This window comes from Pteropus medius, unplaced genomic scaffold, assembly GCF_902729225.1.
Source record: "Pteropus medius unplaced genomic scaffold, Ma_sr-lr_union100, whole genome shotgun sequence".
In the NCBI taxonomy this organism is placed as follows: Eukaryota; Metazoa; Chordata; class Mammalia; order Chiroptera; family Pteropodidae; genus Pteropus; species Pteropus medius.
The window spans coordinates 17,641,251-17,713,339 of record NW_024340849.1 but is presented as its reverse complement, the minus strand read 5'-3'; the positions used below and the strand labels follow the sequence as shown (position 1 = coordinate 17,713,339).

Genomic DNA, 72,089 nt, shown 5'->3' with positions numbered 1-72,089 from the left:
CTATTTACCCTGCAAGCATCGCTACCCAGTCCAGGCAGCTGGGCAGGTGTCTGTTTCCATGCTGGTTCATCAGTTTGGGGACAGATGTGAATGGGTTTCTGCCCGCTGCTGGGGCATCCACCTGCTGTGCACTTGTTGTTTACTGTCACCTCTAAATAAAGTAGACTGATTTTTAGCAATATCAATCAGCCTTAGTTGTAACTCAAACCCAATTCCCTTCCCTTCCCTCCCCTCCCCTTCTGAGGCAGCCTGCCCTGTCCTGTCTGCTCATTTGGCTAGAAGAAACACCCCTTAGGTCTCCTGGAACAAGAAGGGGTTTCCAAGCCCTTTAGTGGGGTTGCTGAGAGGGCCCCTGGATCGGGGGACTGCCCTTTTCCAGTTGGGGTGCCGACCCCACCAGGCAGGCCTTATGTGGGACTGTGTTTCCGAAAGCTGGAGGTGTCTAGGTGTGGATGACCCCTCAGTTTTTGGGAGACGGGACTGGGCTCTGAGGCCCTGATGGTAGGATGCCATCAGGGACAGCGGATGTCTTGATAGCCGGGAAAGTAGCAGAAATGCCAAGCTGAATATTTCATCAGCGATGACTGCAGTCCTGGTGGTTTCCTGCCCCACGATGGCTTAATTTGTGTCTCCTTCCTGCTCCTAGCTGTAACCCTTGGGAAAAGCCGTCGGGAAGTTGACTGTATCAAAGTTTGCCTCCCAGAGTTACATTATCTGTCCAATAAACCCTGGTGACTTTGCCCTGGAATGTTAACGAGCTGGAGAGAAGCCCCAGACCTCAGGACACCCTGGGCCTGGGTCCTCACTCTGGAGCCAGCTCATTGTATTCATTCAGTGGATGGCGGGGTCCCAGCACCTTGGTTTCCTCATGGAAAATGGGTAAAATGGCCACCTTCCCTTTTGTCTTGGGGTGCAAGAGAAACAAATTAGACCAGATGGCAAATTCAAGAGCCCATGGTGCGTAGGGAGGTGAGGCAAATGGGTAGATAGAGCAGTTGAATAAAATAAAATACATTTTTTCCTTTGAAACATGAAGCCTTCTCAGCCTAGCTTTATTTCTTCTCCTTTTGATAGAGACAGAGGTGTAAAACCACTTCGCTTTCCTCTTACCTCTGGAGATCAAGTTGATTACAGCAGGCAGCTGTCCCCGGGCTTCTGTGAGGGAGCGGATGGGCAAGGGAGCAGAGGGGTCTGAGGCCACATCCAAAGGGGCGGTGGCCGTGGCATGCCAGCAGGCTGTGGCCAGGCAGGAAAACAAGCCCAGTGTGGCCACATCTAATTTTTCAGAAGTCGGGACCCGTATTTTTATTGATGTTTCCTAATGTTGAAACGTTGGCAAATGATTCAAAAAACTGTAAAACGTCGCAGGCCAATCATAACAGGTCTGAGGGCCAGATTTAGGCCTCAGGCTGCCAGTGCGTTGACCTGAGACCCAGACCTCTCCAAGGCCTTGTGCCGTCTGCTGGCGCACGCCCAGCCGTTTCCGCCAGCAGCAAGCGGGAAAAGGTCTGTGGACTTGCCCTCCTCACCTCCAGCTGCCGTTCAGTATGAGACACTGAAATACTTCATTCAGAGGCATAAATGTGTGAAGGGTTTTCTGGAAGTTTGGCACCCATCTTTTCCACTGGTTCCCAGGACCGTGCTCTGCAGTGACGCTCGGTGACCCGAAGCCAAGCCAGTCACGTCTCTCCGGGCCTCAGTTTCCTCATTTGTAAAGTGAAGGGGTCCAGCTACATACTCATCCAGGTCACAACTTCATGGGCTCTTGGACCAGATTTTTTGAGGGGAGGCAGGGGAGCAATATTTGTAACATGGTATTAAAATGCAGCAATTTCACTCGTGGTTTTAGCTGAGTCTCTAAGGCTGCCCTGACCAACAGAAACATGAAGCCTCAGATGTAATTAAAAATGTTCTAGGAGCCACATCAAAAAATTAAAAAGAAATAGGTGAAATTGATTTTAATAATACATTTGATTTAATGCAGTACATAAAAACATTATCGGTTCAACACGTAATCAATATTAAAAACTATTAATGAGATAAATTACTTTATTGGAAACCCAGTGTGTATTCGCAGCACAGCACATCTCGTGTGCTCAGTGCAATTCCAAGGCAAGAAGTGATGATTCTCACCTTCCCACGTGAGATGCTAAGTCACCCGAGCGAGAATGAGAGCCCTGCCTTTTACCTGGTTGGTAAAGACGTGTGTGTACGCCCCTCCTGGCCACCAAGATTTTCTTTCCAATAAAAAAAAATGTCTTCATAGTGAGGGCCGGCCACTCCATGTTCAGTTTACCCAGCATGCACTGCTCTCTGACCCAGACAATCAGACAGGTGTCAGTTCCCACCTTCTGTCCCTCAGCTCCGAGGACAGTTCTGAGTGGGCAAGGCCTGTAGAGGGGAAGTAAGGAGCCCGGTTTGGGACTTGGGGCTGACTACTGCCTATAGCCTGTGAGAGCCAGGGGAACACCTCCCCGGTCCTTTACTCCCCCACTGAAGGAGGCAGCTCTAAGTGGTAGAAGGAGAAACTCAGGTAGGGAACAGAGAAGACACCTGGCCGGGCCCCCTCTGGAAAGGCAGACTCCCAGGCTGCAGCAGTGCTGGGTGGAAGAGTGAGACTTAACTTGAAAAGAAGTTCAAAAGTCCTAGATTATTTCACCCGGCTGGACTTACTCAATACTGAACTAAGGCTATTTTTGTTTCTAAAAGTAACCAGAGGATTTGCTCTAAAATATTCCAGGAAAAAAACAAAGTGTGTGTGTTGGGGGGAGGTGAAAATTGAAGAAAGAAGCGCAACTGTTGATAACCATTGAAGCTGGGTGATTGGTTACACTGGGGTTCACTACATCATTTTCTTTATTTTGGGTCATGTGTGAAAATTTCCATAATACGAGTTTTTAAACAGTGACCAGGGGGCATTTAAAATTGTCAGTGAACGGGAGAGAAACAGAACCTGCTGGAGAATCACTTATGGGTAGGCCCAGAGCAGGTTTCAGTGGGTAAATCATGGGCAAAAATTATAAAATAATATAATTGTTTTCTGAGTACATCCCACGAAACCCACTTGTCCAACGCACCTGCTATTTTTTTCTGTGTGGTCGAGTTTACACGTTCCCGTCCACCAGCTCTCGCCTTCCCGGTTTCTGGAGACACACCTTCTCCCTGAGGCTCCCCTAGTGCTCACCCCAGCGGAGTCTGGGCTCTCTGACTTTTTTGAGTGATTTGATGACACAGAAGCTCCTTGCGACAGACATCCAGATGGATAGCCCGAAGGGCTGAGGCCCTCGGAGCACAGAATGACAACCTCTGTGAAGATACCGAGCACAGCAGGGGCCGTTAGTCACCAAGGATCATTTGACATTTTGAAATGAACTCATGGTCTCTCATAAATAAGCTGGAACACTGAATAATGCCTGGAACAGGGTGGAAGTGACTGGGGGTTAGAGGACCCCCTCATTTCTACATAAAGTGCTGTGGGACGCTTGATAAATGTCTACATGTGTGTAAGGAGAGCAGTGTGTATGTAAAGGGGACCTTGTGGCCCCCTTCAGGCCCCTCTGTTTGGAGCCACAGACCTCGGCAGCTCCAGCTGTGTGGGTAGGTGATTTCAGTTACTGTCCACGTTGGTGATAAGCCTTTCTTGGCTCCCCGAGGTGAACTTACCCTTCAAGCCTGAGGCCTGGGTCAATGGGCCTGCCTGACTGCCTTTCTCAGGCCTGGAAGGAGCTCAGGAGAATAAAACCATCATTTGTGTTGAGTCCATACCTGGCACTGAATGTCACAACGAGGGTCCATGGGTAGTTCCGATCCTCTGAGAAACATGCCTTTCACTTACGGTTTTGACTTTTTTTTTTTTTTTTTAATCCGAGAGAATTAACTAACACTTTTTGAAGACTACCTGAGCGGGAGGCATTGTTCAATGCTTTGAGTGAATTATTTAATCCTCACCACAACCCAGTGAGGAGGGGATTATCAGTTCCTGCTGGGTAGATGAACAGCGAGGTTTGCAGAATTTCCTGCTAAGTCACTTGCCTAAGGACAGCGAGCTGTGACCAGACTCAGCCCAGCAACCACTGTGTGATCCTGCCTGCCGGAGAACCAGGCTCATTACGGATACAAATCAAAAACTGCCTAATGCCTAGAAGGCTCTGGGGTGGAGTTTCTAGCTGAGGTCCTGGAAAAGTCCAGGAGTGTCACATTTCTAAAGCTGCACAGCTACGGGAAGTTCAGATAGTGAATGGCGAAGTGTGACCCTTGCCAGGAGGGGTTCTTGGGTGACCTGGGAGCATAATTGGTTAAGAATAATTTGTGATAAAGTGGAATGTTTCTTTTGAAGTGTGGGAGAGTAGTTTCCTGGGCTAAACCTTCCCTCTGCTCAGGTGGCCCAAAACCCATTATTTGTTTAGCAAATCCTTTCTTCAGTGGTCCTGAGGGGGGTGAGCTGAAGAAGTGGACTGGAAATGCCTAATGCTTTTGAGTTTAGAAAGTGCTTTCTTTACACGATTTTGCTTCTGTCTCTCCATAACAAAGTAGCAGGCGTTTTTAGACCCGTTTTAGAGATTAGGAATCAGTAGCTTAAGGCTCAGCTAGGATTGAAACCATAAATTTGAAATGAGATTTCCAATTTAAAAAAATGGAAAAACAAAAGAGGCCAAGCTGATGGAATTTTAGAACAACCACCCTTTGTGTCTTAAGGATTTCTCTCTAGCCTAGTTACTCTGCTCTTTCTTGTCATATACATACTCTTTCCCTTCCTCCTCCCAGGCCTTGCTGATGAGTAAACAAGACCCTTGACAGTCACTCACTTTGGAAAATGAGGGCCTCGTTATAGCCGGACTCCCCAGCCCGTGCAAGCAGAAGTCTGGTTGAGCAGGCTTCTGGTCCAGATTTAATATGGAGACCTTGCCAGGCTGAATGCTGATATAGGATTAAATTTGAATTGTCATTGGAGTCCTTAGATCCAGCACAAGGACATAGAATTCATTGCAGCCTCGTTACTAAAGGCTGAAGAAGACCTAACTAAGGAGGCAGTGGGGTGGGGTGGGGATGGGACTTGCTAGACACAGGATCATCTTGTCCCTATTTGTTCAGTAGGAGCTCAGGGCAGTTAGAAGCCCCTTCTGAGAGGCGGGAAGCCTGGCCTGCCCCTGTTCGATTTCTTAGAGCTCTTCTGTGAGTTCTTGGGCCCTTTTATCTCTCTTTTTACTATGTCTCCTTGACCTCTGTCCCCTTCCCTGCCCCCACCGGCCTGCGCAGAAACCTGAGCTGTCCCAATCAAGGGACCTTTAAAGCTTTCCTGTTGACAAAGGGCTTTGGTGCAAGCCTTTAAGGCTTTCTTTGCCGCAATGCCCATGATGATGCAGAAAGCTGGAATGGACTGCTCCAAGGCCACACAGAGCCAGGATGTAATCCCAAAGTCTTCTGCTCCATCTCTGAGAAAACCCCTCCCTCCTCAACGCCTACTGCCCGTGATGCCTTTAAGGGTCATCCGTCAGTGAATATGTGGAGCTGGGGTTGGGGTTTCTGTTTCCAAAATGATTCTCACCGGTGCCTAATATGGACTTGTGCATTGAGAGCTCCCCAAATCTGGGGTGTGCTCATTTGTTTGCTCATTTGGGGTTAAAAAAATAAAAAATAATAAATGGATGCATGTTAGTCATGTACAGAGACCAGAATCTGGTTGATATGTTTTATCCATTTCAGCAATTATCCTTGCTACTCAAATTGTCTCATATTTGGCCAGGTAGAATTCTACTTGTGCCTTCAATATCTTCTTTTCCATCTCCTATGACAAGTTACTCTAGGCTCATCCTGTACCACTCTTGTCCCAGACATTTCTCCTTAAAGCTCAGGTTTCTTTTAGTGGAAATGGTACACACACACACACACACACACACACACACACACACACACAAATCATTATTTTGGTTGTCTAAACTTTATTCTTTACTAGCTTCCTAAGCCATGTCCATTGAACCATTGAACCAATATTTCCTGAATTCTTGCATGTTGTTGTCTAATATTTACATTCATAATTCAGCTTGGCTAGAAAAAAAGTCCTTGGCTCTCATTTCCTTTCCTTGAATATCTTAAATATCTAACCCATTTACTTCTGGCATAAAATGTTACGCTCAAGGTGTTTTTCAGCAATAGAATTTTCTTTTCCTTATAAGTTACTTGGTCTTTTTGTCTGGATGTCCAAAGGATTTTTCTCCTTTTTATTTTCAGATTCAAATATTTTACTAGAATATGTCTTGGTATTAGTCGTTGTGGTTCAGTCTCTCCAGTTAAGTGGTGTGTCCTTTAAAGTCCTTTCAGACTTTTTGTTGGTTTTTCCCAAAGTTTCTCGGAGACATGTGTTACTATCTCTAACTACAGTTATGAATTTGACTATATTTTTCTTTAGTTGTCAACATTTTCCTTTTTACATTTTTGAGGCTATTTTATTACGTACCTACTAATTTACAATTGCTGGATCTTACTGGTTAATCAAACCTTTTATTACAAAATACTTCTTTACCTTCTAGTAATGCTTCTTGCTTTTAAATCTGTGATCTCACTTATATGTAGGATATAAAACTAAAATCAACAAACAAACAAGACAGAGACTCATGAACAGGGACAATAGTTTAGTGGTTCCCAGAGATAGATAAGGGTAAAGGGGCTCAAATATATGGTGACAGAAGGAAATTTAACTGGGTGATGAACAGATAATGCAATATACCTATGACGTATTATTAAATTGTACATTTGAAACCTATATAATTTTGTTAACCAATGTCACCCCAATAAATTTAATAAAAAATAAATAAATCTATTTTTTCTGATATTAATATGGCTGCTTCAACTTTCTTTAGGTTTTTGATTGCTATATCTTTTTTCATACTTTAACTTTTAACCTTTCTGTATCTCATTGTTTCAGGTGTGCCTCCTGTTAGCAGCTTATAATTAGATTTTGTTTTCATCCTCAGACAATTGTTATCTTGTAATTGGAGCATTTAGTCCACTTACATTTAATATTATTACTGATTTGCTTGGGCTTAAATGTTATTATCTACTCTCTTTTTGTCCCAATTAGTTTCTTTTCTTTTCTTTCTCCCCCTTTTTACCTTCTTTTAAAATGATTCCATCTTTTCCTTTCTTAGTTTGGCAATTATACTTTTTAAAATATATATAATTTTAGTGGTCAAACTTGGAGATTACAATACTTTTTTGAGTTATCAAATTCTAAAAGAAATGAGTGCTCTTACCCTTTCTTAGACAATATGAGTACCTTAGAAAAACTTTAATTCCATTTACTCCACTTCTGATATATATTCTATTGTTATTGTGTATCCTTGCCCAGCAGACTATAAAGCTTTCACAAGCAATGCTCAGTCTCTCACCTGCTCTCTGTATAACCAGCAAATGCATCTAGGCTCTGAACACCTGCCTTATCCACCTGAATTTCTCCTCTCCATCAAATGTTGGCCCAGCAATTTTTTACTCTCTGGTTAGCTCTCTCATACCTTCGATGAGTTTTCTATTTGGTCCAGCTTTTCCAGTTGTCCTTGGTAGGACAATTGGTCTGATTTACCTATTCTGTCATATATGGAAGTGTAAGTCTAGTACTATTGATTTTACTCTACTAGATGAAAGCCCATTGAGCAGGCACAGAGGCAGGTATTGCTCCTAATAGTGTCATCTAAATCCCATGGCTCTTTGGCATCTTTGGTGTCTGGGAAAGCTGACTCACAGACCCAGCATGTGATGTTCCGGGGGCGGAAGTGTGTGTCAGCCAGCCCCGAGTGTTGAACTTATTGCTTAGCTGTCTGAGTAAACATAATCCAAAAAGGCGCCTGAGGTGACCTGTGCTGTCCTCAGCAAATTTAGGTTTGGTGCCCAGGGCCCAGTGCCACTGAGGCCCACCTGGCCTCTACAGGTCAGTAAGAAAATAGTCTCTTTGTTCTACTTTCACAGAGATGAATACAAGTGCTCAGTGCTGGTTCAACAGCCTGTAGTTCAAGGACAGGAGACTGGGCCAACGGTCAGAGTCAGCCCATCCTTGCCAGGAGCAAAAGGTGAAAGGCAGGCCATTCCTGGAGCTATTGCGTAGTGTTCTTATGAATGAAGCTGCCATTGCAGATGGGGGCTCTGTATGACCTTTACTGGCAAGGACACAGCTCAGGTCTGGAACTTCCACACCTTGTACAATGTTATTTTCTTGATGTTATGGACTGAACTGTGTCCCTGCCAAATTCATATGCTGAAGTCCTAATTCCCAATCCCCCCACAGAATGTGACTGTATTTGGAGATAGGGCCTTTGAAGAAGTAATTAAGGTTAAATAAGGTCATGTGAGTGGTCTCTAACTAATAGGACTGGTATCCTTACAAGAAGATGGAGAGACACCAGAGAAAAAGCTGTGCAAGGACACGACAAGAAGATGGCCACGTGCAAGCCAAGGAAAGAGGCCTCAGGAGAAACAAGCCACTTGGATCTTGGACTTTTATCTTCCAGGACTGCGAGAAAGTAAATTTCTGTTGTGTAAGCCCCCCAATCTATAGTGCTTTGTTTCGGCCAGCCTAGCAAACAAATGCACTTGGAGTAGGATCAAGTGACAGGGAGGTGAGGGTAAGAAGCTCTGACTTCCCCAGAACCGCGCCCCATCACCCCCCCCCACCCCCTCCCGCCACTACCCTACTTGGTCCTGAGTTATCTGGCTTTGGAAAATGACACCCTAGTGCTTCGCCGGGCCCATTTGTGTCTGGGCCTGTTTGCCAGCTGTAGTTTATCTTCCTGTACCAAAGATCCCCTTCCAAATGAGAAGATTCTAGCAGATGCCTGTGTTGAAAGGCAAAGAGCCCAGATCTCAGTCCCAAGGGAGACCTGGCACTGGAATTCTCGGTGCTGCTGGGAGCACCCTCAGGGCTGCTGATTGGCTCTGCTCTTCGGTGGGGACCCCCCACTGCAGCCAGCAGGGGCACCTTGCCACATCATAGATTTGTTCATGACTTGCACGGACTTAGGGTTTCGAACTCCGTACATCTTGCACTGCTGTGTTTCTTGTTTTGCTCCTGAGGACGAAGATCTCTTGGGAAGTCTGAGAGACAACCCAAACCAAGCTGTGGCCCTTGCCCTGCTGGCCGTGACAACCCCCACCTAACACTGGTGACCTCTAGCCACCGGTGAGGGAGGCCAGTGAGAGCTCGGAGCTGTAGTCCCCCAGAGGGGAGGCGGGAGCAGGCTGGGTGCCAGCTTCCCTCACGACGGCGATGACCTCACCTGCCTGCAGCTGCCGGTAGACTGTGCGAGTGTGTTCAAATCATATTTCATTTGGTTCATTAGGTAATGGGACATACACAAAATTCACTTTCTACTTATTGACCACAAAGTGTTAGAAACTAAGATTTTAGGCACAAGTAATGACGTTGGTAATGAACAGTCTGCTTAAAATCAGCTCCTAGTAAATGTCAAGTGATCAGTGCCTCCCTCCTGAGCTCTGTCTTTGCTGATCCTAAACCCTAAAAGACTGCTCTGTAATCTTCCAGTGGAAACCTTTATTCTAGATAATTCTGGACATCTGATTCAAACACCGAAGTGATGATTTTTTACAAAGGAAACCAAAAGTTTTATAATCCCTCCAGGGTTGATTTAAAGGATTTTATCATACTACTTAAACAAATATGAACGCAAAATTATTTCAACTCTGTAAACGTAATGGCTCTTACATAACTCTAAAACTGAAACCAGTGTACAAATGAAATACAGAAAAATCTCTGCAAAACCACTGAAACTCAAGTTAGCACACTTATTTTTTTTAACAGCGATTTTTAAAAATTGAGATATAATTGACATATAACATTGTGTAAGTTTGATTTTTTTTTAAAACAAATGACATTTACTTTAATGTGACCTGCCACGTTATGTTTCTGAACCCACACACTGAATATGGCGCTCAGTGACACCACGCCGTGTCGGATGAAGTGCTCCTTCCATGTCAGTCCTGTCCTAGAAAAACTGCAAACATCTGACGTGTACAGAACACTATAATGTTTGTGAATGAAATCTTCTCCTCCATTTGTTTTAAAAATGAATACTATTTAGCCCCGAGACCTCTAGAAACAGTTATGAAAATGATCTTTCATAGGATGTGGAAAACATTTACATAAATTTTTAGGATTTTCGTTCAAATGAAAATTAGAATTTTCATAGAGGGCCCACAGACCTCCTGAATGTGTCCAGTACTTCTCAAGGTGTTTGTAGATCCCACTTTTAAAATTCCTGGGTTTGAGGTTCTGGCTTCTCTCTGGCCTGAGGTTACTTCTAGTTCCTTGTAATACCTCGGGGGCTGAAGTCCCCTTGAAGGGGAAGGGGGCCTGCCTTGTTTTTTGTTTTGCGTTTCCTGGGTGGAGCCAGGTGCACTTTACACATGCAATTCAACCAAAACACAGAGGGCTGTTTACCTTGCCCAAGAGAATGCTCCCTGCTCTGCTGGGGCGTCCCAGCTGTCTGTGGAGTATCCCCATTTCTCCGGGCTGGGGCTGGCCAAGGGAGGGGCCTCTGCCACACAACTCTTCCCGGCTGGGGAACTGGCTGCTAACTGTGCCTCCACCGAGGAAAAAATAGCAGTTCGGTACTTGGAAAAAACTAGCGACTCACACGACCGGAATAGCAACTGGAGACATTTAAAAACAGAAACACCTGCCTCTCGGAATTGTGACAGGAAATGAGATTTCAGAAATGCCATGGTGAAGCTGGTGAAGCAGCAGCCCCTTCTTTGTCTTTCCTCTGCTTTTTGCTGCCAGCTGGGGCCTGCCCCCAGGGAGAGCTCCAGCCCCAAGGCCTGCCCCGTGACACTGAGGCCGGTGGTTGGCTGAAGGGTCAGGGAAGTATGGCCTACCCGATGTGTCCAGCAGCCAGTCCTGCTGGACTTGACTCAGTGAGACTCCACACTCCCATGTGCTAACCTCTTAGTGGTGGCAGAAGTTCAGGGAGTGTTGGTCACTGAGGGAAGCGGGTCGTGCTGGCTCTGAGACCCAGCAACACTGAGACCTCCTTTGGTGTACTGTCTGGCTACTGGCAGGTGCTCTTGACTGAAGCTCTCTCTACAGGGGACTCCCCAGGGCTTTTATGGGAAGAGGAGGGGTGCTTTGTTCAGTCTGGGGCAGGGGTCTCCAAAGTGCGGTGCACATATCCCAGAGGGTGTGGAAGATTGTCTATGAGGTCATGGAAAGAAAATAATAGTCCATCTATTTAACATTTTACTTCAAAAATGAAAGTGAAAGCCAGGCAACATTAATGTGGCATGCTGATGGGCTCTGGCGCCCTGGGATGTCCCGTGGGAGGGCGGCCTGAGGCAGGGAGGGGTCGTGTGGGAGGGACGGTGGGTACTGAGGCTCTTTGCAATTTACTTTTGCCCACTGAAGGGAACTGAGAGATTCATTATCTCTCGCTCTCTCTCTCTCTCTTTTTTTTTTTAAGTAAACTAACCGTCAGAAAAAAAAACAAGTGGCTTTAAAGCATTGCAGAAAAGGAACTTTGGGGTGAAAGTAACACACAGAAATCATAGCGAGCAGCCCCAAATGGCACATCTGACCTTTCTCCTATCTTACTTACAATAAGTTTGTTGTCGGCCATGTCATGAGGTTGAAAACAATGTGATTTTAAAAAAAAATCTGACAAAGAGTTGGCCAAAATTGAAATTATCCACAAGACTAAATAAAATATGACTTCATATCCACAATCATTCATGTTGATTGTTGCCTGGTGTATATTGCACTATAAGAGAGTAAAAAATATTTAAAAATATTGTTAATTTCATCTTTTATCTCATCCTTTAAAATCTGTTTTTGGATGTTTTACATTATATATAATATAATAATAGTACATAGATATAATTTATAAAATAAGATAAACAATCAGAACTTGTGTGGATGTATGAACAGTCTGGTAAGGGTGAGTGACACAAAAATTTGAGGACAGCTGATCTAGCGCAGTGGTTCTCAAACTTAGGTGCCTCAGGATCACTGTGAGGCTTGTTAAAACACAGGTTGCTGGGCCCACCCCCAGAGTTTCTGGTTCACGAGGTCTGGGGTGGGATGTGAGAACTGGCACTTCTAACAGGTTCCCTGGTGATGCTGATGCTGCTGGGTTGGGGACCAGGCTGCTGGTCTACAGAAATGACAACTGCTCAGGAAGAAGCAGGCTGAAGGTGGGGGAGGCTAACTTCCTCTCAGTAAAGACAAGTGTGCCCCCTGACAACCAGTGATACCCTTTCCCACACCCTCCCAGCCTGCCACACTGCCTGGAAGTCATCCTCAGAGATGGATTCCTTAGCCTTAGGACTTCTAGAAAGAAAGGAACTAGAAGCAGTGGGATGGGAGCAGCAGGGGCCTGGCCCTGGAGACACTCAGGCTTCCATGGCAGAGCAATCTGACGGAGTCCCCGAGCAACCACTCACTAGCTTTTGACCTCAAATCTTCAGTAAGGTATATTTCTCATTCTCTTCCTGCCTTCTGAGAAGGGTGGGTCTCGGTAGCTAAGGCTCTTGTGTGCTGGGCTCAGTAAAGCGGTGGGTATGCCAGCATGGAGGAGGAGCTGAACTGCTCTGTGAGGGAAGCGGGTGGGTGGCAGGAGCTGGGCAGGTTTGAGGCTGTGAGAGAGGGAAGGAGGAAGAAGCTGTGGTCAGCAGTGGGGAGACGTGAGAAGAAAGCTGTGAGCGGTGTGGGGTGGGCCACACGCTATTCCTCTGTTCCCTACACATCATCAGCATTTAGGGCAGGGATGGGAAGCTGAGTGCAGCATCTCACATCTAGTGGCAAAGGCTTGATGCGTTGGTCCTGGGCCTGGCAGGTATGGGTGCCTTCCCCTTCTCCCTCTGCCCTGCGGCTTCCTTCCACACATATTCGCATGTAATTTTCTTTTCTTTTTTAATGTGCATTTTTATTGGGAACACTTGAAAGCCAGAAGCAGTGACACATAAAGGGATGTAATTTCAATGGTAGGAGTTCCAGCACAGGCTGGGCAGCAGAAAGTCAGTGTTCCTTATATTGGTCCCCAATCATGTCCTTGTACACGCAGGTCTGAAGGAAGGCCCTCTACGATATCGGTTTTCTGCACCTGCCCACACTGGCTGCCAAGGACAAATATTAGAATTCTAGCCCCAGGAATGCAGCCTGTGGAAGAAGGGAACAAGCCATGCACAGTCCCTGCCTATGCCTGGTGCTAACTTGCAAGGGCAGGCTTGGGGGTCCCTGGGCTCCCTCCTTCCTGAGCACTCCTCATGGGACCCCAGCTTTTTCTTCATGGTTAATTATGGAGCCTCCTTTATCACCATGATTAAGAGCCCAGAAAATGTTGGTGAGAATGGTGTGGAGAAAGGCAGTGGAGCCTGTGAGACCAGGGTCCAAATCTTCACCCCACCACTAAGCCTTGATTCCTTGCTGTGTAAAATGGGGTGATGAGGGAACCAACTACGCATGTCACGAGAATGGAGCGATTGAGAGAGAATTGCCCACTGCAATGCTCCCTTGTCTCTTTATTATGTGCTGATTCGATTCAATTAAATTTCGAAAATACCTGTAGGTTCCTCCAGTGAAAGCTAAACTTGGAGGATCTTATCCAGGCATGCCTGTGGCATCGGAAGATAAAAGAATTAACTCATTCACTCATCTATGCAACAAATAAATATTGAGTGCCTACTGCATATCAGACAATAAACTAATAAATATATAAGAACAAATAGCAATAAAAGCCAGGAGGGCTGTTCGTGCAGAAGGGCCTTGGAGCTCTGGCGGCATCCTTGGCGACGGTGCTGCCTGGCGTGATGAGAGGGATGCAAGCAGCAGGCACTGCCAGTGGATTGTGGCACACGCCCACCCCCAGGCGAGGCAGCAGAAGCACCACAGAGTTGCTGCCAGGACTAAGGGCTCACAGTGAGACATCGGGGAGGCTGAAGCTGGAGGGGATGGCCCAGCCGCCTTCTTGCTCCGGGCGAGTATGAGGCTGCTGGTCCCTGCAGAAGCCCTTCTCTGCACACCTACCCCCTCGAGCTGTCCTGCCGCCCTGAGAGTTTCCGAGTCAGGGCTTTGAGGGGTAGATCTGGATGTAGACCCTGTCCCCCTGCTCTGTCTTGGGGAAGTCAATTTAGTGCCCTGAACCTCAGTTTTTCCATCTATAAAGTGGTGATAATTACATCTCCTTATTCGCTTTGCTCAGGAAAACCAAATGAGATAATGAGAGGAAGTGCTTTCAAGTCAACAACGTCTTATGCCTGATGTCTACCATGTGGCAGGTCAAAGTAGCAAATCAAAGTGTCAGTCTGTAATCAGCAACCTCCTCCTCAAATGGACATATATGTGTGTGTGTGTGTGTGTGTGTGTGTGTATAAAATTTCATCTTAAAATTTTTTCTAATTTTTAATTAAAATTTTTTTTATTGATTTCAGATATATGTATTCTTATATATGTAGCTGCCTTTCTCTTGCTGCTTTTCTCTCTTAAGCTTTGGCATTTTAATGGTTATGTGTCTTGGTGCGGGTCTCTTTTGGTTCATCTCGTTTGGGATTCTCTGTGCTTCCTGGGCTTGTATGTCTATTTCCTTCATCAGGTTAGAGAAATTCTCTATCATATTTCTCCAAATAGGCTCTCAGTCTCCTGCTCTCTCTCTTCTCCTTCTGCTATGATATGGATGTTGGTATGTTTGATGTTGTCACTGAGGTCTCTTAAACTTTCCTCATTTTTTTTTTGATTCCTTTTTTCTTGTTGCTGTTCCAATTGGGTGTTTTTCTACTACCTTGTCTTCCAACTCACTGATCTGATTCTCTGCTTCATCTAGTCTACTATCGATTCATTCTAGCGTATTCTTCATTTCAGTTATTATATTCTTCATTTCTGACTGGTTCCTTTTTATGGTTTCTATGTCCTTTTTTATGCTTACTACCTCTCCCTTGAAATCCTCACTGCGTTCATCTACTGTTCCCCTAAGTCACTGAGCATCCTTATGACCAGTGTTTTGAACTCTGTTTCTGGTAGGTTGCTTGCCTCCATTTCATTTAGTTTTTTTCTGGAGTTTTTTCCTGTTGTTTCGTTTGTGGCTTGTTTTTTTGTTTTCTCGTTTCAGTTGCATCTCTGTGTTTGTTTCTATGTATTAGGAAGATTTGTTATGTCTTCCAACCTTGGCCCATGTGGCCTTATGTAGCAGCTGTAAGAGCTTTTGATTGGTACAGGAGTTGGGTGGTGCGGGGACCAGGGAGTCACCAGGGTAGAGTGTGCAGATTTCAGCCGGCTAATGCAATGGAGCAAGCCGATTCCATCAAGCCGATGCAGATTGCTGCCAGTGGTGAGCCCACTGGCTCCAATAAAAGTCACAGATCACAGTGAGGCCATCCTTCCAAGAGAAACTGAAGTTCAGGGTTGCACCAGTGGCCTGCCACTAAAAGTCTCCCCCTGTGATGTGTGGGCCACAGGTAGGCAGCACCTGCTGAGGGCTGCTGTCTGTTCATGAATGCCCAGCCTAAGGGAAGGTGCAGGGTGGAGTCGGCTGTCTGGCAATGGACCTGCCTCAATGACTTTGTGAGCTGGGTGGGGTGGGGTCTCAGGGTGTCATGGAGTGGAGCAGGCCAACCTCCCCAGGCCAATGCAGCTTCAGAATTGGCTTTGCGGGGGCGGGGTCTATACAGGCAAGATGGCGCCCATGCAGACTGACCCGGAGCCGCCGGACAAAGGAGGAATGGCGGCTGTCCCTCCAGTTCTCACTCCGGCGCCACACCACTCAGTCCCTCCCCATATGTGTCTTGTGCCTCCTGAGCTGCTGACCCTCAGCCAGAGCCCAAGGTGAGTGTCTGTGACAGAGTGAGTCTGTGCATCGGCCTGGGTTTTCAGGGTCCTTCCATCTCACCCAGGTGCATAGAGTTCCCCACTGATTTTTAAATCAGATCTTGTGGGAACTCCTCTTCCTGGGACTGGAACCCTGGGCTGGAGATCCCCTGTGTGGGGCTAGAGCCCCTCGTTCCCTCAGGGGGGCCTTTGCAGCCGTGCTCTCCCGGTGCTCAACTGCCACATGCAAGTGTGGGACCAGCCCGCTTCATGTGTCCGCCCGTCCTACTGGTCTCGATGTGGCTTTTTCTTTATATCCTGAGGTGTATGTGTAATGATCAGCTAGACTTCAGGTGGTTATCCAAGTTATTTGTTTTATAATTTGGTTGGAATTTTAATGTGGTGGTGGAAGGAGGTGAACCTTGCTTTTACTTAGCCCGCCATCTTGACCTGAAATCCTGGGCTTTTATATTTTAAAAACAAGAAAGCAATAACAAAAACCCTTAAATGTAACAGCCATATGGAGTAATCTGATCTTCTAGCCTGGCTATGGTGTGGCAAGGATCCTCACAGATGGATATGGGGAGAGTAAAAGAAGCTGAATAATGGTATAGCTGTGAGCAAGATGGGGGAACAGTTGGCTCACATTCAACCAGTGGACGCCAGTGTTAAAGCCACAGCTTTTGTGAGGTCTGACCAGCTCCAGTGGCTGACCAGCTCCCAAATGCAGTGGCTGCACAGACAGCCCAGTGGGAAGCTGCCTCCTTCTAGATGGGCCTAGGAGACTACACTGTGAAAACACTGCAGCTAGCAATGTCCTGTCTGCATTCCCCACCTCTCTGCCTGGGGCACTTGGTGGTCTCCCGCTCAGTTTCCCCACCCAATCCTTTCATCAGAGCCTTTACCCACAAAGCACAGCCACTGACCAAGGACACCTTACAGCAAAGGTCTGACCTTTTATATGACATATCAGCTAAGAATGGTTTTTACACTTTTAAATGGTGTGAAATAAGAAGAATAATGTTTTGTGGCGTGAGAAATTCATAAGAAATTTAAATGTCAGTGTCTATGAATAGTGATTTGTTCATCTGTTGTGTGATCTACGGCCACTTTTGTGCTACAAAGGCAAGTTGCATAGCTGTGACAGCAGCAGTATGCTCTGCAAAACCCAAGGTATTCATTATGTGGCCCTTTGTAGGAAAAGTTTGCTGATCTCTGACTTAGAGAAACCTTCCTTTTGGAAGCATTTGCACTTTAATTCATACTCAAGCCTTAAGCAATAGAGATGAAGCTCTAATGGTGGAATTTAGGCATCCACCTATGACAGATGGCTTCCTCTAGCTGAACTTTCCAGGGGAGGGTGTGGGGAAAATTAGAGCCAGGTAACAAAGAGGCAGCAGGATGCAAAAATAGAAGACTAGAGTTTCTAATTCCAGTTTCAACTAATAATTATGTGATTTTGAGCAAAAAAGGCTTTTTAAGTCCTGGTGCTTTTCTCATCTGTCCAAGATCTCTCTTGACCTCAAACAGTGATAGATAATAGCTGTGAAATGCTTTGAGATCTAAAGAGTCTCAAATGCAAAGATCAGCCCATGCTAGAGCATCCCGTTAAGGTACATTTCTCCCTTTCAAGGCAAAGAAAACAAAGTTGGCTATGGGTGTAGCGACACTATTTTCATCTCAAGTCAAGATCTTTGACTTGACAATAAAAATATGATAGATCCTCAGCATTTGTGCAATTGACATTTTATTCATTCCCAAGTCACTCAGAAGGTCCCTGAGTGGTATATTTGCCATTTTGCTGAAGCACAGACCTGAGTTACTCGCTTGCTACTGAGTAAAACTAGTGGATGATCCAGCATCCTTGTCCTAGGACAAATCACTGTTCTCTCTCTGTTATAACTGATGTAGTAACTATTAAAGGGATTAAAAAAATCTTTTGTAAATAAATGCTCTGCATTTATGATGTTGGCCCTCTCAAAAGTCTCAGGAGGGACTATCCATTACTGACGGGAGTCTATAGTGAAGTATTTATTTGTAATCAGGAGACTCTGGCCTGTAGCAGCCATTTCTAGGCACTAACATACATGCCTTATCAACTACCTCAGGAAGTGGCTTCCTTTTATGGCAATCTCTGTTTCCGGTTCTTAGAAACAGCTAATTTCAATAGCACCTGATGACCACAAGTTACCTGAGGAGATCTGAAGCCAAGAATGAATGACAACCATATTTTATTTGGACACTAAAGCACATTTGCAGTCTGAATTGCAACCATACCCTGCAATGGCCCTAGAGCATGCAACAGAATTTTCACTTGATGTGTTTATTTCCATTCCACTAATGGAACATATGTGCTCTTAAAAATGCAAAGACACACCTGAGCCCATGCCAAAGACAGTTGCAACAAATTGCATCACCTGGATTTTTTGTTTATAATAGCTCCACATTGGCAGTGCAAATTGGCCAGTTGTGTGCTATTTTAAACCTTTCCTGATCCTTTTCTCACTTGTGCCAAGGGCACACAAAGCTGCCCAGAAGGAAGGCATTCAATCGGCATCATAAGAATGCACTGAAGTCCTGTCCCCTAAACCTCAGGGGAGATAGGAGTGAGAAGGAGGACCCAGCTAACTGAGGACAGAGTCCTTTTCATGTGTCTGTTTCCCCAGGCTGAATGCTGGGTCCAGCTGACAAATGTTAGTGGGAGAGAACAATGGCGGGTGGCCGGGTAGCGAGGAGAGGCCTGGGAGGAGGAGGGGGTGGAAACACTTCCCGAGGATTCATCCTGGCTGAGTTTCCAGCTGCCACACGCAGAGCCCCATCCCTCTGCCCAGACAGATCCAATTGGCCGTGGAAGAAACAGGTGCAGGCAGGACCGACCAGTCATCACCCTGCCCTTACTAGGACCCTCATGCGGGCCAGAACCCTCCTCTAGCCAAGCAGCTCTCGTTATTGGATCTTCCAGTCAAGTATCTGGAGTGCTAGGCTGAAGGTCAACTTTATCTCAGCTGTCTCCTCACCCGCCCCCGTCAGTCTTAGAATTTATACGTTTGTTCCTCTCCTAGTCTCCTGCCCTTTCTGAAATGGCACATGGGTGCCACTCTAAATTCACGCAGGGTTTGGGCTGGATGCCCTGCATGCTGGCACTTCATGTGGCCACCAGCCCCCTGCCTGGCTTCATTTTGGAAGCTGAGGACTATACCGCCAGCCTGTCACCCAACTCTGAATAGTGCCATTCCTCAGGTCCGCAGTGCTGCGTCCAGGGTGTCAAGTGCAGAGTGTGTTGTGGGGATGGTGGTGGGGAGGCAGTGATGTCCACCCAAAGAGAAGCCCCACACTGCTTTGTACTTGCTAAGGGGGCCTTGTGGGTAGGTAGTAGGGTACACCCCCCGGCACAGTGCCTGCATGAGCTCGGGTGCAGTGACATAGGGTAGCAGATACACTGACATCCAGAGAATCTGATTACTGTGAATACCGCGGACTGGACAGGTGGTTTTGTGAATGAAAAATTTCACACCTGGGGGACTTTACTTTACCATAGTTAATATAAACTGTGAATTCAGAGAGCTTTTCACACTGAACTCATTCTGAGGAAAGGTAGATTCCAGGTCGGCACTGTGGGAGGTCATTCCAACCAACTGGTCCGTGTGGGCCCAGTTCCCCTAGTCCTTGTTCCGGCATCAGAGCCTCCTGGTTTCCAGTTCTGGCCACCTCCCTGACCACCCCTTGACCTCTCATCTATAAAACTGGGTAATTGCCCTATCTCACAGGACTGGAAGGTGGGTCAAGTATAATAATACAAGGAACTCTTCCTGGAATGAGGGAATAACAAGAAAGTGAGGTGCTTAAGTGAGAGCGCCAGAAGCCCCCAAGTCTGAGGACTCTGGAGAAGATTCTTTTTCTGGCTTGGGCCTCAGTATTCCCTGCTGTACTCTGTCAAGGTCCCCCCGCCTCCCACCGTTGGTCAGAATAGAATGTTACTCAGGCACAGGGTTTTTTGTTCCTCTTTTACATGTGCTTAGAAGCAACTGCAACTCTGCAGCCTGCCAAGCCCCTGAAGAACCTGACCACGGGGAACCCCAGGCGCTGATTCAGATGAGAAAGGGGTTCCCAGAAGCCGCAGGAAAATCATCAACTGCTGTGAAGCTGGAAGATTTCTTCCCATGACAAATCTTCACAGACTGAGAACACGAAAAGGTTTTTAAAGCCCTGGATCTCACCTGCCTCAGAGGAAAGCAGCAACACCGGAAGCATGTGATATGTGATAAACACTTTCCAGGCACGTCGGTGTTTCTCTTGGAAGGGTATGCCGGGAGTTAAGTCTTTAAAATATCTTAATATCGAGTATGGATGTTGCTCAGAAATATGCACATTGTTCATTGATCAAGATTAAACACAAGGCTGTAAAGAAATTTCAGGCTTGCAGCTGAGTCCACAAGCCTTGCTTTGGAGAGTTTAACACCAAGACCCCCACCTCCTCACCACACACATCCTGGCCTTGCCTACCCTACACTGACTACGCCAGGACCTCAAGCGGGCAGACCCAGCATCGTCGCTTCCAAAAAGGCTCCCAGGTGACTCTAATGTTCAGGTGGAATTAAGCATTGCTGGCTTAAGGGTGTGTTTGCTCTTGAAACTCAGGGTAGGAGGTAGAAAGGTCTGGAGCCCACTGAGTTGTGGTCCCTTTGCAGATGAGCTAGTGATTTCTTCAAAATCTGAGTGACAGAGTGACAAAGCCCCCTGGAACTTTGCTGGACCAAGCGTGTTAGTATCGAGCCCTAGAGGATGAGGAAGTCCTCCAGGGTTCGCTCTAAATGGCTTTGGCACTGCACAATGCACCCTGAGATACTGTATACAGATCTGGCAAAGAGGACCAAGGACTCACACTTATTGGATATTTCTATTTTTCCCCATCTTTTGCTAGTGGGGAGTAAACGATCTAAGGATGTTTCTCAAAGTGCAGCAAAGTAAGACAACACTCCCCAACACTTCCTGATGCCTGGAGGTGGTGCTTTTGAAGGCCTGGTTCCTTCATGGATCCAGGGACAAATGGGGACACCAAGGAAAATTGAGACTTCCCTGGAAGGTGCAGATGTCCTAGGTTCTCAAGGAGACTCTTGGCACCCAGAACATGGGTTCTTAGGCAGCTTAGATCTTCATTGCTTTTTCCACAAACATAGTATCTTTCCCTAAATAGATTCTGAAGCAAACTAAGGAAGCTGCCAGGCTTATGGACCTCAGGGCAGAGTGACCTGGGATCTGGCAGCAGAGAGATCTTGATAGAGTCCCTGGAAAGTGCAAGAAGACAGCTTTGTGAAGCAGGGGGCACGACACTCAGGGATCCTGCTTGAGGGCAAGGAGGCCGTACTGAGCAGGGCTGGAGAACCCTGGTGTCAGAATCCCATGGACTAGGGCTGAATGCCGGTTCTGCTCCTCACTGTGTGACCTGGGACAAGTGCATTCATCTGAGATGGTCTCATCTGTAAGAGGGGGTTCTACTTCCCTTATGGAGTTTGAGGATTAAATGCAGCTGTATATAACACATTTAGTAGCATGCTTCATTCAAGTGGTTATTTTAGCCATTTAAAAACATTTTCTTTCACGTGCCCATAGAATGTCTAGTACTTGGGACTTGCTCAAGTTGACTGACTGGACAAGGGCTCTGGTCAAATGTCTGTCTAAAGCAGTGGTTCTCAACTGCCTCCAGACCCCACACCCAAGGCACAACTGGCAGTGTTAGGAGACATTCTGGATGGTCACAAGTGGATGTGTGTGTGTACAACTGACACCTAGTAGGTGGAGGACGGGGGTGCGACTAAACATTCTATAATGCAAAGGACAGTGCCCCCACCCCCAAATTATCCAGCCTAAAATGTCAGTAGTGCTGAGGCTGAAAACCCCTGATCAAAAGGAAGAAGCTGGGATTAGCCCAAGCAGACAGGGGAGGGAGGGAAGCAAACAGGTTTACAAGTCTGGGATCCAGCAGTGAATGAAAACTCCTGCAAAGATGCCCAGAAGAGGAACCCTCTTCTCCCTTAAGACATCTTTAGCACTTATACCTCCCAGGGTTGTTAGAGAAATTGGACTTGAACTATTGTGATTTCTAAGAAAAAAAAAATTTTTGATCATTCAGATGACCAAAACATATTTCTCATACATATTTGGTCTTTGTCCAAGGTTCCTGCCTCTCAACTCTTCAAACCCTTGTAATTTCCTAAGGGTTGAAAGTGACAAAGGTGTCTTTTGTTTTGTTAATGAGGTGACTTTCTGGACCTCACCAAAGAATGGGGGCCGGAGGTTGAATCACCAATGAATGAATGGCCAAGGATGGAACGAATCATGAATAGTAACGAAGCCTCCATAAAAACCTAAGAGGACAGGGCTCGGAGACCTTCTGGGTTGGCGGGCATGTGATTTGGAAGATTGCGCTGTGCATGGAATCTGTGGCCCTTGCCCCACACATTGGCCTACGCATCGCTTCCACGTGGCAGTTCCTGGGTTTTATACTTTTACGAGCCACTGATCTACTAAGTAAACTGTTCCCTAAGTTCTGTGAGCCACTCTAGCAAATGAACCAAACTTGAGGAGCGAATCACGGGAACCTTTGATTTACAGATAGTCAGCAGCACAGGTAAACGTGGGCTGGTGACTGGACTCTGAAGTGGAAGAGGGAGCAATAGGACCGAGTCCTTAACCTGAGGAATCTGATGCTATCTCTGGGTAGATAGTGATGAGAGAAAATTCTTGAGATGTTTTACATTAAATTACAGTGGGCTGGAGAGAGTGAGAGAGAGAGAACGGTTAGTCTGTTAATAGCTACGGGCCAGCTAACAAGACTGCTCACATTCCTGAACGTACGTTGGAACTGACTTAATTTACAGGTGGCTATTTCCGCGTTTGTCTAAGGAAACAGCCAGGCGCCATTGATCCCAGGAGCCTCTGCTTCTTGTTTATACATGAGCTTTCCAGACTTATGGACTCTGCTCCTACCCCAGGCCTAGCTCCACTTCGCCTTCTCCCACCCACTCCCTTTTGCTACAGCTAATGTAAATTCATTCAAAACTTCAATCTTTCTCCCCGACTTCATGTATGAAAATGCTCGCCAGCACCAGGACAGTGGGTCTGTTGACTTCCACCTGGCACTGCTGCTGGCGGTGTAGACTTCAGGCCCCAGAACCTGGTCTCGCTTTTTTTTTTTTTTTTTTTTGCTAGCAATGGTCCAACAAACCCTTTCTTTATAAAGACTTTCAGCCTCAGAAGTTAAAATTTTTAACAATAGTGTCAGAATCGAGTTGAATTCTAGGACACCCCGCTGGTGTCTGAAAATTGCTTGTTAGTGTGGGACCGGTGGGACCCATGGGACTCCCCTACCCACCCCCCCACCACAGTACACATTGAAATTGTGACCTCAGAACACAGGAGGCTCATGGGGCAATGCTTTAAGCAGCCTTTTGTAAGATGTGAAAAAGCAGTAGAAATTAGAGTCAGAATGGGAAAGCAGGTGGAGGTTGAAGTGTGGTCCAGTAGAAAAATGTGGTCTATTTTTGATTTTCTTTCTAGGATAAAGCAAACTACACACTAAAGAGACTAAGCATTGAGTAAAAGGACGTTCCATGATTCTGGAAAGACATTCTTCAGAAAGTCAACCAAGTTATCTGGATGGGCCAATATCTGCTCATGGTATAGTCTCAAAGATAAAATTAAAAAACCCAAGTAAAAATCTTGATTCCTTCAGTTTCAGCCAATTTTGACATTTCTCTTGCTTGATGGAGCTAGACTCTAGTGCCCAGTATGAGTCCATATTGGTGCCTTAATCTAGCCCAAGTCCTACATGGTCACAATGGTCTGAAAATACAAATAATCCCATTATTTTAAGAAGAGCTACTGGAATCTTTTGACTGGCTCACCTAGAAATTAGAGCATCGAGTTAAGTGCAAGATGCTCACAGCTCAGTTATAGGCAACTGAGACGTTTTCTATGAAATCCTTTTGAAAATGCATTTAGATTTTTTTTTTTAAGCCAGTTAAACTCTTAAATCTCAGCTTTTATTTCTCTGCAAAATGGAGACAATCCTTACACCCCTAAGGCTGTGGTAAAGATTAAATAAGATTACGTACCAAGTTCACTTTGTACTAACTGGGTCACCCAACCAAAGTTAGTGTTCTAAAACCCAAGGGCCTTTTACTTTAGTTTCTTACTTGAATGTCATGTCATCCTCGCAAGTAATTACTTCCATTTTACAGATAAGGAAAATAAGATTCAAAGTACATAATCTGCAACATATAGGATTAGATGCCCTCTACTGAAGCCAGAAATGAAAGGAACTTGAATTGAAATAGAATCCAAAGCTGGAAAATAAGTTTTGTAGACTTAACCTAGGAGCAGTTTTGAAAACCAGGAAAAGCATGAGAAATGACTGAAAAATTAGATGTACCCTAAAAGGTGGTATATATCCAACTCCCTTCAGTGCTCTATTTGGATTTTAAAGGCCTCAGAGACAGATCTGGAGTGTGACTGACTCCACCTTTTACCTAGAAAGGTTTACCTCAGGGCAATGGTGGATGGGGTGACAGAAGGATGCTATCCTGGGGAAAGTTAAAAATATAGGGGTAAGAGCTGAGGTGAAGTCATGGAAAAAGTCGAAGAAATGAACGGAACATCAAGAAAAGGCTTGTCTACTAGTAAAGAAAATAAAAGGGCCATTTCTGTACTCCTTGACCACAAATACTATTGTTGACATGAGGATCTATTTTTGAAAAAGTACTTGCAAAGAGAAAACAAAAAAAGGTTCCTGACTCAACATCCTTACCACAAGCTTCTAGGTATGAGGATAAGATCTCACTGGTTTTCATGTGGTTCAAGAAATACCACTGGGAACAGGCCAGGAAAATTAGACTTTTGGTTTGCTTTCTCAATTTCAAATGAGACAGTGGCTTCTCAGAGAACCTTCATCCATATATTAAAAAGACAAACCTAGGAAGCTATGTCTAGCCTGCAGGTAACTTCAACTTCCAGATTAAAAGGAAACATCCTAAGGAATATTATTTGATGACTTAAAAAATGTGCAAAGTTCCCAAGAAGTACAAACTTGGTAATGTACAGAATAACAAAGGAATGTTGCTATTTAATTCAAACAGAACTGAGCTCAGCGATAGTCCATTCTTGGTATATTTTATCAATAACTGGATATGGGGGCGGGGGGAGTCTTTAACTGAGGTTGTACAGACTGTTTTAAGAAAGTAGCTTTAAGAGCTTCTTTCAGACACCTGCACATTTTCACACATATGAAATTCTTAAAATCATTCCCAGCAAGTTCTTCTCATATACTCCAATATGAAAGAAATTAACTAGCCCATCCCTCCCATTTTTCTCTGTGGTTTGCCTTTCAGAAAAGTTAACTTCATGAGCACTGACCAGTTACAATTTCTTCATAAATAATAGGCATGGCTATTTATTAACTCTATTCTCATATTCTTTTAATCATCACCTAATAGTGAACCTCAAAGAACTTAAATCTAGACAATTTACAAATGTTTAGCATTAGTGAAATCCATAGGCTATCAAGTATTCCCTCAATCCTTTTTGAAATCTTGGCTCTCTAGTTTTAAATTTATCTTTAAAAGTACAATGCCTAGTTTCCATACTTTGGCACTTTACATCTATGACTCAAATAGGCTTGAAACCACTATCCCAATTTAAGTCTCTCGTTATAATGCCTTGGTAATTCCTCTGAAATTGCAGGAATAAATCATGTCAAGGGTTCTACTGTTTGTTTTTGATCTTGGGAGATGTCATGATATGAGCCTTGGTGCTTTAATATACAAAAATAACTAAAATTTATTTTCCAGCTTTAAATAATTATTATTCTTGTAGTTCCAGGATCACATTTTAAAAAACCCTGAATTTTTCATTTTAAATAGACTATTACTGACTTATCCAAGAACATTCAAATTTAACAATCTCCATCTATCTCTGGGGCATAGGCCGTCGTCTCCTGTTATTTTGAGGGTTTTTTGTACAGCTTTTAAGATGGTGAGACTGACTTTCCCCATCTTTATTGTTCAATGTTAGTATGTGCAGTAAATTATAAAGTGGAATATTGCTGGTTGGCACTGAACAAAGATTTATATAATTTTGGTCCTCATTTACTGTCTCTTCTTAAACTAGTAAGCTTATTAAGCCAGTCCTTTTCAGTTTGTTGTATATATCATAGCTAAATATCATAGCTCCTTCTTAAAACACATTTAAAAAAGGTATTTACCCACACACTCTTACAAAAGATTGAAGATTTATAATTTTAAATAGAAAGGCAGCAGGAACTCATTTGGGCATCAGGTTACAAACATCTCCATTTTTTATGAGACATCTAAAAAATACCCTGAGGGGCCTAGAAATGGGTGGTTTCTTTTCAGCCCTGGCTCTTTTGTCTTCTAGTCTCCATCAATAAACTGATCAATGAACTGTTTACCATTTAAAACATCTTAACCATTAATCCCCTGTGGAAGTTCTCTTATACAGGTGTACAAATGCCACCTTTAAAATATAAAAGCAGATAACACTAATACGGAGGCAGCATAGAAAATCCCAAAGTAGGAAAATTTAATATTCTTTCACAATTTTCGATTACTTCATATTGTCAGCTAGATACTTAAAGGGAAATACTCTGAGATATTCGAGTATGAAGGTATGGCAGTTTAAAGAGAACAGCTATTCTGAATCTTTATTAAATGGAATCTTATTAGATTTCTCAACGTCCCTCCCTATTTCATCAATGCTCTACTGCCCATAGTAACTTAAGTCACTGCAATGGTTAAGGTATGGAATAGCCATAAAACAGAATATTACTGCAACCACTAAATTATATTGTGTATACTGACATGGAAGAGATGTTCGTGATACATTATAAACGTCCCTATTCCCCACTATTTATAAAAAGTTTTGGAATGAGAAAAGTAGAAATTTGAGGAATAGGTAGCAGATTGAGAACCAGTGTCTTTACGCTAACAGGTTCACTGATAAATAATGTGAAGTGTGATAACATCCCTACACCTATTTCCTAAACCTAATTATTCTAGCCTTCTTCACACTTGCTAAAAACTTATTTTGGAAGAGGATTCTCCTGTTAAAATCCTTTATAGGAAAGACACAAGTAGCTGGAAACGGGAAACTTTGTAAAAGGAAATTTTCAATTTTGGTAAATAGGTATCTTCCAGTCTAAACTAAAGACTACATGAAAAACACCAAGGAGAATACATTCAAGTTAATGGAAACAAGTCTTTATTAAGTAACTTTTAATATCAGAAAAATAAAACTCTTATAATTCTCTTTACAGCAAATATATAATATCAGTGCTTTGGCCATCTTAAGTTAAAGGCCCTTTATCATAAAATATATGGTTTTAAACTTTACTCAAATTGAATTTGTAATCCCTATGACTTCCCTACATATACATAACAAAAGAGTGTAGTAAAATTAGCAAATACTAAACTATATTGATAATTTATCATTCTTAGTTTGTGGTTTTTAGAAACAGTACACGCACCTAATATATATGTCGATTCCTTGGCTTATTAGTTGCAGTGTACAATGCAACAAAATACAAAATACATGCTTGGTGAACATTCGTTCATATCTACAAGACGGCAGCTAAAGATTAGGTTTCAATACTGACATTTAACTATCCTACAAGCAATTAGCATTACATCATAATATGCCATCAAGGCAATTTTTTTTATACTGAAAAAATCAAAATAAAAACCGTTATTTGTAAACTTTTATACGAAATGTAACTCTTCAAGTGGAAATAAAAAATAAAATTTGTCTATTTACTATTCAATACACATAGGATTTCAACTTCTGTTATACTGAGAAAAAAAGCTCTTTTGTGTTGGGAAAATAATGCTTCAAAAAATAATTAGTAGAAAACCCCACCAGTATAATGTTTTGTCCTTTCAATGCCAGCATAGATTTGGGAACATACTGAGGATGAAGTTATAGACATCCACAGATGAAATGTAAAAGTGTATCTTAAAGAAATCTTTCCTTGTGATTGGAAATAGTTTTGAAATGAAGTAAACTGATTGGAAGTTGTCACAGCTGCTTTTGTGAATTATGCTAAGGGCATTATCCCTCTCTCCCTCCCCCTTCCCTAAATTACTAAAAAATAAAATATTTATAATGTGCAAGACAAATATGGATTGAACATAAAATGTTTCACATTTTGATCTAGAGTCTAAAAATCAATAGCTTGATCAGACTAATGAGTGGAATGTTCGCATCTTCAATTATTAGCCAATATAGGTGCATCCCAAAGCACTTCCTGCAATGGGAAAACCCAGGTGGCATTTCCACATTCACTGAGGGAGGCAATGGGTAGGAATTCACAATCAACACAACTGCATTCCTGAACCACTGATCATACCAACCGTGAGCACTCTGGGCGAGATGAAGGTCAATGTAGCAGTTTTTGTCCCAAATTATAACCAGTGATTGAGTAAACTGCCATCAGCCTGTTATTACCAATAAGTAATCACAATGCTTTAAAAAGTTATTTGCAATCCTGCAGAATTAGGCATAAGTTGTTGTAAAATAAAAAACAAACAAACCTGTTTTGTCAAAACTGGCAGTGTAAAGAAGGCAGCACTGGAAGTGTCTGAATCATCTGTAATGCCAAGTACCCTCCATAAATTCTTAATGTGGTTAGGCTTTGGGACTCATTGTTTTTAAATTTTAGACGTATACACTTTTCTCATAGGCTCACACAACCTATGATCATCTTCACTCAGCCGAGTTGAACTTCAGCTTTAGCAATTCTTATACAAGCTTTGTCTCTGGGTCTACAGGATATTAATAATTCAAACCAAACTAATAGACAAGAGACCACTTAGGTTTAGTGTTACCATAGCAGCCTTTTATAAGTTTACTAACAACTTTAGCCTAATCCCAATAAAGCCTGATAACAGTCATAAGAATTCATTAGGAAGTTTACTGGGGGTACCATTATACCCATGCCTTTACGAGTCCATATAGAGATATAGTATTTATGTATATATATATAGTTAAGAGTGAATTTGGATTGCCTGAGTAACAGCTGTCTGGCAAACTGGACATGATGGCGTTCTCTTTTCACAGATCTTGTTGGCACATTCCATGCAGAAGAGGTTGTGGCCACATGGAACAAGGGCAGCAATAACTTCATTCTCAAAGCAAATCACACAGTCGTGCTTTCGTCTTGATTCTGGAGGTGAACTAGAGGTGGAACCACCATTGGAAGAGGAATAACTATTGGTACCATTAGAAAAAGCAGGGATGTATATTGGAAGGCCAACATGGTTGCCTGTACTAGGTGGGTCGCTCCTAACCCTCCGAGCAAGTGGGTGTTCAATGCTCTCAGGAAAAGTAGGAGACAGACGAGGAGTAGATGGCTGACTTCCTCTACGCTGAGTCTTCATGTTGCCAGAAGGATCACTCCCAAAGCCAGAGAGTGGGTTAACTGGTTCAAATGGAGTCCAGATAGTTTGAGCGGATGTTGGTAAAGAGTCAAAGGCAGGAGAATCAACGGCAAGATCTTCCGAGCCTACAGATGGTAGTGTATCTCCAAACCAAAAGTTTCCTGTGCTAAATGGGCTTGTTGGACTAAAGTCAGCCAGCCTGTTGCTTCCAAAGTAGGAATCGGTGGAACCACTTCCCAGAGAACTGGAACTATCATTTCGATAATTGGATATCATTCTTGCGCGGCTAGGAGGAACCGGATTGGAGGAGAGCCACGCAGAGCTAAGAGTGCCACTTTCAAAGCTTACGTCAGTACCATTGTAATGGAAATCATTCTCTTCATTGAGCTCAATATAGTTTCCTGTACGCATGGCAATGTGCATTTCTATTTCCTCTCGTGCTCGGTCAACGTTTTCAGGCATCCCCGTCACTTCGAAGACAGGCTCCTTATCTCTGCTCGGAGTTACTATATAGGTGTGGGTCTGCTGCTGAATTCTTTTAATAGTTGCTCCTTTGGGTCCGACTACTAATCCTACCACACGATAGGGGACCCTGACTTGAACGGTGGTTTGGCCAGGCAGATTAGGACTACATGACAACCCTCCCAGGGCAGGGCCATTTTTGTTTCGAGATGCGCGAATCATGGAGAAGTGCTCTGCAGCTGAGAGGATTTCTCTTTTGGCCATGGCAACATCTTCTTTCCGTCCAGTGACAACAAAAATGGGCTCTTCACCACGAACAGGTGTCTTGATGTACGTGTTTGTCTTGGCTCTCAGCGCTTTAATTTTACAACCTGTTAGAAAAAAAGAAATCATAAGAATCAACATCTACTTCAATATTGATAAAGACCAATCACAGAAAGCTCCTTTCCAGCTTAACATCTGCTTCTAGGCAGCTGGAGTTCTCTACAGAGGCAAGCTATGCCATGAGTAGTCTGAACCTCAGACCTCTGAAGGCTTACTATCCCACCTCAGAATGTCAATGGCAAAGAGAAACCATTAATGTACATGTTAGACATTGAACAGCACCTGTCTCATTTAATCTACACATTAACCTTAAGAACTAGATTCTTCTATTCCTTTTACTGTGAAACATAACTGAGCACAGAAAAATTGTATCACTTGTCAAGTTCACACAGCTAGTAAGTGGCAGAGCCAGTTAAACCAAGTCAGATTTCAAAATCTATGGTCTTTTTGTTAGTCCAAGAACCTCAAGTTTCATACAACTATACCATGTGGTAGACATTCTAACTGATTTCCACTTAATTGCCTTATTTTAACTTAATATTACTCCTTCCTGTGAAACTCAATGGATGACAATAACAAAGGGCTCATGGCTAGTAGGGCATCTCATTTTTGCTCCCATCAGCTAAATTTTAGACTAAGAGTCAGTTTTGTTTATTTCCATATCTGTTTATGGTAGTTGTACTCATGTGTTAACTAAATTAACTATTACATAAACCAGTGAAGTATGAATACAAAGAGACATTGTACTTATGTGAAAATTAAATTATTTTTGAAAATTTCAATGAAGATGAGTATCTTAAAGGAAAAAAAAGGGGCAGTTGAATTATGTATCGGTGAGACAACTGTAAAAGCCTAGGACTTTGCACTCACTAAAATTCTTGCTAAATTCAAAAGTAACATATTTGAAATTGCATGGAATATGGGCATTAAATGTGGTTTTATTGAAGGACTGTTCTTATTGGCTGACCCATTCTCAAATAAAAGGCTTTGGCCCCAAATCTGAAGTATATTTAAGTTAAAATACCTAAGACACATATGCATAACTACCCACCATGATTCCCTACTTTAACTTTTTGGAATAATCACCCATTACTATCAGTGCCAGCTGTGTAAGATTAGAGGGCTTTAAACTGTTAACTTAAAATGTCAAATATACAACTAAGTCACAAAACGCTGGGGTTATAATTTTCCAAGATCTTAACATGAAGCTTGCCAAAACAGATTTGCTCTCATGAATATATCATGCTATTCCTAGTTCCTCAAAATAATGAAACTAAGGTGCTGTTGAAGATATTCGTCACAATCTGGGCAAGTCTTTTTCTTAAACTTTTCCTTTCTTTTTTGTGCCCCAGTATATTCATAATGTACAAAACCTAAGTCTTTGTAGACATCAATTCTAATCTGCATAACTGCAGTGGTACCCAGCTCCCACCATAGGTCTCCTGGCCTCCTGTCTTGCCTCACTCAGTCATTTTCTATATTCACTTTAGTCAGATGATGCTTTCAAAACAAAGCACAGATGGCACGAACACTTCTTTGCATAAAGTAGTTTAATGGCCCCCTTTTACCTTTAGGCAAATATGGCATGACAGGCCCCTCTTCACCCAATTACCAATCTCTGGCTTTATCTCTTTACCACTCTCCTTTTCCCCATTCATCACTTCTTAACCTCTATAGTGTGCTCTCTTGCTTGCTTCCATGACTAGAATGTTTCTCTGTCCTCACCTCTTTACCTCTTGGCTAAGTCTGCTAACACCTGCTAGCTCTTCAGATTTTAGTTTAGATGCCTCATCCTCTAAGAAGATTCTTCTCCCTTAGGCCTGGTTTGTGCATCCTTCCTAAGCATTCCCAAAGCACTGAGTGATTGACTGCAAGATTTTCATATTCTGGCCCCATACTACTAATCCAACCTTTTTGAAAGTTGTTGATTATGTTATAACTTCCATTATAGCATATTCAACACTTTACTCAATGTACCATTGAATTTTCAGATCTTAACCACAAATAAAGACCCCTTTCCAACAAATTGTAGAAATTATAAATAGTCTCACTGCTGGATCCTGGGTATCTATCATGAAAACACTTTTAGAGTAGAGTTTACTCTAACTTGAAGGCTATACTCATTTAAGAAGACTATAGGGGAGAAACAGCAAAAAGCAAAACTGTAAGGAAAGCACTTAGTGCAGTACCTGGATGAGGTCAGAAGGGCCAAGGGGAGGGGGTGGCTTGGGGGCTATCAGGAAATTACAAGTTAAATGTCTGCTACTGTAAAACACAGAAGTTTTTAATATAGAGTGCTGCTGTAAGTTTACATCTATAATGAATTAACGGAAGATTGATATGCTATACCTGCTTTTGCTCCACAACAGGAAGTGAAGATCAGAGCAACGAAACTTCCATATCTACTTATTATTTATATAGGCTGAATCTCCAGAAGACTCCCTGATTCAGTGCAGAAAGTGATGCTTGGTGCTGAGAACTGAGATCATTTTCCATTGGCCAATATGTGGCTGATGGAAAGACATCTAAGAAATTCTGAAAGTGGTGATGTGAACGCGTAACTATTGATAGTATACTCATTATTACCATATCATACACTTATTTTATACACTTATTATTCAGATAATGAGTTTATACTCTGGGCTACAACTTGTCAAGAAGGCAGTCTGATAGAATCACATTCCTAACAAACAGAACCCAGATCATCCTGTAAAAAAACATTGGGTGATTTCTCTTAAGGACAGAGAGAATTAGCTTAAGGATTGACCTCTCTCCATCCTTACTAATCTTGACCATTAGAAACTTGAATTAAGAAATTTCTCTAAATAAATACTTCTGAGAATATAAGCAACTGTAGGTTTCACTTTAGAATACTTATTACTTAATACTTAGTAAATATATTATTAACTAAGGAAATATGCCTAAAGGTACACAGAACATTATCTGGCCTCTGGTTGGTACTAATAAATAGGTGTTTAATACATGGCTCATTAGGGAGACTGAAGACGAACGTTTTAGCATGAACTATGCCTGAGATAGGGGAGTTAGGACAGGACTTACTCTGCCCAAAAGGGTTATTTGCTTAGGTTTTGTGGATCAGGAAAAGTGGTAACAGGGAGATAACAAAGCCAATAACCCCTTTTTAAGCCACTGCCAACAAAACAGAAGTTATTTCTTCTCCTAAGTTTTATAGGACCGTTTTAACACAAGAGCTTAAACTCATAGATTAGGACTATAAGGAAACCTCATCAATCATAATGTTGTTTCTACAGGAACATAGATATTCTGAGTTCCAAACAACCAGCACATAGTTCTAAATAGGTGACGAACTAAAGGAGAAAAAACTTGCTTTATTATTGTTCAGGTAGAGATAAAAAAGCTTCTTTTTGGTAGCATTTTAGATCAAGTTTCTATTTGAAAATTCAAAGACATTTAAAAAAATCATGGAATAATTTATAATCTCAAAGCAGCACGAAACTCAGAAGCTATAAAAGTACTGAGAAATTAGACTGCACTTTAAAGTTCCCATTTTCATGTGAATGGAGGTATCATTTTCCACCTGTAAGATTGTCAAATATCAAAAATAGTGCTATTAAGAATGGGGAAAAGGATCCTTATATCTAGCTGCTGAAGAGCCTAAACTGTCCGAGGGCAGTCTGGAATATCTATTAAAATTACAACTGCATATACCCTTTGCCCCTATAATCCTACTCGTAGAACTGAATCTGTAGAAATACTTGAACAGGTGCAAAATGACTTTTATATTACTTGTAATATGTATTAGTGTGAGGCTGGTACAGATATATAATGGAATACTATGCAGTCATAAAACTGGTTGACTTCGGGGACAGGGTTGAAGGGAGATGGTTTTCCTTGTACACTATTTTTTATTAATTTTGAGCCATAAAAACGCATTAGCTTTTCAAAGAAATATGATTAAATTATAAGAATTAAAGAGAAATTAGACATAAAGAAACGATACATTTTACTAGACTTAGCATTATTGATTAGACTTTTGGTTAATACTGAGATTATTTTCAATTGTATAAACAGTATGGAAATGATTTCATATCCTCAAAACTCAAAGGGTTTTAATTCAAAGAGGTTAAGGACTAACAATTGTTTTCTTACAACTACAGATAAAAACCAACATAGAGAAAGTTGTATACAAGCCTGTAGTATAGAGGTCAAGAACTAGGGTAGCACCAACTTTCATAGTTGTAATTTTATTTGGAAGTAAATTACCCCCAAACAAAAAAGTCTCCGATTTACCTCCCTGGTGTAGGAACCCATTTCCCCTTTCTGTAGCACTGTGGCTGGGGCTGTGTTTCACCTTAAAACCTTGTAGTGGCAGCCAGAATTCTGGTCCTCTCAGAAGCAAAGGCCCTATCTTGCTTCTACAGAGTAAGAGGGAGAGATCCCTGTTGCTGGGAGAAGAGTTGAAAGGAAGAAAAGGAATTGAAAGGATGGTTATCTTGAGTGTTTCTCATGCCAAGGGTTTGCAATATTAATTTAAGGGGTAGCATAGAAAAAGGGAACTCCATGTGTTCTAAATGTTTCAGTGAAATACATGTACAATGGGCTTCAATGCAAAATGTTCTTTTGCTTGTGTGTGACCGTGTGTGTGTGTGTGTGTGGGGGGGTGTGTCACAGTCCCCCAAAGTGCAAAACTACTAGACTAGATCATCTTAAAGGCCTTTTAAATTCCATTAAACATGTGGAGTGATGTACTTAAAACAAAAGAAACAGATGGAGAATTACAGTCTGTAATGTAGATGTAATTACGATCCAAATCAACGCACCTTAAAATAGGGAGATTATCCAGATTACCTGGGTGGGCCTGACCTAATCATGAGTCCTTTACTAAGTTTTTTCTCCAGCTTGTCTCAGAAGTCAGTCAGAGAGATGTGCTCTGGCTAGCCTGGAAGAAAGCAAACAATCCATGCTATGAACCTATGGAGACCTCGTGGCAAGAAGTGCAGGTGGCCACTGGGAGCTGAGAGCTAGAAAGAAAATGGAGGCCTCAATCCAGAAATCTTTTGGTCTAATTTTGCTTACTACCTGCTTTAGTTTTCTAATGCTATCATGTCAAGTTACCACAGACAGTGGCTTCACTACCGCACAGTTTTAATTTTACAGTTCTGCAGAAGTCTGACATGGGTCTAGACAAGACTAAAATCAAGGTGTTGGGAGGGCTGTGTTCCTTTTTTAGGGAAGCTCCAGGGAAGGATCTATTTCCTTACTCCTACAGGTTATTGGCAGAATTTAGCTGCTTACAATTACAGGACCAAGCTCCCTGTTTCCTTGCAGGCTGTCAGCTGAGGGTCATTCCCAGCTTCTACAAGCCACACACATTCCTTGGCTTATGGCCCCTTTCCTCCATCTTTAGAGCCAGCAATGGAGGTCGAATCCTTCTCATGCTACAAATCTCTCCCCTTCTCATATCTCTGACCCAATTAGGAAAGGGTTTCTGCTTTTTGAAGACTCATGTCATTACACTGGGCCCTCTCAGATAATCTCAAGACAACCTCCCCATTTTGAGGTCTATACTCCACATACATATTCAGTTTCTGGAAGATTAGGGTGTTGGCATCTTTGAGGGGGAAGGGTTTTATTCTGCCTACCACATTACATTACCGTTTTCTTTTCCTCCATTTTTTCTTTCTTCCAAGTCCCTGGCTTTTGAACCTAGGAGAGTAGTTGGTTTGTGAAAAATTTAAACCCTAAACCTGAGCATTGGGTGGCGGGGGCGGAGAGCTAGAAAATTTGAGGATCACAGGCACTGGAATATGGTGATAGGAGAGAGTGAAAAATAAAAACAGGTAGAAAAATAAGTAAGTCACGATGTTGACAAAATATAGGGTATTTATGTTGAGAAGTGAGTGATATGGCAGGAGATGCACATGTAAAAGCTGGCCTCCACTTGTCCTAAGGGCTTTGCCTAGGTGTTCCTAGCTAAACCACTCCTTCTTCAGTCCAAGAAAATGTACCAAATGTGAGAAAAAGGGTCAGCCTAATGCTTGAACTTACCTATTCAAGTATTAAATTCCCTATAAAAGTGCAGGTGTTAATTCCAGGTGATATAAAGGAACTATCATAACTTTTGCTCTCAAGGAGCTCAGTCTAGAGAGGTAACAGTCCCATAAACAATAATGATATAACTGATATAGTGAAAACACATACAAAACAGTGGGAGCATAGAAAAGGATTTTATGGATTATAATAAATTAAAGAAAGCTACAAAGACATTTGAATTTGGGCTTGAAAAAAGAGATTTTGCCAGGCTGGAAGAAAGGAGAGAGAACTGCATGTACCAAAGCAGAAATCAAAGGTACAACATAGCAGTCAGGTGCTGCTTATACTTGGCTTGGTATTTTGAGAGCTTCAAGTGACTGGAGGGGAGAAGGCTAGATGAGGAAGTGGACATCTTCAATGTCAAGCAAGGGTTTGAACTCTATCTTGTAGATGTGCAAAGAATTTGTTTGTTTTTTAAAAAGAAGCCCCTAATATGAAGTACTGCTGATTTTTGACAAAGACAATTTTTTGGTTTCCAGAAATTAAATTCACTGTATTTTCCATTCGTTTCATAAATTACCTACATATATAAGAGATTTAAGAAAGCTAAAAAACGACAACAAAAAACCCTTGCAAACAAACACCAAAACTACATTACGTGTATATTTCACTTTGGGTCGTCCCTGGGGTATACCCATCTTCAAAGAGTGCCCCAAAGTAGTTTTGTTTGATGGGAAGAAGATCTGATTGGGAAATTACTACACATACATGTACACATGCACTTTAATAAAAATGAGGAGCGGGAGTTAAACTCCTTGAGTAGTTCTTTTGACCTCTGAGAAAATTAGAACTTCTTAGAGCGCCCCCCTCCCCATTAAGTGGCTATAACCTACCTTTTCTCCCAGACTTTCTCATCTCCTAAATATGCCTTGTTCCTCTCCTCTACTTCTGCTCAGATATCTCCCTACATAACCCAGAAAACTCTCCTAGTACTTCCGTTATCCCCTCACTTCTTCTGAGTAACAAACATGGCCATTTGGAAAAGATGAGATTGTATGTGTGAAAGGCTCTATGAACTCAAGAATAACACAAACATAGGTATGACTCTTACTGTTTTAGCTACTACACATGAACCTTTCAAGGTCCACTTTGTTTAAATTTATTGGTTAATAAAATTATATGGGTTTCAACCAAGGTCCAGTTTAAAAGAAACAATGTAAGGAACAAAATATTGATTGTCTGTAGGTCTGAGTTCTAATCTATCACCAGCTATTTGTGGTGTCAACGTTAGTCAGGTCATTCAAACTCTAGGTCCTTTCCATGCTTATATTTTTTTCACCAAGCCCCTCTTCTCCTAGGAAATACAGTCACCTCTTCTTTCTAAAATCTAAAAAGCACTTGGACAATCCGATACTACCATATTTCACGTATGAATATCTATTTTTTTTTCCCCCCTCAAAGAAAGACTGAGTAATGGTTAGGAACACAAGATTTTGGACCATCAATTATCAGCTTTGTGAGCCTTAATAGGTCACTAAACCTCTGCCTCTCTTTCACAGATGAGGAACTATGATTAAAGATACTTCTCTCATTTGGTTGTTGCAAAGGTTAAATAAAATATTAAAAACGCTGATTACAATGCCTGTTATTCAAGTAGGTGCTCAGCAAAGGGTAGCTTTTTAGACTGTGCACTCCCCCCACACCCCGCTCCTTCAAGTTATTTCATGAGTAAAACTAAGATGTTAGGCTTAATTTTTAAATATTAAAAACTTACAGCACCCTTTCTCAAACTCTATTTATATTCTCATTTAATCATCATAATAGAGTGTTTCAGAGGTACTCTTTAAGGGCAGGAAAAGAGCTTAACAGAATTGCTCAAGATCCCCCAGATGCAAAGTCAGCTTTCAAATCCAAGATGTCTTAATTCCACACATTTTTCAGTATGCCATACTATTTGTCTCTAAAAGCATTAGAGAAACACATTAAATTCATGCTTTGTGATATATTAGAATTAATGAGGTGGGGTCATATCATTTAATGATTTTATATAAAGTAAGATCATTTTCCTTTTAGAACAGTCTAGAAAGACTATTCAAAAGCTCCTTTAATTTTCCAAGAGACTCAATTTCAGTATTACATCTTCAAAGACTGATGACTACCCAGTAAGAGTGTTTCTTGTACACAACTTAATCCAACATTTACATAAATTGTTTAGATTGGCAATGCAATGTATTCCTAAATCACAATATAGAAATAGTTTTCTCCTTTCTAGGGGTTCAAGTGTCTTTTTATAGCTCTTTCCAGTCAAAATTCTCTGAAATTTTTTAAGAATATGGCCTCACTTTAGGTATCAATGACAACATGTCAAGCAGCTTCATTTATGTGATTTTAGTTTGTATTCATATAGACATCTAATGCTTTAAAGTCAAGTAGCATTCACTGTCCTTAAAAGCTCTACACAACTCGAGGCTCACTGGCTCCTAAGGTAAAGGGTTAAAGATAAAGGAAAGAGGCAAAAACACCCTAATTACCACAACATGGAAATTAAAACAATAAATAATAAAATGGCAAGTTTTTAATCCAACAATTCAGTTCAATAAAACAAATAGTGAGTATCTTATTTTGTTTCAGGTACTTTGACTGATATTAAGGATGTAAAGATGACTAAGAATCCGTTCTGCCTTCATTGACTTGTACCAACTGCAAGCACCAAAAGATCTGGTGGCTTATAGGTAGGTGCCTATACATGTTCATGTACAGATACTGAACTGTCATTTTCTTTTCTTATATTGGTGGTGATGTTGTTAAAATATTTATATCCTTGCTGACTTTATGTCTGCTTGTCCTACCACATTTTGAGATAGGAGTGTTGAAGTCTTCAATTCTATAAGCTTGAGACTCTGGGTAAGTTATTTATTATATCCATAGATGTTTCCTTATCTGTATGGTGGAAATAAGAATGGATCCAATGAGATGATACACTGCCTGACACACTTAAAAGTTATTATTTAAAAGAAAAATGAATCAATTTTCTATAGGAAGTTATAAACATTTAAAGACTATAACTCCTAAAAATAAAACATTTATATTGTGAAAAGCATGTTAAACAAATTTACAAAACTGGAAGGAGATATGTTGAAGTCAATCTAACCAGTAATTTGAAACCTGGCTTACTCTTGCATGATTTTAGGAACCCTTTTTGGACAAAAATCAGAATATAAGAAGAACAAAAGATAATCTAGTTTAATATTTTATAGGTAAGAGAAAACTGAAATCCAGAATTGCTCAGTTATAAACTATTATCTCCTAAATACACCATTCTCTCAGCCTGTCTTATTTTTCTACTTGATTCTTATGAGTGGGGAATCAACTTCCCTGCATGTACAGGTATATTTAAAAACAGAAGTTAAACTAAATCTAAAATTCCTCTCCCCCTTTTTACCATTTAGAGTATTGAAATACTTAATTAAAGAAAGGGCTCATTGGCTTATCAAATATGAAACACCTAGAAGAGGGTGTAAATTAGAGATGAAAGGCAGAATAAATGTCCTAAGTGGAGATTTTAAAATTAGGTTTATGCCCTTTAGAGGATGTTAATAGAAACCTGTTTAGGCATCATACAATGAAATCAGATTCATTTGTAAAGTAATTTTTCCTCCACACTAGCTTAGCTCTTCACTATTTATATTTCAAACACCCTGATTTTAAATAGATTTGAATGCATGTTGTAAACTTTTAAAAATATAATGTAAACCATTTAGTTAGTGGCATACTCTAGGAAAAACTTACTAAAATGACAATTTTTGGTTTCAACTAGCATTTCCTCAGAATACAAATCTAGCAGTAAAAAATTATAAAAATTACCTTACCTCATATACAATTTATTATTTCTATACTTTCAATTTTACAGTGAATTTGTACTAATGGCATCTTGAACTTGATCCTCACAACAAATGGGAGGTGGGGGTGGGACCGGAGAAAGAAAGCAAGTGGATAGAATAGGTTTGGTTTTATTTTCCCCACAAGAGGAAAAATGGAGACTCAACGAGGTTGATTTACCCAAGGTTGCAGGCAACACGTTTTCTAACTCCAAGTTCAATGTCCTTTCCTGCAATAAACTAAGCAATACTGGTGGACAGGTAGAAAAAAAGCCAAAGGGGAGAGGAGAGTGGTACAGAAAGGGGGATAGCAATAAAAGATGAGTTCAAAGAACAAATACTTTACATCAGTAACCTTTTGGGGAGATTTTCTAGTTGTTCAGTACTATTTCCCTCCCTGCTCTCCTCCAACCATGCTCAGTACCATCCACCTTACGCTTACCTTCAACTACACCTGCAGTTTATATTAAACAATTTTATTATGTTAAGGCCTACTCATATCATTCCATGATAAAACTTTACTTGTGGTCAAGCCAGGCTTCCCTGCATACAATGAATAGTAGTTTTTGCTTACTGGACAAAGTCAACAAACCATGTGCACATGAATTGTTCTTAAATCCCAAACACTGGCATAAAAGTGGTTCTATAGTTATGCAGTGTAACTTGAAATTCTCAAAACCAGTCATAGACTAAAGACTTGAACTCGAATGCTATTCAAATAGCAATAGGCTATGCATACATTCAGTTTTATAGCTGGGCTTGGTAATAGTAACACTGGAAAATGGTAAAGGCTTAAACATCAGATTTAATCTTTAAAAATGTCTCTACAGTATCTAATGGTAGCATGAGAAAAAATTCACAAGCGAACCCACAAATTATGGTATATAATGTGGGAAACATTAAGACGCAGCTTAATAAAAAACATATCACTTTAGAATCACCTAAACATCAATGAGGTTTTAAAATAAGATTATCCATAATCTACTTGGAGTTTCCTAAATGAGTTTTTAAACTGCAAATATCCTTTCCTATTTAGTATCTTATGAACGTTATTATCTATTTTTTCATTTTGAGTTTAATTTTAAATTACAAATTCTACATGGTATAAATTACATTTTAAGAAAATCCTGTAACAATCCCATAGATTACAAACTAATACTGTGGTAGTCATCATGGCTGTTCACTAACATTCTGGCTCTCTCCTTGTGGGCACGTGGTTGTAATGCACTTTCTTGCTCACTTGAATTTAGGTGTGGCCAGATGACTTGCTCTGATTAATGAAATATGAACAGGTGTGATAATTATTACTGCCAGGTCTAAAACATTTAAAGACTAGCAGGTGCTATGCCATTGTCTCTCATCCCTCTGGCAGAGGGGGAAGGACCAACACTTGAGAAGGTTGCTTCCTTGGCCTGTGTCCCTGAATGACTAAAATGACCAGAGCCTCTGTGAATAGAAATAAACCTTTGTTCTTTTAAGATTGAGAAGTTGTGGTTCTTTGATATCAGAGCACAATTTAAGCCTGATCTGGACAGAAGTGCCAAGTATCTAACAGGCATTCAGACATCAGTTCATTCTTGTTCTATCACAGGAGAATAAAATGTGTGTAACTGCTGAAGCCAAGAAAGGCAAATAAGATTAAACAGTGGTTCTCATTAATTTCAGATTTAACTTAAAAGATGTGCTTATCACTTAATTTCATGTTTATCAACTTATTTGTGTATCACTCAGTCTCTTATTATGTCCAGCTAAGGAAGAGGAATCTGAAGCCTAGGGAGTTTAAGTGACTTGTTCAAGATCACAGAATTACTGGCACAGAGTAATCAGAATTTAGAAATTTTAATTTCTGATTCCTGGCTCTTTCCAAAATACAACTGAGCAGAGACTGTTAAGAACAATTTGAAGTCATTTACAATATGTATATTTTTATGTTAAAACATATATTCTAGAACATTTTTTATTCAGTTTAAGGCAAAGCTATTAAATTCTTTAATCTGTACAAATGTCAAACTCATTCAAAACCAAATACACGAAACATTAAGCATTATCCTATAACTAAATGCTACTTTTCTTTAAAAACTTAAGATGTTAGAGGAACATCTAACCCACAAACTGTTGGAAATTTTTCTAAATAGAAATCTCTAACAGAGTAATAGTTCTCCAATACTTGACTCTCTGGATCATTTTCAGGTTGCTGGTAACTGAGGGTAGAAAATACACCCTTGATTTACCACTGTATTTTCCATATCCTCCCTAGTGAATCAAAATAGTTCATTAGCTGAATAAGACAGGAAGAAAAGGCAGAAGATTCCCCACCCCTTTGCAAAAACAATTATAATTGAACCTTTCCCAATGGTCCCAGACCTAAATCAAACTATTATTAATTTAAATTCTAAAGCCTAGAAAGTTAATTTTAAAAGCTAGTGTGTATATACACACAAATTAACTTTAACTATAAAATGGCAGTGAATTTTTAGACACATTAAAACTAGAAAATTAGAATAACTCTGCCTTCTGTGTAGTAGAGACAAACTTTTATTAGTGATATATTTTTTTACATAGTGATATTTTAAAATCATACATACTAGACATATAGTATCCCAACTCATGATTAGAGCAGAAATTAACCCAAAATACTATTAACCTTCGAGAGCAGGATGCTTCAATACTGAGGCAGCAATACAGAGTGAGAACTTCATAATGTCAAACAAACTGGTCAAATCCTAGTACCATCAATTGATAAAGTTACCTTTCAGAACTTCAGATTCTACATCTGTAAAATGAGGATTACTGCCCAGAGGGTTAAATGGCACCAGTAAAGCACCTAATATAGTACCAGGAAAAAGAGATGTCACCCCCCTGCACTGCTCCAAAAGAAAAAGACACTGTGTTTTAGCATTATTCTGAAACTGTTTTTCCTCATGAAATATGCATTTCTTCTTGAATAGGGAGTATATGTATAGCAAGACCAAGCCTTTTCTTTTTCTCCCGGACAAACACGCATAAACCTTATTTTAGTTGCTGTTAGAACTTAGAAACTGAGAAAGTTTCTATGAAACTGGGAAAAATTGTCTCAAGGATGCATTTAAGGCAATTTGAATTAATATAACATATTGTTTAAAAAGTGACAATAAACACAACTACTGGAGATCAGTAAAGGTGGAGTAGTTTAATAAAGACAAAAAAAATTTCCAAGAGTCTAACTCAATGATAGACAAAGTAAGGTGCAAGAAAATCCACTGGAGTTCAGAAAAAAAAAGTATAACTCCAATTTCCATTTTAACCTTGCTCTTTTTTTCACGCTTTATAATGTATACTATATCAGCATACATATTATTCATACATAAATATTCGGATATTGGGAGTATAAATTTTTTCGAAGGTATACAATAAAAAAATGCTGGAGATGGCTTTTTTAGACAGTGAGAACACATGCATATACCATCAATTAAAGTCACTAATGAAAACAGCTGAAGACACATTAATCTTAAACAATGATATAAAACCTTGGGTTTTAAGTCTTTTAAAACAACTGGATCTATGACATCAATATTTATGATGTAGTTAAGAATGTCTTAACTACATTATAGAGTTCTACTTTAATTCACTTTTTAGTCTAACTGGATAGCAACTGACTGCAAATTGGAACAAAGTCCACTGACTTTAACCTGTTAATCACTGTGCATATATGTCTTGCAGGTACTACATTTTTGAAAGGTCTTAAATCTGTTGTCAAGTGTACTTGCGATGTCTATATTCTAAAACTTTTTTTGATTATCAGTAAGCCTCTTTAGTTCCTGGCATTATTTTATACATTTTAAAAATACAGTTGGTTTAAAAATAAGATGCAAACCTTCAAAAATGGGGCCCATTTCACACTTGCAAACAACCATACACTACTAGGTAGTATAAATACGAGGTCGACACTCTGCCAACTTTGATCACTATCAAAAGCAGTGGTTTGGTTTTTTGAAAGACACTGGAACCAGAGGCCATCTACACGAGTTGCTAAATCTATATAGCTCAGAATTCCATTTTTGTCCTACTCTTCACTTTAGAGCTGAAGTCATAAATGTCTACACCTGGGACATAATGATTTTCAAAACCAATTAAGAGATGTCAAACAGAAAATTATGACTTCAGGTAATGAATAAAATGGCAGGAATAGATAATTCTTAAGGATGAAAATTTAGTTCATCCAAAGCAAACAAATTAAATGTTTTGCCCTTATTCGCTTAGGGGAAATTATCACACTGTAAAAGGATGCAAACATTACAAATTGCCTAGTTCTCCACAGGAATGGGAAAATACTTTACAGGTTTTATTATGGTGCTGCTGAGGGGTCGGGGTGGTAAAGGGGGTCAGTGAACCACTAGTTGAATGGTTCAGAACAGCAAGGAGCACGACTTCCTACTCTTAATAAGATAAGAAGATGATGACATACTTTTACCAGTACTGTCAATTCTAGGAAAATATTACGTGCAAAAGGAATAGTGAGCAATTTATCTCCATGGCCTAAGATATAGATTCACATTTCCTTATTAACCAATAAGCAGAGCCCTAAAAAAAAAAACCTAGACTTTATTTTATTTGCTGTAATTTAATAGATACAAAATAAAAACTTGGAATGAATTCAGTTTACTTTTAAATAATGGATTTGTATAAAGATTAACAGTTTGCACAATAAAGGACCTATATTTTATAGTGCTTTAAAAGGTATAATATAGAGAACAAAAGTTTGTATTAAACCAAATGTACAAAAGATATCATCTTGACCTTTAGTAAAACTGACATGTAAATGTTCTTTGTTATTCCAAACCATCACCATAAGCACATTGTTGTAACTTGTGCTAAGGAAGTGACACCCTAGTATAGTGATAAAGGTTTTTCATACTCTGGCTTAAACATACACCTTCCTGGCCCCTTTTCAGATCCTTAAAAAAAATAAAAATAAAAAAATTAAAAAATGCGATTTTCCAATCAGACCTAGGATTATTCCTCCACACCTTTCCTGATTGTTTCTCAGTCTTTCTTCCATCTCCACTTGTTAAAGTCCTGTCCATTCTCCAAGGCCCTCGAGGGTTGATGTTCTCTTATGTATGACTTCTGCACGTCACGCATTACAGTTAGTGCCATTCCACTGTTTATTAGACTGTTAGTTATCAAGGGCCGCAAGTTTGCCTAACCAACCTCACATTCTCAACTACCATGAACTCAATGCCTGGCAAAATATAAGCTTGATACATAGCAATTGTTGGATGTTCTTAACTGAATGACAACTCATTCTCGATCTAGAAATTGAAATGTTATAATTTTATCCTATGTAAGATGAAACAGTTCTCTCCTGGATTAGTATCTTAAGTATTACAAAAACCCAAACAAGGCATGCGAAAGTTATTTACCAAACTATAGTAATAAACTCTCAGTTGAATGGCACCAGCTTTGAACAGTGCCTTTAAGTACCAATCATCAGGTGGTCTGAAATAAGCCATTTCCTCTATCCGGATTTCGGCTGGGTTTTTTCTTATTAAAATCCTAGAGGTAAGAAATGAGCCAACTCTGATATCTGAAACCACCATTTCAACAGACCTCTTATTTTTGTGTACTTTAGACCACTTGGGAAAGATGAGATCATTTAAGCAGCAGCGCCATCATTTCTTTATTTGACCCCAACAATGCTCTCAACCTAACAGCAAAGAGACACGCATCAACCAGGCTAACTCATATTGTAATAAGGTAGCTGCAGGTATATTTACTTTAATAAAGGGAAAAAAAAACTACACTAAAGAGCATTGGACCGTCTCTAAAAATGTCGGATTCCGAGGTACTCTGAGCATCCCCTTCCCCCACCTTCACAAATCTACTCCTGGAATCTGAGACATAGGTCCTTTGTCTGAACAATGTGGGAGGAGTCTGTCTGCAGTACTGGTGTGCTGGCAAGAGCAGAGAATTTACTGAAAACGGAATAAACGCATGAAGTTCTTTAACTCAATTGCCTTACTGTTGAATTTTCCCTCATCGTGTACACTAAAGTGCACTAAAAAGTAGGCAATGTCCCTTTTCGAGTTAAAATGTATCAAAAGGAACACAAAATCAACAAGAGAGTTAGGCTGCACTTCAAAAGCTAAGTTTCGGAATAGCAGAGGGAGCTGTTTATGAAACCCACCACTTGAACATCCCCTTCTCTCTCTAAAGAACTCGCTACAAGCCTCCATTTGTCAATTTCTTTATCTGAACAAACTGCTGTAAAGGAAGCCGAGCGCTTTTACAAGAGTCGGGGATCCAACTTGCAACCTCGGAGGTTTCCATGCAGAACACCGAATGCACAATCGACCCAACCTTTTACCACCTCACTGAGGTTTCTGGTGCCACGCCAGCCTGGTGTTCCACGAATACTGCATGAGTAAAGTGAACACCGCCGGATCGGGTGGCTCAAGAAACTTAATACCTTTTTAATCATGCAAAAAGAGCGGTACACACCATGAGTTTTCGAAAGGTGGTCCATCTTCTCATCCCGTCGACCCTCGGCTCCTCCCAGGTCCCTTCGTGGTGGACTTGGGGGGCTCACCAGGTTCGCTTTTTCTGCCCCAAGCTCGTTTCTCGCGTCTCCCCACCCACGCCCGGGGCCATGCCCAGTAAATCCCCCTCCCTGCACTCACCCTGGCGACCGACAATCTCAGCGACATGCTCGGAGCTGGGCACCGGGACGCACTCGGTGGTGTTGACGCTCTTTCTCCGCAGCAGGGCCGCCTGTTCCCCGTTCAGGGCGGCCGCCGCCGCCCCGCAACCGCCGGGGCCGTAGGCGTGGGACAGCATCGCCGCCATCATGCCCTGGGCATCGTCCCCTCCGTACAGCACCCCCGCCGCCGCGGCTGCCTCCCGAGCATCGAAGCCGGGAGCCGGCAGCAGAACCGACCCCAGGGACCCGCCCGGAATCGGCTGGGTCTGGGAGGCGGCGGCCGCGGGCGGCGACAGAAGCAGCAGCGACGACCGGTCCTCCTCCTCTGCCTCCTCCAGCTCCTCCTCCTCCTCCAGCAGGTCTCCGTCCAGCTCCGCTTCCTCCCCCTCCTCCTCGTCCTCCTCCAGCTCCAGTTCGGCAGTCTCAGGGACCCCGGGCCGGCCGGGCGGCGCCCGCTCCTCCGGAGACATACCCGCCGCCCGCCTGGCTTGGCCCTGAGCTGCCGTGGCCCTTAGCGCCGGTGCTCCGGGTTCCGCTGGGCTGGGGTCGTCGAGGCCTAGCACAGCCAGGCGCTCCCTCAGCAGGAGCCCGTCCCCCTCGAGTTCCGGGCCACTCGCGGGCGGCGGCAGCGGCGGTGGCGGGGGCGGCTGCGGCAGGGGGGCCGGGGCCGCCGCCAGGGCCAGGGCCGCGGAGCTGCCGCTCGGCATCGCGGCGGCGCGCTGTCAATGGCGGCGGCGGCGGCGGCGGCCGGGTCAGGCGAGGCGGGCGGCGAGCCCCATGGCGGACAGGGCCCGGGCCCTGCTCAGCGCGCAAACACCTTTCCTCTGGGGAGGCAGCAGGGCCGGCGACCCGGGCTAAGGAGCGCCAGGGCCGCCCGGAGATCGAAGAGGGCGGGGTGGAGGAGCAGGGGAAGGAGGCAGAGGCAGGTAACTAGGTGGGTGGGTGGGGACGGCAGCGGGGCGGGCTGGTGGAGGTGGCAGCGGCTCCCCTCTCAGGGTTTCTTTTGTTTCATGGCCTTAACCAGCCCCCGGCGCGCGCGGCGGCGGAGGCGACGCCCCACGCCGCTCTACGAATGAAGCCGGCGCGCTCTGATTGGGCGCTTTTAATCTCTGGGAGCCCGCCCTCTTCTCCCCTCAGCCTTCTAAGTCCTTTCCCGAGCACCCCCACCTCTTTTTTTTTGAGCCCGCCCCGCTCCTCCCCAGAGCTCTCTGATTGGGTGACCGGAACGAGCTAGTCCCCGCAGCCTGCTCCTTTCGTCCTTTCCCTCCTCCCTCCCTCCCCTTCCCCTACTGGCTCACGAGGAGAGGGACTGTGATTGTTCGCTTTACACGTCACTCTTTGTGACGTACCACAGCGGGGCGGGAGAAAAGGGGGCGGGACGAAGCGCAGCGGCAGAGGCTGAAACTAGTGACCGAGTAGGGGTTTTTGCGCAGGCGCGTACAGTTGAAGCGCACACCTGGGTTTCTTCCTTTCCCCGCATCCCTCTTGCCACCTGGGTCGGGTCTTTTAGCGCAGTGTGGGAGCGGCCTTGGAGTGGAGCATAGACAGGGGCCGGAGGGCGTTGTTTCCCCTGGTTGAGGAGATTTCCCTCTTTCAGGGTAAGGGCCTAAGGGGAGTCGAAGGAGGGGCCAGTGAGGTGTCCTGCTATCCAGCTGCGGGGGTGGTTTCCTGAGTCGCGTGGCTCCTGGGCCTTCCCTGCGGAACCCGGGAATGCTCCTCCTTTGGGGCAGGGCCCTCCCATGTCCAACTGGCCGGGCTTCCAGTGCAAGCCTGGTTGATTTTACATCAGGAGCCTTAAACGCTGAACTTCAGTTCTTTAGACGTTTCAAGGAAATTCAGTCTTTTCCTCCAAGACGCTCTTGTCTAGGTGCACACAGTAGTTACCTTTCTTAGGGGTTTATTTTTAAATCGCTTATTCCTCCATCTTAGACTATCTCACCCCCTCCGCCCCCGCCGGTGGTAGGTTATAGCAGGTAATCTTCCCGGGTTAGTGCTCACCACTAGCATTGTCCTATAGAGATATAATGCGACCAACAGTGCAATTTTAAGGTTTCTAGTGACCTCATTTAAAAAAAGAAACAGTTTTAAGTAGTGCAATAATTCAAAATATTTTTACAATCGATATAAAATTACTGATGTCTTACAGTTTTTACAGCTGTCTTTGAAAATTGTATTTTACACTTACACTCACAGCATATCTCAATTCAGTTCGCTTCACATTAGCCATGTATCAGGTACTATAACTACTATCAGCTTTGAGACTTGATTTTTGAGTCGTAACTTGGGATTCTTTCTACATAGGATTTATTGTATCTTGCTGCTTCACACTTGTTTTTTATGAGTGAACTTTAATTGAACACCAATTTCTAAATTGCCTAGAATGTTACAAAGCCAGTAAGTAGTCCAAGAGAAGGCTGAAGTATGTCTTCTGTTTTTTTGTGCCTTTGGACCATGTGCCCAATTCTACAACTTTTCTACTCCAATCAAATGCCTAGAGAATTGTTATGAACACTAAAACCTTTCTTGTTACTAGGAATCCCTCGTATAGCCCTGTATGTTGCTTCTTTAACAACTCATTTATAGCAGTAGCCTCTGAAGCAGTGATTTCAACCTTGACTGTACATCAGAATGAAGAACTTAAAAAAAAAAAATACAGAGCCAGGGAGAGGCAAACTTTGGATACTTGGATTTAGTAGATCTGGAGTGGGGACCTGGACAAGTTTTTAAAAAGCCAGACTTGAGAACACTGACCTAGGGTTTGAGTTTGGGGTTTACAGAAGGAATCTTGCTATTAATTCTACCGAAAAGTGATCATTTTCTCTTCTACCTTCCCAATTAGGCACAATTTTCACTGATTTACTACAACTACACTTTTTTTGTGATATCTCCGCCCCAAGGACATTTCACAGCGTCTTATAAAGGTACTGAATCTTTTGTAATGTACCAGCGAGTAGCTTATATAATTAGACATTTACTTATAGAATATACAGATATGCTTGCTGTCTTATATTTCTAAATTGTCTAGGATGTTTAAACAATAACCATTATTTGAAGGGTAGCCCTTCTAGCAAAACAAATCTCAAGGAAGAAAGTAAAATAAAAGGTGCAGTGGCCACTCCCAGGATACATTGGTCATTGGGAGGAAATGGTTAGTAGAATTTCAAATGAAACTCTCAGAAGTTCCTTTTTTTCATCTCTTTTCATGAGTATTGTCATTTAATGCTCATCCCTTGGTCTTAAGTTTTCTTTGCAAGGGCCCACAGCAAAAGCTATAGTGGGAGTGATAGTTCATAGACATTTTTCTTTTGAGAGGGGGAGATGTAAAAAAATAGATTTATATAGATAAGATCCATTCAGCTAAGATTTTTTTAAAATGCTAAATGGCTTAATTTAGGTGTTCGTAATATAACAATTGCTTTCCGCTTCATTCTCACATAATAAATGAGTTTTCATACGTTCCCATACATAAATGTATACATTCATGCATTAATTTATATTTGATCAATATTGCGATTTATGAACAAGGCCGGAGATAATGATGTTCATGCAGCTTCCCCTTTGGGTCTGTATTTATTGTCTTGTATTAAATCTTGTTTATGAAGTAAATTTAAGATTTACATTTGCTCTAAATATATGACTGGAATTCTTTCATTTAAATTCATTAAACAAACCTAATCCTTTCTACCCTCCCCCAGCCACATAACACATTAATTTGCACTTGAATAGAGTGTCTCTTTTATTCCTACACTGCTGTTTATGACATAAGTTGATATACTGGGGCAAAAGAGTTGCTTTAAGGATTTTAGGACAAAAAAACTATAAATTGGCTAGATTTTATCAAGTAACGGGGCTGACTGCTGAACTAGCTTTTTAAATTAGATTATAATGATATAAAGGTTGGAACAATTGCAAACTAAACAAAGCTTAACAAATATGTTTGTCCTAGGAAGAAAACTGAGATAATTAAGAATAATTTTGAAGCAAACCCTTAAAGACTGCCACAAAAATGTGGTGAAAGATTCTACTGACACCTTCACCTAGAACCCCAAACTAAACATCTGCTTTGTTTCAAGGCAGGATGAGTTTCTTTAGGATAGGCTGTCCCCAGGAATCAACAGTCCCCAGCTCCAAGATAAGTTTTCCTAGGGCATGAACGTGCCATGCTCCTACTTGAAATTAGGAAAATGGCATGTTCTAATTGCCTAAGAACGAAGTCTCCTACCGAGTATTCCAGGCTTTCCACACTCTGGAATCATTCTTCCAAGTGCTCAAAATTGTTACATAAACATGCTTAAATCTCTTAAAATAAACAGAAACTCTTCTTTGATAGCACATCTCCCTCCCCTCACCACTCTTAATTCTCTACTCCAAATCATCTGCTTCAAGAGCCGTCTGCTGTTCTTTACCACTGCAGTGCTTTTCGGCTGCTTCACTAGAATTATCTTCATCTTGCCACTGAATCCAATGAGTATTTTTTACCCTTATCAATCACGGCACCACTGCTCCTTAAAACGCTCTCTTTGCCTTCTCTCTGCTTTTCTTCCTACTTGCATGACCTTGCCTCAGACTCCTTTGCAGGCTGTGTGTCTATTACTCTTTGGGGATTTATCAAGGCTGCTTTCTGTTTATTCCATACTCTCCACCTAAAAATCTTATTCGTTCCCAAGATTTCTGCTACTTTGTTGACAATTTCCAGATCTATATTGTCATTCCTGATCTCTCCATTGAGTTCCAGACCCATAAATCCCATTGTTTTATGGATATCTCCACTTGGCAATTCAAATTCAACCTCAATTTAAGCTCAGCTTCCCAAACTGAAATTTCAGTTAAAATCAGCTTTTGGGCTCAGTATTGGACAGTGCCACTCTCTTCTCAATTCCTTTGACCAAAAGTCTGATAGACGCTCTTGTCTTCTCTAACCTACGTAGCCTGTAAAGACCAAATCCAGTGGGTCACATCTTCCAACTCTCAAATCTATCTATCTTTCTGCATCTTTATCACCATTACCATAGTCTGGGCCACATTATTCAGACCATGAACTATTACAATCGTCCACCAAACAATTCCTGTCCTCCAATTCATTTTCCATTTTGCATTTCAAATGATTGTAATTCGAATTTACTCCTTCTACTTCCCTGCTTGAAACTCTTTTTGTTGTCCTTAGGATAAAGTCCCAATTTCTTAACATAAAATCTTCTATATCTGGACCTTGTTTACCTCTTTAGCCTCATTTCATGCCATTCTTCCTCTTGCCCTCTTGGCCTCTGCCGTAGAAGCCTCCGAGAAGCCATTCATATATTCTTCATACTCTTATGCCTCCAGGCCTGGAAAATGACTCTCCCTGCCCGCTCTTAGGTTAGCTAATTTCCATTTGTCCTTTGGGACTCAGTTTATACATCACTTTCTGTGGGATGTTGTCCCTAACTCTCTAGGTAAGATTAGGTGTCTTTGTAGTAGGTTTCCATTGCACCCTACATGTCCCTAGAAACACTTTTCATACCTTATTGTTTAATTATACCTCTTTCTCTGTTTTCATCCTTATAAAGCCAGTGCCTGCTATAGTCCCTGGCAAGTCTATCCATGGCCAGTGTGTACTTGTTGACTGACTAAATAGATATTCTTCCAAATAAACTCCATTCTTCAGCTAGTCTAAGCTTTTGGCCATTTTTCAAACACAAGCTTGTAATCTCCCAAGATTACAAAAGTTTGTAATCTTTGGGCCTCTGTTTTTTTTTTCGGCTAGATTGTCCTCACCTTCTACCCCCACCCTGCCCACCTCTACCAATTTTACAGTTTCAGTTTACATTTGACTTCTTCCAATATACTTCTTTTCTAATCAATACAATCAGGGCTAGTCCTTTTTTCCTAACCCTTTGGAAAATGCACATGAAGGCAACATTTTGCGTATATCTTCTGAATGCTTAATTAACCTCATAAAGTCTATCCATGGCTCCCTTTGGGTTCCATAGACTTGTGATACAGATAGGCTAGATGTTCACTAACTCATTTCCTTTTCTTCTTGAGTACACAGCTAGACTGCATTTCCCGGCATCCATTGCAATTGGGAGTAGCTATAAGACTGAGTTTCACCAAGTGCACACCAGTTCCAGACCCTTAAAAATCCCTTACACATCGTCTTCCACGTTCCTTTCCCATCTGTGGTGTAGATGAACATGATGTTAAAGATGGCAGAGCCATAAGAAGAAAAGAACCTGAATCACCACATGGAGGAGAGGTGCCCTCCAATCAGATATACCTATTTTAGACTTTATATGAGAGAAAAAATATTTTATCAAATTTGAAGTATTATATATTTTTATGTATGTTTATTACAGCAGTTAACCCTTAACTAATGTAAAATGCTTGGTTAAAAATCTCTGGTTTGAAAAGAAACAGTAAAATGATCAGTGGTTCCCAGGGATTAAGGGTAAGGGAGGGATAAATAGGTGGTACACAGGGGATTTTTAGGGCACTGAAACTGTTCTGTATATAACTATAATGGTGGATACATGTCATACTTATTTGTCAAGGCTCATAAAGTATACAGTACCAAGAGTGAACCCTACTGTAAACTATAGACTTTAGGTGATAATGATATGTCAACATAGGCTCATATACTATGACAAATGTACCACTCTGTTGCAGGTTGTTGGTAGTGAGTAAGGCTATGCCAGTGTGGAGTCAGGGCGTGTAAGGGAGCTCTCTGTACTTTCTGCTCACTTTTGCTGTGAACCTAAAACTGATTTTGGGAAAAAAAATCTACTTTAAAAAACCCCAAAAAACTGTTTTACACATTTATAATATTTAGATTGAACTGCTATATGATCTGATTACACATTGCCTGGGACTATCCCACTTTGTAGCATGGATCCTGATATTTATTTACAGGAGGATCAATACACCAAGATGACTTAGCAATCCTAAATGTGTATGCACCAAACAACAGGACTTCAAAATGTATGGAAAACAAATGAACAAACATGAACAAAAAATATGATACAGCTTGTAGAAGAAATAGACAAATCCACAAATATAGTTGGGGCCTCCAATACCTCTTGCTCAGCAATTGATAGAACTGTTAGAAAATCAGCAAAAATATAGAACTGAATATACTATCAGCCAACAAGATCTAATTGATATTTATAGATTGCAACATACAACAGCAGAATACACATTCTTTTCAAGTGGCCATGGAACATATCCTGGACTTTAAAACAAATTTCAACAAATTTAGAAGAATTGAAATCATATACTGTATGCTCTCTGACCATAATATAATCAAACTAGAAATCAATAACAGAAAGGGAACAAGAAAATCTCTAAATACCTGGAAATTATACAATACAATTCTAAATAATTTATAGGTCAATGAAGAAGTCTCAGGGGAAATAAAAAAAAAACACATCAAACTGAATGAAAATAAAAATACAACATCAAAATTTGTAGGATATGGCCAAAGCAGAACTCAGAGAGTAGTTTATATCACAAAATGCTTATTTGGAAAAGAAGAAAGGTCTTAAATCAATAATTTAAGTTCCTATCTTAAAAAAAAAAAACGAAGAGCAAAATAAATCCAAAACAAGCAGAAAGAGGAACAAATGAATAGCAGAAATAAATGATAATGAAAATAGGAAAACAGTAGAGAAAATCAATGCAAGAGACTGATTCTTCAAGAAGAATCAATAAAATTGATAAACCTTTAGCAAGACTGACAGACTAAGACAGAAGACACAAATCACCAATATCAGCAATGAAACGGACTAGCACTACAGATCCTTCAGCTATTAAAGTATAAAAGGAGAATACTATAAACAACTTAATGTTCATAAATTTGACAGCATGGAAGAAATGGACCGATTCCTCAAAAACTACAAACTACCAAAGTTCAAGCAATATGAAATAGACAATTTGAATAGTCCTATAACAATTAAAGAAATTGAACTCATAAGGGAAAATCTCCTGAAAAATAAATCTCCAGAGCCTTATGGTTTCACTGGAGAATTATACTAAATATTTAAATAGGAATTAAGATCAATTTATACACTGTCTTTTGGAATATGGAAGAGAAGGGCATACTTTGCAATCATTTCATGAGGCTAGCACAGATACTAAAACCAAAGATAATACAAAGTAAACTACAGACCAAAATCTCTAATGAACATAGACGCAGAAATCTCAACAAAATATTAAAAAATCAAATCTAGCAATATATAAAAAGAATCAATCATGCACTACCATCAAGTGGGTTTTTTTTCATATATTTAAAATTGGTTTAATATTTAAAAGTCCATCAATGGAAAACAGATGTTTATACAAAACCTTGGACAGGGATGTTCATTGCGGCAGTATTTATAATGGTCAAAAAGTGGAAACAACCCAAATATCTACTGCTGAATGGATAAACAAAATGTGTTACATCCAACTATGCAATATTGTTCAGCCATAAAAAGAATGACATACTGTTATATATTTACAACAAAGATGAACCTTGAAAACATGCTAAGTGAAATAGATCAATCACAAAAGGCCACAAATTGTATGATTCCATTTATATAAATATCCAGAATAGGCAAATATATAAAATCAGAAAGCAGATTAGTGGCTACCAGAGACTAGGCAGTGGGGAGAAAGCGAGTAACTGCTGAAGGGTAAGGATTTTATTTTTGGGATGATGAAAATATTCTGAAGTTATTGATGATGATTCAAACCTAGTGAATATATTAACCATGGAATTGTACACTTTAAATATGTGACTTATGTTGTAAATATATTTCAAGTAAAAAGCCAACAAATAAAATATACCATAATCGACATTCTAAAGAAGAAAAAGTATATTATCCTGTCAATTGATACAGGAAAAGCATATCACACAGTCCAATACCGATTTATGATAAAAACCCTCAGAAAACTAGGAAAACTCTCAGAAAATCCACAAAAAAACCTATCACTAACATTATACTCAATGGTAAAAGATTGAATACTTTTCTCCTAAGATCGGGAACAAGGCAGAGATGTATGCTCTTACTCACTCTTAATCAACACAGCACTGGGAGTTTTAACCAGAGCAATAAAGCAAGAAAATAAATAAAAGATACACAGATTGGAAAGGAAGTAATATTTACTTACATGGAATTATCAAATATAAACAAAGGAGAAGACAATCTCAATGAAAAATTTCAGGTTTCATTAAAAGGACAGGATTGATTCCAAAATGTATATGGAACTAGTTTAAAAGACTCCATGTAAAGGAGTAGTTATCATAAAAAAGTATAGTCAAGCACCAAGAAGTTGAGAAAGGTAGAAAAATTTAATTGGCTAAATATAGAGTTAAGCTGATTGAAACAGAAGAATAAACTATGGTATATGCCACATAAAATGTATAAAACAGTAAAAATGGATAAACTAGAAAAACTAAAGAAGGAAATGAAATGCAAACTGTAGAAAACAGGGAAAGAGAAAAATATTGTAATGAATCTAAAATAAGTACAGTTGATAGACTACAGAAAAGGTATAAGGTTAAAAAAGGAAATCTGATAATACATTGGAAGTAAACAACATGATTTGAATACATTTTAAGCTTGTGCTTAATAAATAATAAAGTATGTAAAGAAATTCGATCAATAAATATGTAAGTAATTATATTTAATTTCTGCCCTTATTTTGTATGACATCAACATGACTTTTTTAATTTCTAAAATCTACCTGTCTTTAAAATTTAATCATTGTGAAATGTTGGTTTTTCTAACTTTTGAGTTTCATCAGTTCAGAACTCAGCATTTCTATCACTAAGTTCTAATCCACAAAATATGTCTTCTGGAGACAGTGGGAAACATGTACCCCTTTGCACCAAACAAAGAGAATTTGCTACTTTTCAGTTTCACAAATCACTTATCCTATTGTGCCTCAGTTTTCTTCACAGATAAATTTGGATTAACTCATTCAATAGATAATTATTTAGCTTCTACTCTGTCCCAGGTGCTGTTCTAAGTATCTGGAATATATCAGTGAACAAAAGAAAAATTTCTGTTCCAATGGAACTTACACATTCTATAAAAGGGATACACAAGATAAACATGTAATAAGTAAATACAGCATGTTAGAAGGTAATAATACTATTAAAAAAAAAAAGAAACAAGATCAGATGAGGAGGTTGTGGACTACAGAAGCCTAGGGTATGACATACTTTTAAATAGTATGGTCAGGGTAGGCTTAATGGAGAAGGTAATGTCTGAGCAGAGGTTGGAGGTTAAGGAGTTAGCCAAGTGGAAATCTGGGGGAAGAATGTTCCAGAGAGAGTGGTACTTCTAGAGCGAAGGTCTAAGTTGGGAGCAGATCATGCAGAGCTTTGTAGGCCATTTCAATGACTTTAGCTTTAATTTACTCTGTGTAAAATGAGACACCATTGCAGAGTTTGAAGCAAAGAAGTGATATTTTCAAAGGCGTTGAGATTTTTTTACTGTAGGAAGCATGACTAGGAGGAGGGTTATAAGGAGCCGTAGGATTCAGGACATATTTTTGAAGACATGACCAGTTCCAAGGTTTGGACCTGAGCAACCAGAAGGATGATGATGCCACCAATAGGGAGAGCTACAGGCAGAGCAAGTCTGGGATCAATATTTCTAGGGTTTTATGATCTTCGATGGCCTCTGATGTGGCTTGAATTTAAAGGCCTCTTCTCTGATTTGGTGTTTCTCACCATCCCTACTGCTAGTCCTCCTTTTCACTTTTTCAATGCCCTAAGTCTTAGCTTTCAGGGAGGTAGACCAGTCAAATTTTTCCAGGCACCCTATTGGCTGGTTCCTCTTACTCAGACCTTAATTGTAAATCTCTCTGCTAAACATTTGACTTCTAGTTGGAAAAAACAAAACAAAGCAAAATCTCCTAATACTTTCATTGTTTTTCTTAATTTTTTTCATAAGATTAATTAAAAAAATTTTTTCTTAAAATCATATTTCACAATAATTTAACTTTTAGAAGCAAATTTGATGCTCATTTTGCAATACTGGAGAGTTAATTGCTCTAAATAAGGAGAACATGGAAGTATTTCTTCTAGCTTTTAGCGGAATATTTGAACCTTGACTGGGAAAAACTCTTAAGGATGAGCATGAAATACACTTTTCGTATCAATCCATTCTCTGCCTTATTATTTTGATTCATGTGTAGGAGCTGTTGAGTTTACAGTGGATAAAATGAGTTTTAAAATATGCCAGCTGTCCACGAGGACTATTATTTTATTCAGATCCCTGCGTAATTGTGATACGGGATCTGGTCCTGATGGTCAGGTATGCACTAAAGTCCTTGCAAAGCAAAAGTTCCCCAAGGCTACATTTTTTTTATGCTTCATTTTCAGACTGTTGGTGCCACAGGAGCAATTAAAATTTGTGAATAATGTCTGTTTCCCCCTCTGTAAATAATGTGGATGGCCTGCAGTCTGTTAATATTCATGGCAGGGGATTTAACAGGCTATTGTGTTAGTAACAATGTGGATGCAAATGGTAAACATTTATCATCTCCAAAGTTTTCAGGCAATTTGCAAAGCAATGTCAGTTGAAACAGATGCTCTAAACTCCTCAAATAAAACAATCTTTAGATGATTTCTCCACATTCTCTAAAAACATTTGTCTCCCATTAACTTCTGTTTATGTCAAGTAATATAAAATCTACTAGAAAGTGAACAGTAATGGATAAAAAGTTGAATGTTCTCTGAAATTAATTTCCTGATTCTTTAGATGCTATGAATTATTTTTAAGGCATATCAATAATACCTCCTGTATGCGGGAATGTATTAGTAAGTTCCCTCTGCATGTTTATTAGAAGGTAAACTACATATATACTAGTGAAAATTTCCCAATATATTTATCTACAGTCTCCAATTTTTACAATTGATATTATCTTCACTCATGAAAATCATAAATCCTAATGGGAAAGTTCAAAGATTTGAAAGTCTTAAAATTGAACTAATATTTTGCCAAGAGGAGAAAACTCTTTAAGAATTATAATGTCTCCTAGTATGGGTTGTAGAAGACAGACATGGATCAATAAGTATTGACTAATTTCTTCTTATAAGGCTTGGACTATGCTTATGGGAATATAAAGAAATATAAATCATGTACTTGACTGCAAGAAGCTCATAATCTAGTTGGTGGGATGGTCAAAAGTTAAAACATATGTGGGCATAGAAGACAATAATCTAGTGCTTAAATGGATCTCAGAGAAGCATATTTTCAGCATTTTGAAAGGAAATATTTTTGCGAGGTAATTAGGAAAGACTTCATGGAGGAAGTTAGGCAGAGATGCAGGGGAAGTGAACACTAAAAGGAGAAGCTTGCAGGCTTGGGACTAGAGGTGGTAGGATTGGGAGGCAAGTAGACAAGTTTGATTAAAGTGAGAGATAGATATATGGCAATGAGAAAAGCAAAGTCCAGAAATATGAAAAAGGCTAAGGCATTTAGACTCTACTATGAGGCCCATCTACTGTTGGGAGGTTGGTTTCTTGTATAAGGATTCAGGCCAAATAGAGATTAAGTCCCAGAGATTAAGTCTACCACCTATAAATAATATACTATTTAATGATTTAACAACTTCTTTGAACCTCAGTTTTCTTCCTATGCAGTGGAGATTATATCTACCAAGCAAAATTGTGAGGGCTGCATGAAATAACATTTTCATTGTCACATTAGTTGTCATCTCCTCTGTAGTAAATGGGCGGGGCTGGGAGATTACAATAAGAGTTTGTGAAGAAGAAAGTGACATCATTAAAGGGACAGATGTGGTCTCTGGGGAATGTCAGTCTTGTGTTGGTGTGCAGGATGAATCAGGGAAGGGGAGCCTGTGTGTGTTGGAGGTGAGGGACCAGGATGACGAGCTCATTAGATCTCACACAAAGACACAGGACCCTGAACTAACCATACTGGCTGTGGCCAAACCAGTAGAAATGAAGTAAATTCAGGAGGGAGGAATGAAGGAATTTGGTGAACATAAAGCCAAACGTAGAAAATGAAATCAGAGAGAAAAATTTCGTGATTTCAGGATGAAGAAACATCAAACTAGTAGACGAAAGTATTAAGGAAAAACCTTTAATGGACATTTGTTTTGTCTGCCCAGTGCCCTAACCCACTCTTGCCTTTGGATTAGCTGCCCTCTTCCCTCTTTGAGGACATGCCATTTATCTGGCTTGGTGCTATGGTCCCTATTATTATTTTATGTGTATATATGTATATATGTATTACATATGTATGTATGTATTAGGATGTGAAGTGAGACTTTTTCTATTGTCTTGAACTTTTGACAAAAGCCCAAAGCTGAGAATAATTGGTAACAAGTACCCTACATTCATTCTCAGGAAAAGGTTTAAGATGGCATCCCACAGAAAACAGTCACGAGGATATTAAAGTACAGCATAGGGAATACAGTCAATGATATGGTAATAACTATGTTAGTGCCAGGTGGGGACTGCACTTATCGGGGGATCACTTCGTAAATTATATAAATGTCTAAGCACTATGCTGTACACTTGAAATGATGTCGCATGTCAATTGTAATTAAAAAATAAAAAATAAAAAACACCATCCCATAGTATTTACTATAAAATTGAGGGGAAAAAATAGAAAAGGAGCCTAGTAATCATCATTTCCACCAGTACTAGTCTGTATAAGACATTTCTCAGAAAGGGTTATTTATAGTGAATTTATAGGGGGTAGAGTATGCTTTTTGGCATAGACCCTTGTGCCTGATGCTGCCCTGGAGGTATCTGAAAGCGGAAAGTTGACTGGAGTGGTCCACAGTGGTATATACGGAAAAGAGAGAGAGGACAGCAGTGAGATGCAGGCTTCACTTTCGCCTGTGGAGTAAAGGCAGGTGGCATCTCCCACAGGTCGAGTGAGGTGTGACGAGGAGGATGAAACACCAGACCATTGCTTCCTTCTTCGTCCCAAATGTTTGAGTTATAGAAAGGCCTGGGCTCAGAGAAGAGGGAAGCACTGGCTCGCTCTAAATCAAACTGGACTTTTAAATTCCTGCTCAAGAAATGATTCCACTATCTGAAAGTGACAGGAGAGCTAGGGCCTCTGCCTGGGTCATGGCTAAGGGCAGAGAGTGGAGAGCTGATGAAGCAAGCTTGAAGGCAGTAAGTAGTGGGGGAAAAAGATCAAGCTGCTTCATCTTTGTACTCCACCTAATCCATCCTGTTTAATAATCATGCCCGCATGCATTGATCAAGATTGGAAAAAAATACATCCAAACGTTCTCTGAAATCATCTCTGAGCGGTAAGAGTATAGATGTTTTTAAATACCTTCTTTATATTTTTCTGTATTTCAAAAATATTCCAGAATAAAACAAACGAGAAAGATGTACAGGAAATGGCTCAAGAGAAGAGAGAAGAATGAAGATCAAAATTTTAAAAGGGAAGCAAGTTGTCTCCTACTTAGTCTAATGAGCCACACATTATATCTGTATTTCTAGTGAAATGCCTTTAAATCTCTCTTCCTTTTCATTTTCATGCCACCACAGTACTGCTGACTCTCCTTTAGAAGACTGAAGTGACCTCATAATTGATGGATTTTCTTCCTATGAACCACCACATCACCAGCAGGATTATTGTCCCCAAACCTGATTGTTCCAAACAACCCCCAGGTTCAACCAGGCCAGTTTCTTCACAGTCTCTTAAAAGGACTAAGCTTAACCCTACTTCCTAATCTCCAACATCCAAAGTGACCTTTCGATCTATTCAAATTATAACCATTTCTTGCAGTTCACCTTGGTTCCCACCCCTTCACTCATTTCAGACAGCAAGAGGCTCTTGGTTTGGGAGTTGGTTTACATGCCAGAGTTCTCTACTTTTTTATACATGTAAATTGAATAAAGACTTGTAAAGTCTGCAACTGATGGGATCATGCAGTGTACTTCTGTGTGTATATCCCTATGTCATATATTACATTGTTTAGCACATAATAGTCTCAGAAAATATTGTTGAATCTAAGTAGTTAACACAAAAGTATTCAATTTGTTAATTCATTACCCAAACTAGTAGGATTATGGCACTTAAAATAGCCCATTGGTTCCTTTCCTGAATCTGGTAAACTTTCTAAATCATCTTTTCTCTCTTTTCACTTATGGTATGTGGTCATGTGAAAGTAATTTGACATCATAATATCTAAAGTGTAGTATAAGAGAGTGGACTTAGATAAAAGAAAACAACCCTTATTTAAATCCACTCATGGGCGATGAAAAGAAACACTTTCATACTACTTTTGTCATTTAAAAATTACTTTTTTGAGCCTCTGAACAAGTTATTAAAAATAAAGAAAACTTTCCCCTTTCCCCTACTCTACTATCTAGGAAAACTTTTTTTTCTTGACATTTCTGAATAGATCCTATAAAGTAAAATAAGGGCTCATACTTATTTTCACCACACTTTTGTTTTTTTTAATTTGTAAGTAAATTTACCCTGACTCTACACAAGCCAAGAATTAAAATGCAAATAAGAGAGAGAGATTGGACATAGACAAAAGTCAAGCATTCTCTCAAGTCTACAAAAGGGCCATGTCCAATGGGATTGACAAACACTAAGTATTTCTGAGCTGTGTATTTCAGAAGGCCGTGATATAATGTATTAAATTTGATTTGACCTCATTAACTACCACAGTACTGATTGCAATAATGATCTAGGTTCAGGTTTAAAAAAAATTTTTTTAACTTCTTAGAGTTTTTTTTTTTAAACTTGTTTGACCTCACATAGAAGCCTACCTACATGTTCTCCTTAGTCCCCAGCCCCTCTTTCACTGGAGCCCCTAACTCTGTTGTCATCTGCAGCAGTAATGTCGTAGTGTAAACCAGCCTTGACTGCTGAGTTGAAGCTCAGGAGAGCAGCCCAGTCTCTGGAAAACCCTAAAACCTGAAGTCAGCTGTGCTCTTCCAGCCCCAACCCTTCTGAACTCTCCTCCCTCGAAATCCTGGTTTCACCTCCCAGAGTCACACCCTTCCCCTCTCCCATTCCTTTCTTAAAAATAAAACCCCAGGCTTTGAGTTTCCCTACCATTGAGTTGGCAGGCTGTAGAAGGTGAAAGTAGGCTGTTCCTGCTGATGGCGGAGGCAGAGGTTTGCTCAGGCCTGGAACTCAGAACTCATTTTCCCATAAACGCCATAGAAACCATAATGTACTGTTAGGTAGGTTCTAGAGTACGTTTAGAACTCCAGATGAGGTATGTGATTCAAACGGACTTTTGTAGGTTCTCCTGGTTACCTACCTATTCATTTTAAGCTTGTTTCCTTAGGAAAATGGCTCTGAGTTGTAAACAACTGACTATAAATTGTGTGGAGGGAGTCCCAAGGGCACAGACCTAAACTGTTTGTCTGCTGTGAATCCAGAAATGTGGCCTTTGAGGCGCTTGGACAACTCTACCCCAACTCCAGCCCCGGGACTGCTAAGCTGTTAGAAAAACCAAGAGCCCCGGTAGAGTGAGCACTCAAGAGGGAAATAACAGACCTGAGCAGGGAGAGGGTGCTCGTGAACTTGGTGCAAGGACCATAGGCAGGGCAGGAAGGGCAGAAGGCTCAGGGATGGAAGGGTGAGGTTTTCCAGAAGGTCTTTGGGCCCAACCTCTAGAGATTTTAACAATGTTATATTGTTAAGGTAGTTTCTACTGTATCTTTAGAGTTCTCTATGCAATGGAGTCCAGGGGTAGTGTTATCTTGTGGCCTAGAAATAGAGTCTTGTGTGTGTGTGTGTGTGTGTGTGTGTGTGTGAGAGAGAGAGAGCAAGAGAGAGAGAAGAGAGAGACAGAGAGAGACAGGCAGAGAGACAGAGAGACAGAGAGACAGAGAGACAGAGAAATTCCACTGTTCAGTTGGAACAAAATAAATGTGTAGCTATAGCCTTGGCCACAACCTGATGATAACGGGATGTGTGACAGTAGCAGTGGCAGGGAAAGGGAGAACTATTATGAAATGACGAAAGAACTGGAAGCCAATGTAAAGCAGGAGAAAGAATGATCGTAGCCGTTTATGAATCTGTGTGGGGTCTTGTAGGATCAGAACGAGGTTCAAGGGAACTGGGATCCAGAGATTGCAATGGAGGGGTCTGATCTGGATTTAGCAAATAATTATTGTTTTTGTCACTCTTTCTATTGTGTCCTGGGGAAATTTGGCTTCTTTTATACATCCCTTGGTGTATAATGTTAACATGCATAATAATATAGCAACATGCATAATAAGGTAGCTCTGAATAAATGTTACTGACAGCCTAAGCAAAATAAAGTTAGAGCATAACTGAAAAAAAATATATTGAGATTTAGACAAAAGGTATAAAAGTATCATGTGCTGTAACACTGAAGACACACTGTATAAGGTTTGGAAGCTGATCTTAACCTTTGTGTTTATTATTATAACTGTTAAGGGTGTATGGGAGTATGGTTGGTAATAATGGGGGTCAGTTGCTGGCAAATCTCAGTGGTGGCGNATAGAGAGAGACAGGCAGAGAGACAGAGAGACAGAGAAATTCCGCTGTTCAGTTGGAACAAAATAAATGTGTAGCTATAGCCTTGGCCACAACCTGATGATAACGGGATGTGTGACAGTAGCAGTGGCAGGGAAAGGGAGAACTATTATGAAATGACGAAAGAACTGGAAGCCAATGTAAAGCAGGAGAAAGAATGATCATAGCCGTTTATGAATCTGTGTGGGGTCTTGTAGGATCAGAATGAGGTTCAAGGGAACTGGGATCCAGAGATTGCAATGGAGGGGTCTGATCTGGATTTAGCAAATAATTATTGTTTTTGTCACTCTCTCTATTGTGTCCTGGGGAAATTTGGCTTCTTTTATACATCCCTTGGTGTATAATGTTAACATGCATAATAATATAGCAACATGCATAATAAGGTAGCTCTGAATAAATGTTACTGACAGCCTAAGCAAAATAAAGTTAGAGCATAACTGAAAAAAAATATATTGAGGTTTAGACAAAAGGTATAAAAGTATCATGTGCTGTAACACTGAAGACACACTGTATAAGGTTTGGAAGCTGATCTTAACCTTTGTGTTTATTATTATAACTGTTAAGGGTGCCTATTCAGTCTTTGCCTTCAGAGGAACTCAATAGAATTAAAAAGAAAAGACAACCTTTACTGTGATAGTTTAAAGTTTCTTTTGTGGTGTTTATAAGCAGTCTGTAGGGCTCTGAGGCTTCTGGAGTATGGGAGTATGGTTGGTAATAATGGGGGTCAGTTGCNGGAAGTTTCGATGGGAGGCATAGTGTGTGTTCTAGTCATTGACTCTTGTAGCCAGAAGGAGCTCTCCTAGGCATGGCTGAAGAAATGGGCACCTCTCTCAAAAAATTCAGCCTACACGTTACACTTTGGCACATGAGTTTGGGCGGGGATGGAGGACTGCCTAGCTCTAGTCTACGTAATAGGCAAAAACGTATGCAACCGAAGTACTTCATAAATGTCAAATGATCTTATGTAACGTTCCTGTTAATTATCCTTTGATTTAACGAACTCTTATGATGCGCCTAGATCATGGTCAGCCCTCTAGAGGTACTGGAGATGATCTCAAGCGTCTGTGCCTTTATAACTATAATTCCTCAAGAGCAGGGATTTAGACTATCTCATTCCTTTTTTGTTGTTGTTGTTTTTAAATTCCTTGGGGCCTCTTTCCTGGAATATTTCAACACGGCAGTGGAAGGTGTCACTCTCTTCCATCTTAGATCCAAGAACTGCTGGCAGAAATATCCCTTGCCCCTTTGTGCGCTCTGAGTGAATGAGCCCTCAGTGCAGGCGGAAGCTAGGTGGAGAAGGGAGAACATGAAGAAGGAAAGAGAGACAAGGGAGGAGAGAAAGTCCTGATGATTTTAGAATTTAGCTGTGAAGTCTTTGCTACCCCCGCCTTCCCATCATCTGATCTTATGAACCTGTGAGGGCGCCGCAGGTGGTTTGACATGGGTTTCCATGACTCGCACCTGAAGAGTCTTGATTTATACCGTGTTCGACACTGAACCATCATCTTCCTTTCCTAAAGTTGCATACCTTCTTGTATCCTGGTTAATGGTTCTGCTCACCACCTTGTCCCCTCAGGCTGGAACCCTGGGAGTCATTCTAGAATCTTTCTCGCCACTCCTGCCAGTCAGTGATAATCACCTAGTCCTCATGATATTGCCCTAAATATTCCTTGAACCCATTTCCTTCTCTCTATTCTTGTCATCATTACACAGGCCCTCATGAGCTCTTGCCTGGGGTTTCGCAATGGCCTTCTACCTGGGTTCCTTCCAGTCTCATCCTTATTAAATCCATTCGTCACGTAGCAAATGTAGTAAGATATCTAAAATGCAAACCTGACTTTATCAGTACAATGCCTGTATTTCCTGTGACCCAGTCTTCTCCTCTCCAGTTTCTCTCCTTTCATTTTACACTGCATTGATCAACAGAAAGCTTATTATTTCACACACGAACCAAGTCCAGGCTCTTGTGTCGGTAGCTGTGACGGCTTTCATACTTAGAAAGAGAGGTGGTCTGTTTCTATTGAATTAATCTTCAACAGTCTTCAGTACTTTATTTCTTATAAGATGAGGCCTCCCTACCTTTTACCATGCCCCTCTCCCCCAGCTATATAAGAATCATTGCTTCAGCCAGACTATTCTACAATACAGTTACCTACGATTGTCTTTTTCCCCTCTGGTTGTTTCTTTACACAGATCTTTCTGCCTGCAGAGCTCTTCACTTCTTTTCTGCCCATTCCCTTGCACCCTCAAGGCATTCCATCGCAAGCTTATTTATTGCTTTTCCAGCATCTAAATTCTTTTCATATTGCGAAAGCCATCCTGAGACAAAAGAGCAAGGCTGGAGGCATCACTCCGAGCAACTTCAAATTACACTACAAAGCGTCAGTAATCAATACGGGATGGTATTGGCAGAAAAACACACAGACCAGTGGAACAGAATCGAGAGCCCAGAAGTAAACCCATGTTTATATGGGCAAATAATTTTCTACAAAAGAGTCAAACACATACAGTGGAGAAAGGAAAGCCTCTTCAATAAATGGTGCTGGAAAATTGAAAGCCACTTGCAAAAGAATGAAACTAGACTGTTGTCTATCACCACATGCCAAAATTAACTCAGAATGGATTAAGGACCTGAATATAAGACCTGAAACAATAAATTACAAAGAAGAAAACATAGGAACTAAACTCATGGACCTTGGACTTAAGAGGATTTTATGAATTTGATCTCAAAGGCAAGGGAAGTAAAAACAAAAATAAATGAATGGGACTACATCAAACTAAAAAGCCTCTGCACAGCAAAAGAAACTGTCAGTAAGGTAAAGAGACAACCATCTGAATGGGAAAATATATTTGCAAGCAATGCCTCCGATAAGGGCCTAATATCCAAAACATACAAAGAACTCATACAACTCAATAACAACAACAAAAAAGTAAATGATCCAATTAAAAAATGGACAGAGGACCTGAACAGATATTTCTCCCAAGAAGACATACAAATGGCCAACAAACATATGAAAGGATGCTCAACATTGCTAGCTATTAGGGAAAAGGAAATCAAAACCACAATGAGATATGATCTTACACCTGTTAGAAGAGCTACTATAATCAATAGGACAAGTAATAACAAATGTTGGAGAGGCTGCAGAGAAAAAGGAACCCTCATACACTGCTGGTGGGACTGCAAGTTGCTACAGCCACTATGGAAAACAATATGGGGTTCCTCAAAAAACTAAGAATTGATCTACCATATGATCTAGCAATCCCTCTACTAGGTATTTACCCCAAAGACTTGAAAACCCATATCCCAAAAGATATTTGCATACTGATGTTCATAGCAGCATTATTCACAGTGGCCAGGACATGGAAGCAACTGAAGTGTCCTATGATAGATGATTGGCTAAAGAAGCTGTGGTACATATATACAATGGAATATTACTCAGCCATAAGAAGAGATGAAATACCACCATTTGCAACAACATGGATGGACCTTGAGATAATCATGCTAAGTGAAATAAGCCAGACAGGAAAAGTTGAAAACCACGTGATATCACTTATATGTGGAATATAAACCTAAAAGCAACAAATGAACAGGACAAACAGAGATTCGTGGTCATGGACAATAGACTAGTGGTTACCAGAGGGTGGAGAGTGGCGGGAGGAGGGAGGTAGATGGAGTAAAGGGAGTCAAATATGTGGCGACAGAGAGAAATCTAACTATGGGAGGTGAACACACAGTGTAAACATATATATGCCTTACTGTTAAAGTATACAGCTGAAACTTACTGGATTTTGTTAACCAATGTCACCATAAAATTAAATAAATTTTAAAAAATACTATCGTTTGCACAACTCTTTTTTAAACCACTTATTACGTATTGCTTTATACTGATATTTGACTCATCATTATGCCCTACCTCTGCCATAAGTTCCAGGCTCTGTGAAGAGAAAGACCATGTCTCGAGTTTCTGAGTATGCCTAGCATGTCTTGTATGTATGATGGGTACTTAGTAGATTTTTGTGGATTTTCTACTGCATCCATTCTCTTCTCTTGAGTCATGGTAGCCTCACATTTTGGTTAGTTTTTAATAAATGAGTTCAGAGAAGACAAGGCCAGTAAATTTTAACTTCCAAATATAAAAGTTATTTAAGGTCAAATTCCTCAGTTCCCACAAAGGGATAATCACTTTTGTGAGGTGCGTAGCAAGTCTTAAGTTCAATGGAGCAGGAGCCTATAACTTTTGTGTTAATGAAAATTATAATTACTAAGTACATTTACAAAGCTGTGAAAATCATGAATATTATAATTCATACATCTGTAAAGTTGTCATTTCAAGGCTCATGAAAGAAACAAACTCAGGACAAAGGAGAACAGGAAAACATTAGAACCAGATTTCTGGTCACAATAAAGAAGTTACTTTAAGATAGCCAAAGACTATAATTTTTAATTCTCTTTACATATATTCCTATTTATTTCTGAGTGTTTTACCTTGAATTGGAGCTAATGAACATAGAAATTCTTCTGGCATTTCTATTTTATTTTTCTGCTCCCAAGATTTCTTATTTGTTTTCATAATCTCTTATGATTACAGTGAGAATTTTAGTCAACACCCCGATCATCTTGGTATATAAGTCATTTTTCCTCTAAAGATCTTAGACATAGGTTACATTTCATTTATCTTTCCATAGAATTTAGTATTCTTTCCATTGTAAGTGACATTTGTACCTACTTGGCTTATTCAAAAAGGGAATTTATTGGCTCATCTACATTAAAAATCTAAGTCTGGATCAAGCTTTAGGCACAGCTGGAGTTAGAGCTATAAAGATGTCATAAATATTTTGTTTCCACCAGCTTATTCTTTTGCCAAGTATTGCTTTTAGTTCTAGATTCCATGTAGTAGCAAGATGGTAGCAACAGCTTCAGGCCCTGTGCCTCCTGAAGTTTCAAGACAAGAAAGAGTGATACTGTCTTTCCTGGAAGTCCTAGTCAGGGGATCTCATTGGCTCTCAGTGGTTTTGTGTCCACCCTGAAACCAATCACCATGACCACGATTTACTTAAACCTGATGGGGAGATATGATAGACATCTCTGGCCTCACCAGAATCTAATGGACCTAAAGTGTGGGTGAACTGGTATTGATATTTTAGAAATCCACTTATTGAACTCTGAGGAGCAATTACATTTGTTGACTAAATCCTCTTTTGATAATCTATTTCCTTGGCTTTTGTGATGCTTCAGACTCTTGGTCCTTCTTTTATGTGGTCCTTATCTCCTTTTTCTGATCATTAAATGTTCAAGTCTCTCAAGGCTAGATCCTGGGCATTCTTCTAACTGGCCTCTATTCTATGTGATTTCATTCGTACACAGTGCTTTAGTGATCATCTAACAAAACAAGGGTTTGAAATTTACTCTGCAACCCAGAGGAAACTCTGCATTCTCTGTTTCTATCTCTAACTGCCCCACTGACTTTTCTATTTGGTTCTCTTAAAGTCACTTCAAACTCAACATGTTCCACACCACAACCCCTGTCCCCCAGACACACCTGTTCTGAGCACAGTACTTTCTGTTGCAGTGAATTGAACCACTATCTATTCAGTTCAGCAAGTCAGATATCTAAGCAGTACCTTCAAAATGGCCCTCACTCTCACTCCATAATTGCTTAGCTGTTATGTCACCAAGTTCTACAAAGTTTACTTCCTTGATATCTCTCACATTCTTCCACTCTTCTCCACTTTTACGGCCTCCTCCTTATAGCAAGTCATTAGCTTCAGTCGTATAATTACTATACAACTTCTCAACTCATTTTCAATGTGTTCCTACCTTCTTTCGATCTGTGTTTTATTTTGTAGCTAGGGTGCACTTTTTTTTTCTCCGAAATGCAAATTCTGTGACACCACTGGTCTTAAAATACAGAATAAAATCTCTTCTATGGTCTACAAAACTTCGCTGTCAGGATTCTTTTCTAGCTCGTCATCACCGTAACACTCCATATCCCCCCTTCTCCTCTGTCCTTTACCATAATGGCCTCCTTTCACTTTCTTGACACTGTGGTAGACATAATAATGTCCCCCTCCCCCTCAAAGATGTCCACGTCCTAATCATCAAAACTTCTGAATATTATCTTACATGACTAGAGGGACTTTGTCGATGTGATTCAGTTAGGGATCTTGAGAAGGGAAAATTTTCTTGGATTATCTAGGTAATCCCAATATAATCACAGGAGTCCTTGTAAGAGCAAAGCAGGAGAATCGAAGGCAGAGAAGGAGATGTAATGATGGAAGCAGAGGTCAGAGTGATGTGAGGAGAGACCTTTGAGTTAAGGAATGCAGGCAGCCTTTAGTAGCTGGAAAAGGCAAGGAAGCAGATCCTCCCCTAGAGCTTCCAGAAGGAACACAGCCTTATCAACACCTCAATTTTAGGACTTCAGAAATGTAAGATAATAAATTTGTTTTGTTTTAAGTCACTAAATTTGTGATAATCTGTTATATAGCACCACTAGCAAACTCAGACATACACCATCGAGCTGAATTCAGTGTGTTTGTCCAGATTTATTCTTTACCCTTCTTTGTGCTGCTCTGTGCCCCAAAGCTTACCCTTCTTTGTGCTGCTCTGTGCCCCAAAGCTTCTACATCACTGAGTTCTCCTACCTTCTAGTCCTGGTTGGGCGTGGCCAATGGGAGGTACACACAGGAAATTGGAAGGCAGAGGAAAGTGAATCTGGGCTATTTCTTTCCTCTACTACTACCCTGTTGGACTTCTGTTGGCTGTTGCACTCCTTCAGCTGAAGACCACAGCTCTTGTCAGATGGTTCTACTACACAGCTACCTGTTCCAAGTTCTAATAAGTGCTTTTTTATTCCCCTGCCCTGTTAAGCCGGGGTGTAGTGATAGTAGTGGTGGTAGTTAACTGCTCTCTGCTGTTGCTAGCCTAGGGCACTGCACTGTTCTGTGCTATTTTCTCCATACCCTGGCCTCATCTCATTCAATAGTCTATTTATTAAACACTCCTAAGATTACCCAGCCTGAAAGGGCCATCTGCTTCCCCACAGGATGCTGACTAATACAGACCTCATTAGTTTCCCCTCTGCCTCAGTGCCTTGATACATGCTGGTGCCTTTGCCAGGAAAACCCCTTTTCCAATTTGTGCTCTCTTCCTGTATTAATCTTCAGATTCTTAAATAGCACTTCCTCAAGTAAGTCTTTCTTTCCCCCAAAGTCAAGTATTGCACAACCTCATAATACTTTGCAGCTATACTCCGTATCACATCACAATTATAGCTTCATAGTTTTTATGAGTTTATGTGATTATTGTTTATCATTCCATCTAGAGCTGCATTATCCTATATGGTAGCCACTAGCGACATATGGTTGTTGAGCACTTAGAATGTGGTAAACTTAACCGACTAATTCAATGTTAAATTTTATTTAATTTCAATTAATTTAAATTTAAGAACTAATAATGTTAGCAGAAAACTTTTAAGTATGTTTGGAACAGCTTGGACATGTGACTCATCAACTGTACAATTTATGAAATCTAAATACAGATAAAATATTTCTGATGAAAATTTAGTCTGAAAAGAAATGAGCTGTAAGTATAAAATATACACTGGATTTCAAAGACTTAATACAAAACATGTAAACTATGTCATTAATAATTTTAAAATATTGATTACATGTTGAAGTGATGTTTTAGAGCTATTGAGTTAGATAATATATAGTATTAGAATCAATTGCACCTGTTTCCTTTTATCTTTTATGAGCATGGCTACTAGAAAATTTAGAATTACGTAGGTGGCTCACATTGCAGATTTTCTTGGTAAGTTCTTCAATCTAGAGAACAAGGTTCAAGAGGGCAGTTTTCTCATCCTTGTGTTTCTCAGCACATTGATTGATGCTTCTTAGTAGATCTTCTACAAATATTTAATACATGAGTGAATGAATGGAAAAGCATGTACTCCCACATTGCAGAGTAGCCTCAGGGAACTTGTCACCTAGAGT

The 72,089-nt window shown here is 40.7% G+C and overlaps 1 protein-coding gene and 2 long non-coding RNA genes across 3 annotated transcripts in view; 2 read left to right on the top strand and 1 right to left on the bottom strand.

The window, feature by feature from the left end:
- Positions 1–185, top strand: part of LOC120585135 (uncharacterized) — a 6,716-nt gene extending 6,531 nt beyond the window's left edge. The window contains exon 3 of the long non-coding RNA XR_005648248.1: positions 1–185. This exon is cut by the window's left edge and continues 203 nt beyond it. This is a non-coding gene — a long non-coding RNA (uncharacterized LOC120585135).
- A 26,862-nt stretch (positions 186–27,047) lies between these two features.
- On the bottom strand, positions 27,048–47,671 carry MEX3C (mex-3 RNA binding family member C). Its single transcript, XM_039841361.1, has 2 exons — positions 46,583–47,671; positions 27,048–30,077 (listed from the first exon to the last, which is right to left on the bottom strand). Exons 1-2 carry the CDS (start codon positions 47,307–47,309, stop codon positions 28,852–28,854), a joined length of 1,953 nt encoding a protein of 650 aa, XP_039697295.1. The 5' UTR covers positions 47,310–47,671; the 3' UTR covers positions 27,048–28,851.
- Positions 47,672–47,877: 206 nt separating this feature from the next.
- On the top strand, positions 47,878–66,498 carry LOC120585124 (uncharacterized). The gene is made up of 3 exons (XR_005648234.1): positions 47,878–48,200; positions 49,442–49,523; positions 66,288–66,498. It is a non-coding gene; the product is annotated as an uncharacterized LOC120585124 (long non-coding RNA).
- The last annotated feature ends 5,591 nt before the right edge of the window (positions 66,499–72,089 follow it).

Bases quoted from the DNA above. Each gene is read 5' to 3' on its own strand.
- MEX3C (XM_039841361.1), bottom strand. From the start codon at position 47,309: ATGCCGAGCGGCAGCTCCGCGGCCCTGGCCCTGGCGGCGGCCCCGGCC. The intron at 30,078-46,582 runs GTGAGTGCAGGG...TTTTTCTAACAG, and splicing joins TGAGATTGTCGGTCGCCAGG to GTTGTAAAATTAAAGCGCTG.